This window comes from Salvelinus alpinus, chromosome 2 (genome assembly GCF_045679555.1).
Source record: "Salvelinus alpinus chromosome 2, SLU_Salpinus.1, whole genome shotgun sequence".
NCBI lineage: Eukaryota > Metazoa > Chordata > Actinopteri > Salmoniformes > Salmonidae > Salvelinus > Salvelinus alpinus.
The window spans coordinates 64325692-64383228 of NC_092087.1; the positions used below are offsets into that span (position 1 = coordinate 64325692).

Consider the following 57537-nt stretch of genomic DNA (forward strand, 5'->3'; position numbering starts at 1 on the left):
CTGTTATTCAAGATGTTCAAACGTTCATAGATGACCAGCAGGGTCAAGTAATAATCACAGTGGTTGTAGAGGGTGCCAGACGTAAATGTCTGTTGGCTTTTCATAGCTGATCATTCAGAGGTCAAGACAGCAAGTGCGGGAGAGCGAGAGTCAAAAACAGCAGGTCCGGGACAAGGTAGCACGCCTAGTGAACAGGCCAGGGTTTCATAGCCACAGGCAAAACAGTTCAAACTGGAGCTGCAGCACAAACAGGTGGACTGTGGGAAGCCAGGAGTCATCAGGCCAATTAGTCCTGAGGCATGGTCCTAGGGCTCAGGTCCTCTAGGAGGAGAGGGAGAATTAGAGGTCCTGGCAGTTCTGTGCAGACTTAGGACAACTGAGCTTGTAGAAATAAGCAGATTCAAATATGAGTCCGTAATTCGCTTTCTAATGATCATGATCTTTTCGTCAAAGAAGTTTATGAATTCATCACTGCTGAAGTGGCCATCATCTCTTGGAGAATGCTACTTTTTTGTTAGGTTTGTGACAGTATCAAAAATACATTTTGGATTGTTCTTATTCTCAAATTAGGTTAGAAAAATAGGCTGATCGAGCAGCAGTGAGGGTTCTTCGATATGGCACGGTACTGCCTTTCCAAGCTAGTCGGAAGACTTCCAGTTTGGTGGAGCACCATTTCCGTTCCAATTTTCTGGAAGCTTGCTTCCGGGCTCAAGTACTTTCTGTATACCAGGGAGCTCATTTCTTGTGACAAATGTTTGTTTTTCGGGGTGCGACTGCATCTAGGGTATTACGCAAGGTTAAATTTAGATCCTCAGGTGGTTAACCGATTTTTGTAATCCGACATCCATGGGTAGATGGAGGGAGTTTGGAAGGACATCTAGGAATCTTTGGTTGTCTGAGAATTTATAGCGCTGCTTTGGATAATCCTTGGTTGGGGTCTGAGCAGATTATTTGTTGCGATTGCAAACATAATAAAATGGTGGTCCGATAGTCCAGGATTATGAGGAAAAACGTTCAGATCCACAGGACAAAACTAAATCCAGGGAATCACTGTGGCAATGGGTAGGTCCGGAGACATGTTGGACAAAACCCACTGAGTCGATGATGGCTCTGAAAGCCTTTTGGAGTAGGTCTGTGGACTTCCCCATGTGAATATGGAAGTCACCATATTATCTGCCATGACTACAAATTCCGATAGGAAATCAAACCTCTGCTTTTGCAGGATATGGTCACTAGTGTAACCAGGAGAGGCCTCATTTAACACAATCAATTCATCAGGCTTGAGCCATGTTTGTCAGGCCAATCACATCAAGGTTATGATCAGTGATTAGTTCATTGACTATAACTGCCTTGGAAGTGAGGGATCTAATATTAAGTAGCCCTATTTTGAGATGTGAGATATCACAAGCTCTTTCAATAATGACAGGAATGGAGTAGGTCTTTATTCCAGTGAGATTGCTAAGGCAAACACCGCCATGTTTAGTTTTGCCCAACCTAGATCGAGGCACAGACACAGTCTCAATAGGGATAGCGGAGCTGACTACACAGACTGTGCTAGTGGCAGACTCCACTAACATGGCAGGGTGGCTAACAGCCTGCTGCCTGTCCTGCACCCTCTCATTGTGGAACTAGAGGAGTTAGAGACGATTATCAACTTCCTCACTATACGTTACACCATGAAGCCACAATTCAAGACAATTTCATTTCCCCAACATTCTTGCCCCGTATAGCTAAGTTGTACAAATGACATACAACCAGTGGAGGCTGGTGGGAGGAGCTATAGGAGGATGGGCACATTGTAATGGCTGGAATGGAATAGTATGAAACCACATTTGACGCAGTTCCATTAATGCCATGCCAGCCCTTACAATGAGTCCATCCTTCTATAGTATAGCCCACCAGCCTCCTGTGCGTACAACGGGTGTGATACAATGGAGTTTCTCTGCACAAAAATTACAAGTGTCGTGAAGACACAAATGGCTGGGTAAACATTGCATAAACAAACTTGATAGTTTCTTCGAAAAAGTAGTTCACTACATCCTAAACTACTGCTTGATAAATGATATCTAATCTGAAATTTCGACAAATCGCAAGAACGGATCATGCTGGAGTCCGATGTTTAGTGTAATTTTGCCTGTTAAAACAAAAACGGTTTCAAATGATAATTAGGCAGGTCTGACGTCAAAAAAGGAAATGGCCTACTTCACCTATATTTTATTTCCGTTTGCAAAAAAAGGGCCTCCGTCTGTACAAACAAACCAATCAAGCATTACTTCATATACTGTAGTATTGTTTTAATCTCGTCTTGAAAAATAAATTAACGAAAATAACTTTAAACTGCAACAGAAGAAAATTAAGTTCAAACATTCGTTGCCAGCAGGGGTGGAATTGCAATGCAGATTACTTTACAAATGTATATAAAAAGAATTTATTGGACATACACAAATCACGAAAGCATTCATTTAAATACAGTAAACTGCAGTGGCCTACCACGAAACCATTGTTCTCCCAGCTACAAAAAAGGTATAGAAAATGTATTTATATATGTATATTTCGTACACATGCCCCATTAGGGATGTGTTAAAAAATAAAATAAAAACTGTACAAAACAGCACACATTGGCGGTAATGGTCTGGATGGAATAATTGCAACAGAATAACAATTCTAATACTTCAATAGAAATATACAAAATGATTCACCTTAAGAGCAGCTGGTTGAGAGATGTAGTGGGAGGTGGGAGGGTGACGCTGAACTAATAGGCAGGCTACAACTAGCTATACCTCGATCGGTGTGTAACTGTGTAGTCGCAAAACGGCAATGACAAGTGCTAGTGAAACAGAGCAGTGGTTGTTCTTACATTGATTGATATCCATTCACTCAGATAAGTAGGAAGGAAAACGAGAAAGCTCTTAGAGAAGACAAGGAGTACATTGTAGCTTAAATAGTCCTCTAAAACGCTGCATGTCCCAGACAACCACTAATAAAACTACTGAGCTGTAAATTGGCCCCGCTTCAATAAAACTACCACAAAATGTCCTGTCACTATAACAATAATCAGTTTCAATTGGCTGGAGGGGGGGGGAAGATGCATCTCACAAGACATCCAATCAGCAGTCTGATCAAAGAAAAGGAGGCGGGCTCATCCTTCTCCACACTGCCAACCGCTCGTAATACCGCCTTCTCATTGGGTGTCCGAGTTAAGTGACGAGCAGCTAGGACCAATTACAGAGGGTAAAGCTGTAAACTTTGGTTCTACGGGCGAGTTGGCAGTGTTAGTGTGGGTCTCCCATTTACTCTAACTTGCCGTGCTGTGACACCGGCTCGCTCAGACAAGCAGAGACTGTTGACCACACCCAGCCTAATGTTATCCTCCATATAGTGATCGCCCAGAGGCTTCAACACCTGGGGAGAGAGACAAGAGTGGTGGGAAAGAAAAGGAGGAGGGGAAGACATCAGATGAAAGGGAGGGGAAAAGGATAAAAACTACAACTGGAGGTGGAGAGAAAGGAGCAAAGAAAGGAAAGCAAGCTTCATTGGTTTGTTCGTACATTCATCCATACCAAAAATGGAAATCGTGGCAGCTTATCATGAGCGCGCACACACTCCCCGATGTCACCCTACCCACCCTAAACCCCACAACATATGAGAATTCAACCATGAAAGTGCCAACCTGTATTCTACATTTGTGGTGAGAACCAGGTATAAAATGCCGTTTTTAAATACTAAACCAGCATGGCATGGGGACCATGAGCTATCAAAAAAGAAAACATTTATATATAGTCCTAAAAATGGACACTGGAAACTAAGCGAAGGGAGGGAAAAACGGCAGGTGCTAGTTTTTCTTCTTGACATTGTTGTTCGTGGCCAGTCTCGTTCTCTGGGCCGTTATCAAGGAATCCAATGGGACTCGACTCCTCGCCACCTCAAAGAGTTTGGAAAAGATCTGAAAACAAGGCAAGGGAAGTATTGCGGCTGTGTTAATGACATTAGTAGTGACGTTTGAAGTTATTTCTGCCTCAAATGACAAAAGGAGCCTTTTTCCCCTCTGTCCACCTCTCACCTTTCGTGGCGTCCTCTGTGGCAAGCACAACGTAAAAAAAAAAGATAAAGAGGGAAGACTAATTAGTGGGGAAAGTAGTGAGGGAGGTTTTCCAATTCTTTCCCTTCTTCCAAAGTGTGCACTAGCACCCTCCCTCATGGATTTAACAATGGTTGAAACTCCCTCAAGCCAACGCTTACACCAATACATTTATTTTAAATCCATGGCGGGCGCACACTTCTGGAGAAAGGGTAAAGAATCAGGGTGCAACCACAGAGAAAGGCAGATAGGGAACAGGGAACAAGGAAAGGGAAGAGATAGGCTGATGAGGAAAATAAACTTGATTTGGGAAGATTCTGGTTTGAGGGGGAGGAAAGAGATGTTTGGGTGAATCACATTCGGTCACATCCAAATAGGTTAGGAAAAGAACAGGACAAATAGTTTGGGAGCAAACACTCTCTGTGAAAGAGTAAGCAGGAGAGGGACATGGTGTGAGACAGGGAAAGAAAAGGGAAGAGAGTGAGGGGGTAGAAAGAAAGAGCGAAAGGGAGGAAAAGAAAAGAGAAAGAGGCGTTACATTAAAAAGGGAGATAATAATAGGTGTTCAAATAGGAGCGAAAGAGCCCGAGCAAGAGAAACAGAACATGCATAATATTCTGATTGATCAAGAGACATGCGGCAGTCATTTCTTGCCCCCCCACCCTCCACTCCCGGGTCACCCACCTGCTCCCACAGGGTCTCGGCCACCTGGTCGATGACACTGCCCACCTCGCGGAACTCGCCGGAATACTTCACATAGGCCCAAAGGCAGAGTGCAGCCAGTGCCACACCCATAATGAGATTACACACCGAGGCCACTGTGTTGATACCCAGGAAGCCCGTGACCAGCGACGCCACGTACATGGCGAACATGACGGCGAAGAGCGTGGCGGGCGTGCGCGCCGCGTAGAAGATGTTCTTGCCATCGTTGTGTTTGATGAAGTTAGTGAAGGCCTCGTCCAGCTCTGCTTCCAGCTGCTCCTGGTAGCACCGGCAGAAGTCCTCGCCGCCCATTTTCTTGACCGAGCGGAAGTGTTTGACCGCCACCTGCCGCAGGTTCGCGTGGCCGCACTCCAGTTGATCGGGGGCCATGTAGGGCTTGTCGCCTCCGCACACCTGGGAGAAAGGAGAGTTCGCCATGAGGGACAAACATACTGCAACTCATTTACTTATTGACTATTCAGTGTTTTATAAGCCCATATGGGCTGGGCATCTGACAGATGCAAGACAATTTAATAGCAATCAATCAGACGCATTTCCGATCGCAAATCAACCCGTACCCTCTAAGTCTAGACACGTCTCTTTGCCACTCAGATCTGGGAGAACTACAATACCGGTCAAAAGTTTTAGAACACCTACTCATTCAAGGGTTTCTTTATTTTTACTATTTTCTACATTGTAGAATAATAGTGAAGATATCAAAACTATGAAATAACACATGGAATCATGTAGTAAACAAAAAAGTATTAAACAAATCAAAATATATTTTATATTCTTCAAAGTAGCCACACTTTGCCTTGATGACAGCTTTACACTCTTGGCATTCTCTCAACCAGCTTCACCCGGAATGCTTTACCAACAGTCTTGAAGGAGTTCCCACATATTGGCACTTGTAGGCTGCTTTTCCTTTACTCCGCGGACCAACTCATCCCAAACCATCTCAATTGGGTTGAGGTCTGGGGATTGTGGAGGCCAGGTCATCTGATGCAGCACTACATCACTCTGCTTCTTGGTAAAATAGCCCTTACACAGCCTGGAGGTGAACCAAATCTCTCCAATTTGGACTCAAGACGAAAGGACAAATTTCCACAAGTCTAATGTCCATTGCTCGTGTTTCTTGGTGTCCTTTAGTAGTGGTTTCTACGCAGCAATTCGACCATGAAGGCCTGATTCACAGTCTCCTCTGAACAGTTGATGTTGAGATTTGTCTGTTAATTGAACTCTGAAGCATTTAATTGGGCTGCAATTTCTGAGGCTGGTAACTAATGAACTTATCCTCTACAGCAGAAGTAACTCTGGATCTTCCTTTCCTGTGGGGGTCCTCATGAGAGCCAGTTTCATCATAGCGCTTGATGGTTTTTGCGACTGCACTTGAAGAAACTTTCAAAGTTCTTGACATTTTCTGTATTGATTGACTTTCATGCCTTAAAGTAATGGACTGTCATTTCTCTTTGCTTATTTTGGCTGTTCTTGCCATAATATGGACGTTTACCAAATAGGGCCATCTTCTGTATACTACTCCTACCTTGTCACATCACAACTGACTGACTCAAACTCCTTAAGGAAAGAAATTCCACAAATTAATTAACCTGTTAATTGAAATGCATACCAGGGGACTACCTCATGAAGCTGGTTGAGAGAATGCCAAGAGTGTGCAAAGCTGTCATCAAGGCAAAGGGTGGCTATTTGAAGAATCTCAAATATATTTGGATTTGTTTAACACTTTGGATACTTAGTTATTTCATAGTTTTGATGTCTTCACTATTATTCTACGATGTAGAAAATAGTTTAAAAAAAAGCTTGAATGAGTAGGTGTTCTAAAAACTTTGACCGGTAGTGTACACTACACTACTAAAATATAAAAAGCAACATGTAGTGTTGGTCCCATGTTTCATGGAGCTGAAATAGAAGACCTCAGAAATGTTTCATACAAAGCTTATTTCGCTTAATTTCATGCACAAATTAGTATATATCCCTGTTAGTGAGTATTTCTCCTTTGCCAAGATAATCCATCCACCTGAAAGGCTTATTGGCATATCAAGAAGCGGATTAAACAGCAATAATCATTACACAGTTGCACCTTGTGCTGGGGACAATAAAAGGCCACTAAAATGTGCAGTTTGTCACAACAGCACCACATACATCTCAAGTTGAGGGAGCGTGCATTTGGTATGCTGAGTGCAGGAATGTCCACCAGAGCTGTTGCCAGTGAATTTCATGGTTATTTCTCTACCATAAGCAGCCTCCAACATTGTTTTAGAGAATTTGGCAGTACGTTCAACCGTCCTCACAACCGCAGACCACGTGTAACCACGCCAGCCCAGGACCTCCACATCCGGCTTCTTCACCTGTGGGAGAGTCAGACCAGCCAACCGAACAGCTGATGAAACTGAGGTGTATTTATGTCTGTAATAAAGCCTTTTAAAATGGGGAAAAACTCATTCTGATTGGCTGGGCCTAGCTCCCCAGTGGGTGGGCCTATGCCCTCGCAGTTCCACCCATGGCTGCGCCCCTGCCCAGTCATGTAAAATCTATAGATTAGGACCTAAAGAATTTCTTTCATTTGACCGATTACCTTATGAACTGTAACTCAGTAAAATCATAAAAATTGTGCATTTCTATTTTTGTTCAGTATAGATCAATACAGAAGAAACAACGTAAATGTGAACATCAGCACACCAGACTACACAGGAGTGCTATACACGGGACTAAATCAACCAAATCCTTTCAGATCTACAAGGAGCCATCGCATAGCTAGATGTAGGAGCTAGGAGGGCACAACTTTGCTGAGAGCAAAAACAGAGCTATTTCCCCGAGTTTATTTAGAGCCGTCTAATGAAGATTGATGGTTAAATGGACAACAAAAAAACGAAACAAAAAAGCTTTACGACTAAATCAATCTTGAGTCAAACGTAGCTAGTAACACACGCCACAACTCATCCGCACAGATGAAAACGCTTCGACTGCTTTTATTAGGCAGTCATATGCTAAATTGGATGCTTAAAAACGGAAAGTAATTGTTCAATTACCTGCTCCATGCCTTTGTTGTAAATGTCTTTTGCGCCTGCAACAGCTGCGAGGTTGTTGGCTTCAGCCGTTGCCTAGGTGACAGCGGGAGAAAGCAGGGGGGAAAACGCAGCCGTCCTGAGATTAGGTTCCTATGGTGCATCAACGATCTCCTACAGTCACATGAAATTCTACTCAAGTTTTAAAGAGCCTATATGGAATACGTGTTGCCTCTGGAGGTATTCTTGAGCCAAAAGGGCCCTCTAAATAGACAAAAATTGGTCAGACATGACTTCATAGGACAGAAAGGGGCACAACTCCCCACACCCATGAGTAAAATCATATATTGTTTGCTAATCTCTCATTGACTAAGTAACATAAATGGTATCAAAAGGCGTCGGGATGCAATGAATGTTCATGGCACAATACATTTGGTCAACTACAAGTGAAAACATGAGAATGTTTCAGGGTTGTATTTACAAGAACATTTCGCAACAGAAAACAAGCTTTCTAATTGGATAAATTCAGCTAGTGCCTCCCCGTTTTACCCCCCGTCTCAAACTATTCTATTCCATTTTGTGCCTACTGAACACAATCCAGTTATTTGTTAGGGGAATTTATCATTGACTATCTGGAGAGTGAACTACCTGTAACATTGACTTGGGATGAGGCAGCTCCTCCCCTTGGTATATTTTCATGTATGCCTGTGTCGAAAAAAATAAACAAGCAACAATTCTTTCAGAAGAAGAAAAGGTATAGAGGAGGAAAGGGTATATAAAAGTTGAGGCATAGAGAAAATAAAATGTTATTGGTCACATACACATATTTAGCAGATGTTATGGCGGGTGTAGTGAAATGCTTGAGTTCCTAGCTCCAACAGTGCAGTAGTATCTAACAATAAACACGAATCGCAAAGTAAAAGAATGGAATTAAGAAATATATAAATATTAGAACGAGCAATGTCGGAGTGGCATTGACTAGAATACAGTATATACATATAAAATGAGTAAAACAGTATGTAAGCATTATTAAAGTGACCAGTGATTCCACGTCTATGTCCATAGGGCAGCATCCGCTAAGGTGCAGGGGTTGAGTAACTGGCCGGCTAATGATGGCAAGGTATAAGCTCAGAAGGAATGTTTGAAACGATCAACTTACTTTAAAATACTGTACAAGGTCTCGGCACGTCACTTTGGATCCTCCGATTTCTTTCTCCACCAAGTTCTCCGGGGACAACAAGATTGGCACTAGGTTGACTAGCTCAGTCTTGAAATCGTCATCAATATCTAGAGGGGGAGACAAGTGGGAAATGCATTTCTTATTAAAGGTCTGTTGACATTTTCCTTAAAAAAAAACGCCATCGGACCTTAAATGCAACTATATAGAGGCAAATGTGTTTGAGAACTTTGAAAAGTGACCTTCGTATTGTAATAGATGGCATTTATGTAGCACTTTTCCTCTAAGATCCAAAAATACAAGTCCGCAGTGAACCATCTTCCCTAGGCACACCTGGATATCTGAGATGATTGATAGAACATTACGGTAATAGCTTCACCTTACCTTCTGATTGGCTAGGTAGACATTTGACCATAGTGATTAGACCTATCCAATTGCTTCAGATAGACAGGAGTGCCTTGGGGTAGGGGCTGGTTTATTTGGAATTGACAGAGTTGGCTAGGGGGTACATTGACTAAAGCCTGTTTTAACATGGGCAGCGCCGTCAACTGTCAACACACTCAGAAGTAGAAGAGGAAATCGACTACTTTAAAATAGAGACAGCCCTCAATGGCGCTGTTCATGCTCTGAGACAAGGTGAACAATCTTTCCACAAGGGTAATTGAGCAACCTTTTCCTTCAGCGTACCTGTGAGTCTGCCATCAAAGTTGGGGTTGGTGGCCACCTTGAGGCCGGGGTGGGGCAGGAGGAAGCAGCCAATGTTAGAGAAGCAGGAGTGGATGTGCTTCCTGACATTCTGCAGCTCCTCGTGCTGGTTCTGTTTCACCTGCACACAGTGGAGAGACCCTTGCTTATTCAAGTAAATGGTTGGACAAATATAGTTCGAATTGACCTGGTCTCAGATCTGTTTGCGCTAAAAACCATGACGAAGGCAGCATAGCTTCCATCTATTCCTTCAGAACCCAAGTGTGCAGCTTTTCCTCTCCATGTACTGTATAGCCTACTACTGGTCGTTGTCACGCCAATGTCATGTGCTGTATAGCCTACTACTGGTCGTTGTCATGCCAACGTCATGTGCTGTATAGCCTACTACTGGTCGTTGTCGTGCCAATGTCATGTGCTGTATAGCCTACTACTGGTCGTTGTCGTGCCAATGACCATAGGAGTTGGCAAGACTGCACAAACATAGGACAACAGGCTGTTTGAACAGCGTATGCAAAATTAGAACGTGTGTAAGTGCTTTAGTTCCTGAAATGTCAGATGTTAAAGCTCTTATTTTCTTAGAATGGAGCAAGTGAAAAAAATACGTACTTGTAATCTCTTCTCCAGGAAACTCTTCCCTCCCTCTAAGCCGTAAGAATGCTCGTAAGGGTAGCTCCAGTCTCGTATAAGAAACATTAAAGTCTGTTGTGAAAGTCAAGGAATAAATATTAAACAAGATTCTACAGGACTAATGATTTTTCACAAAATGTCAAGTAATGGCGGCCATATTGAATAAAGACTCTAGAGATGCCCATTAGCTCCATCACAATTACTTAAAAATCTCCTCTTCATTATTATCCAATAAGAAAGGCATTGCAGGCCATTCATTCAGGAAAGGCAGCAGAGAAATGCAATCATACCTGAAAGGGTTTCTCATAGATTTCTTCCAAGGCCAGCCTTCCATATTCAGTAAAGAGCTAGGTAGGGGAAAAACAAAAAGTCAGGGATAAAGCAGAGTAATACTCCACGTCCTTGTCAAAAAGGTCAACAGTCAGTCAATCTATTAATAACAAGGAGCCGTCTTGCAGCGGACTGTTGCCGTCTAATAGGATAGTCATGTCAATAACACGCTTCATTTCAGAGTCGTCTGTTGAGTAGATTTTAAAGAGGCTATATATACACATACATATATAAATAACTTTTGCTTCTAGGGGTGCTCTTGAGTCAAAAGGGGTACAGTCACATTTCAAGTCAAAATGTGACGTTCATTTAGCGTTTCAAACGGCCATAACTTTAACAAGGGAGGAAGCAGCTATACACTTCCATACAAGCGCTCTAATTGTGACCCACTAAGTACAATAGTTCCAACTGCATGGTCGATCATCAAAGGAACATCATGTAGACATTTCCCCCCGGAGGGCTGTGATATAACCTCAAAGTAAAGATCCTTTTCAGTTCAACGTCCAAGGCAGTGTTGAAGATTGGATTGTTCTGGAAGGGGGACTTAACAAACCTGGAGATGTTGAAGGTCGTCTTCCTGCACATTCTGAGACAAGTTGTAAACCTAACGGGTGACAAAACATCAATAACCTGAAGTCTACATAGATCACATTTTTCAATCAATGTTTTGCATGAATTGAAAAGTTGGTACACGGAGGGGGAAAGTCTGGTATTCAATCATAGTCTAGAACTAGCACGCACGTCTCAGGAAAATGGGCAATTTTTCAATTCCTCAATCCAGATACTTACTGGCGAAAAGGGGGATAGGTAGAGTGGCATTCCTCGTCCAAACAGCTTAGAATCACCCATTATTGTTTGTTCAATAATGGCAATTAAACATACGCACATTGTAGATCTCCCCTACTTCTTTGAGCAGTGAATACCTTAATATAAAGGGTACACAATACTGTGAGGGGCGGGGGGGCGTCATACCTGTACAGAGCTGGTCATGGTGCTCAACGCAAACAGCGTCGCACAATCTTTGATGGTCGATTGGCTGTCGAAAGCCCCCTGTGTGTCGATTAGAAGAACAGCAACCTGCAGAGAAAGGATAAATCAATTAATAAGTTGTATTCTTTACCAATCAAGGGGTATTAAAATCAGTTGAAATAACCAATGGACAACTGGAAATCTTAAAATCGTGTCTTTAAAGGGACATTACACTCAAAAATCAAAGTTCGTAAATCTGTTTTGTAAATGCAGCTATATGCCGCAATCCAAAATGAATCGAGACAATAAACGGCATATAATTTCCACATTTTACTGGTGGTGTTTGATATGGACTCATCTTGATTGTTTTAGCGGTCTGAAAATATCAAACTAACTTTGATTTGAGTGCAAAGTCTTAACGCAAACCTTAGTTGGGAGAAAACGTGTGCCCATCCAAGGGAAAAGCGACTTTGTATTTACCTTGCTCCCGTCTGGCTTGTCCACCACAAACACCTCGCTCCAGGCCAGGATGCCCGTGGTCTCCCTCTCGCAGCCCCCCCGCCAGGTGAAGCCCGTCAGTGGCTCCTCGTGCCCACCCAGCCAGGAGCAAGATGTCTGAAGAGTACACATCAAAGCAGGAGATTGGCGATCATTAGAGCCATGTAGCTACAGTACCACGACTCTCGTTGGCTGAAACAGTCCTCTCAGAAACAACCTCTAGCCATTTCCCCTAGACAATTCATGTAAACCTGAAAAGTATAAGCGAGCAATAAGGTCAAGGCCCGACCAAGCCTATTAGAGGGCAAGAAATACTACCATCTACTACAGTACCTGCTTATACCCATCAGAAATATTTCAGATATCCTTGAAGTGTCTAGAAGCTAGATATTTTTTCTCTGGAACCTACTCTCATATTGAACACCCCTAACCCAGGCCCTCCTGTTTGTTAGCATACCTGAGTGGCATATTGATGGCGATCCCCGCTCAAACCTTGACGGCCACACACACAAAAGCAGCCTTTATGCCTGGAATAAAGATCTTGCAAAAGCGAGCCACAGTCCCAAGCATCGTGCTGCCCAAAAATCAGCTTTAAGCACAGCTCAACTGGATTACGGTCACCCCCCCCTAAATAAGTTATGAACAGCAAACAGGTTTAGCAAGTTATGGCATAAATCGTGATAAGTTTACTCCCTAAGCATCCAATGAATGGAGTGAATTAATTCCTCACAGCTCTTAGTTTCACTGAGTGAAAAGTATGAGGACAATGTTTTCCAACTCAAGATAAGCATCTCTGGTTGGTTGTGTGATTTAATCTAATGAGTTGTTTGAAGTCACTGTAAAATTTTCAAGCAGGGCCAGTAGTGTACTGAATTTCAAAGGACACTTCATGTTAGCAGATGTCCCAAAGCACCGCCAGGTAGCCCAACAGGCAATATTTTCAATAAGTGATACTGGATCATTTCACAGCGCATCTGCAGAAAATAGCTCTTCAATGCGGCGAAACACCCCAGGTCATAAAGCACTCAAACTCACAAAGTTCACCAGACATGTGACATGAGCCGTGGTCCAGTTCTCACAAGGGTTTGACAATGGGTTCTCTCCATTCGGGGCAAGTAGGCAAGAACTCTACTGGGTCACCACGTGAATTTCTACTTGGAAATCTACTGGCGTCTATCTACTTAGCCAAAAGGATGAGTTTACTTTCAACAACAACAACAAAAAACAGGCAAGAGTTAATGTTGAACCCTGCTTCATATTCTAGTATGTTCCAGACTGGCAGGTTGAGAGCCACTGTGTTTGCATTGTAACCTGTGTATTTCCATACCTGGTGGTTCAGAGCAGGTGTGTTGTCAGTATAGGCTGCACACAAACACGCATGCGGCCACTTAATGTGTTGTGAAAAGTGTTTTCAATTGTATTTGCCTTAACTTCTTGAGGGCCGGGGGCAGTATTCGGAAATTCAGATGACTGACGTGCCCAAAGTAAACTGCCTGTTACTCAGGCCCAGAAGCTAGGATATGCATATAATTGGTAGTATTGGATAGAAAACACTCTGAAGTTTCTAAAACTGTTAAAATAATGTCTGAATATAACAGAACTGATATGGCAGGCAAAAAGCAGAGGAAAATCCATCATTTGTTTGTGGTGTCTGCCCATTCAAATCCTTGTTATTGGGAAGATCAAAAGAAAACCTCCCAGATTGCAGTTCCTAGGGCTTCCACTAGATGTCAACAGTCTTTAGAAAGAGTTTCAGGCTTGTTTTTTGAAAAATTAGCTAGAATTTGTAGTTTTTCTAGGTGGCTCCCATTTTGACTGTAGTATTGTGTCACATTTAACATTTACATTTAAGTCATTTAGCAGACGCTCTTATCCAGAGCGACTTACAAGTTGCAAGTTGTCACGTGTGGATGAGGGCGCGCACTTCGTTATTTATCTCCGGTAATGAACATACTATTCTCCGTCTTAAATTTTATCTTTTATTTACATATTAGGGTACCTCAGAATTGATTAGAAACTTTGTTTGACTTGTTTGGACGAAGTTTATTGTTAACTTTTGGGATTCCTTTGTATGCATTTTGAACGAGGGAAACAGGTGGATTACTGAATCAAGCGTGCCAACTAAACTGACTTTTTTGGCATATAAAGGACTTTATCGGACAAAACGACCATTTGATGTGTAGCTGGGACCCTTGGATTGCAAACAGAGGAGGATCTTCAAAAGGTAAGTGATTTATTTTAACGAAATTTATGACTTGTGACACCTCTGCTTGTTTGGAAAATGTTTGTAATGCTTTTGTACGCGGGGCGGTGTGCTCAGATAATCGCATGGTATGCTTTCGCCGTAAAGCCTTTTTGAAATCTGACAAAGCGGCTGGATTAACAAGAAGTTAAGCTTTTAAACGATGTAAGACACTTGCATTTTTATTAATGTTTAATATTACGATTTTGTATTTTGAATTTGGCGCGCTCCGATTTCACCGGATGTTGTCGAATTTGATCCCGTTAACAGGATTTCCGTACTAAGAGGTTAATGTTGCTGGTCCCCAGGAAGAGTAGCTGGAATCCTTAATAAATACAAAATACAACTAATTCTACATGTAACGATGTATGCCTATGTACATATACTACATAAGCCTGTGTGTTTCCTCTCCTGGTTGTAGGTCACATGTATAACAGTCCTGGTTATTAGATATAGGCCGGTGTGATGAGAGAAATTACATATTTACCTGATTTGTTTGATATTAGAGGTCGACCGATTATGATTTTTCAACGCCGATACCGATTATTGGAGGACCAAAAAAGCCGATACCGATTAAATCGGCCGATTTTTTAAATGTATTTGTAATAATGACAATTACAACAATACTGAATGAACACTTATTTTAACTTAATATAATACATCAATAAAATCAATTTAGCCTCAAATAAATAATGAAGCATGTTCAATTTGGTTTAAATAATGCAAAAACAAAGTGTTGGAGAAGAAAGTAAAAGTGCAATGTGTGCCATGTAAGAAAGCTAACGTTTAAGTTCCTTGCTCAGAACATGAGAACATATGAAAGCTGGTGGTTCCTTTTAACATGAGTCTTCAATATTCCCAGGTAAGAAGTTTTAGGTTGTAGTTATTATAGGAATTATAGGACACTCTCTCTCTATATGACTTGTATTTCATATACCTTTGACTATTGGATGTTCTTATAGGCACTTTAGTATTGCCAGTGTAACAGTATAGCTTCCATCCCTCTTCTCGCCGCTACCTGGGCTCGAACCAGGAACACATCGACAACAGCCACCCTCGAAGCAGCGTTACCCATGCAGAGCAAGGGGAACAACTACTCCAAGTCTCAGAGCGAGTGACGTTTGAAACGCTATTAGCGCGCACCCCGCTAACTAGCTAGCCATTTCACATCGGTTACACCAGCCTAATCTCGGGAGTTGATAGGCTTGAAGTCATAATCAGCACAATGCTTGAAGCATTGCGAAGAGCTGCTGACAAAATGCACGAAAGTGCTGTTTGAAAGAATGCTTACGAGCCTGCTGGTGCCTACCAGACTGCTCTATCAAATCATAGACTTAATTATAACATAACACAGAAATACGAGCCTTAGGTCATTAATATGGTCGAATCCGTAAACTATCATCTCGAAAACAAAACGTTTATTCTTTCAGTGAAATACGGAACCGTCCCGTATTTTATCTAACGGGTGGCATCCATAAGTCTAAATATTCCTGTTACACTGCACAACCTTCAATGTTATGTCATAATTACGTAAAATTCTGGCAAATTAGTTCGCAATGAGCCAGGCGGCCCAAACTGTTGCATATACCCTGACTCTGCATGCAATGAACGCAAGAGAAGTGACACAATTTCATCTGGTTAATATTGCCTGCTTACCTGGATTTCTTTTAGCTAAATATGCAGGTTTAAAAATATATACTTATGTGTATTGATTTTAAGAAAGGCATTGATGTTTATGGTTAGGTACACGTTGGAGCAACGACAGTCCTTTTTCGCGAATGCGCACTGCATCGATTATATGCAACACAGGACATGCTAGATAAACTAGTAATATCATCAACCATGTGTAGTTATAACTAGTGATTATGATTGATTGATTTTTATAAGATAAGTTTAATGCTAGCTAGCAACTTACCTTGGCTTCTTACTGCATTTGCGTAACAGGCAGGCTCCTCGTGAGGCAGGTGATTAGAGCGTTGGACTAGTTAACCGTAAGGTTACAAGATTGAATCCCTGAGCTGACAAGGTAAAAATCTGTCGTTCTGCCCCTGAACAAGGCAGTTATAACCCACCGTTCCTAGGCCGTCATTGACAATAAGAATGTGTTCTTAACTGACTTGCCTAGTTAAATAAAGGAGTAAAAAAATAAATCGTAATAATAAAAAAATATATAACTAGTCAGACTCAATCTCACAGGCAGAAAGTCGCATTACCAAGGTAACCTGTGAACATTTGTCTCATCGGTGATATTTTTTGTTAAAAAATAACTCGGGGTCACAAACATATGAAATATACCACATTACTTCTTACTAGTAATACATATACAATGGGGAGAACAAGTATTTGATACACTGCCGATTTTGCAGGTTTTCCTACTTACAAAGCATGTAGAGGTCTGTAATTTTTATCATAGGTACACTTCAACTGTGAGAGACGGAATCTAAAACAAAAATCCAGAAAATCACATTGTATGATTTTTAAATAATTAATTTGCATTTTATTGCATGACATAAGTATTTGATCACCTACCAACCAGTAAGAATTCCGGCTCTCACAGACCTGTTAGTTTTTCTTTAAGAAGCCCTCCTGTTCTCCACTCATTACCTGTATTAACTGCACCTGTTTGAACTCGTTACCTGTATAAAAGACACCTGTCCACACACTCAATCAAACAGATTCCAACCTCTCCACAATGGCCAAGACCAGAGAGCTGTGTAAGGACATCAGGGATAAAATTGTAGACCTGCACAAGGCTGGGATGGGCTACAGGACAATAGGCAAGCAGCTTGGTGAGAAGGAAACAACTGTTGGCGCAATTATTAGAAAATGGAAGAAGTTCAAGATGACGGTCAATCACCCTCGGTCTGGGGCTCCATGCAAGATTTCACCTCGTGGGGCATCAATGATCATGAGGAAGGTGAGGGATCAGCCCAGAACTACACGGCAGGACCTGGTCAATGACCTGAAGAGAGCTGGGACCACAGTCTCAAAGAAAACCATTAGTAACACACTACGCCGTCATGGATTAAAATCCTGCAGCGCACGCAAGGTCCCCCTGCTTAAGCCAGTGCATGTCCAGGCCTGTCTGAAGTTTGCCAATGACCATCTGGATGATCCAGAGGAGGAATGGGAGAAGGTCATGTGGTCTGATGAGACAAAAATAGAGCTTTTTGGTCTAACTCCACTCGCCGTGTTTGGAGGAAGAAGAAGTATGAGTACAACCCCAAGAACACCATCCCAACCGTGAAGCATGGAGGTGGAAACATCATTCTTTGGGGATGCTTTTCTGCAAAGGGGACAGGACGACTGCACCGTATTGAGGGGAGGATGGATGGGGCCATGTATCGCGAGATCTTGGCCAACAACCTCCTTCCCTCAGTAAGAGCATTGAAGATGGGTCGTGGCTGGGTCTTCCAGCATGACAACGACACGAAGCACACAGCCATGGCAACTAAGGAGTGGCTCCGTAAGAAGCATCTCAAGGTCCTGGAGTGGCCTAGCCAGTCTCCAGACCTGAACCCAATAGAAAATCTTTGGAGGGAGCTGAAAGTCCGTATTGCCCAGCGACAGCCCCGAAACCTGAAGGATCTGGAGAAGATCTGTAGGGAGGAGTGGGCCAAAATCCCTGCTGCAGTGTGCAAACCTAGTCAAGAACTACAGGAAACGTATGATCTCTGTAATTGCAAACAAAGGTTTCTGTACCAAATATTAAGTTCTGCTTTTCTGATGTATCAAATACTTATGTCATGCAATAAAATGCAAATTAATTACTTAAAAATCATACAATGTGATTTTCTGGATTTTTGTTTTAGATTCCGTCTCTCATAGTTGAAGTGTACCTATGATAAAAATTACAGACCTCTACATGCTTTGTAAGTAGGAAAACCTGCAAAATCGGCAGTGTATCAAATACTTGTTCTCCCCACTGTATGTTTTAGAAACATTACAAAGCACGCGCAGCCATTTTAATGGGTTTTGTGTCATTTCAGCGGAAAAATATTTTGGCTGGTCAAAAAAAATCTGGCTGGTAGATTTACCTGCCACAGCAACTGGTGGAACAAAAAGTTAATTTTAGACCCTGATTTTAGGCCCCTCATGTAGCCTGTACAAGGAAAGCCTGTGTATAACCTCACCTGGTTGTACATGAAGCGCAGCATGAAGTCCAGCAGGAAGGACTTGCCCTTGCGGAAGGCACCGGCCACCGACACCACCACCACGTTGAGGTCGCGCACATGCTCCTGCAGCAGGATGCGCTCCAGCGCCACCTCGTCGAGCTCAAAGGCGTGGTCGTCCTCGTGAGCCACAACGATCTGGATCGGCCTGGCCGACAAGGCATCTTCTTCATCTTCCTCCAACAACAGAGCCTCCTCTTCCTCAAGGCTCATCTTATGAGGCACACCCTCCACCCCATGCTCACCTGGTAGAGATGTTTAGAATCATTAAAGGGAAGATCCTCAATTCATAGAGAATGTCCACCCCAAATCAGAGTTTGTTAAACATTTTCAAACCTGAAAGCGGTTACTGGTTAGATAGTGGATATTGCACACAGATACCTGCATTACCTACTAGATCACCCACAATATAAATTAAACTGTGTTACTTTAACTTCATTTTCGGGGAATATTAATCCATTACGCCATCTTTTTCCATTCAACAACGCTAAAATAATCTGTAGCCATGTTAAACCTAAATCTCGGATTACTGGAACTAGGCCAAATCTTGGAACTATAGTATCCTTTTAAAGACAAAGGTACAGTGGTTCCTCTAAGTTGCGTCATACTGCGGCACACCTTGCGGGCTGATGCAGCATGTTATTTGTCAGCCATTTTTTCTATTAATGCAAGTTATTTCTAGTTTGACTACCAGAGGGCATTTTTGAGAAGCATTTGATAGTCCTCCGTATCGACATTACCAGAGAATTTAAAACCTTTTGTAATAACATCGTATTGATTGTAAAAAAATTGGCATAATTAATATTATGGTGTTTCTAATCAGAGAAAAACTAAACCATCAGGGTTTCCGTTAGGATGGGAATGGAAAATATGGAGCTGTACAACGGGACGAAGGAGTAGGCTGTCCTTGTATATAAGAATTTGTTCTAAACTGACTTGCCTAGTTAAATAAAGGTTACACTAAGAGCATAACATTTCTGCACCCTAATTTTCTAATTATTGTCTAAACAATACCCAAAACAGAGATTAAGGGAAAATAAAAATCTCATTGATTTATCAAGACCAGTCCCCATGCTTGTCTCAGAGGAGCACAAAAGTGCTAAAATGTTTGTAGGCTTTTGCTTCTAACTTCAATATGCTCTTTAAATAAGACCTACACCATTTAACAGTATTTCTAAAAAATATTTTTTTCAATGATTACAATAATTACATTTAAAGGATTGGAGGACTATATTAACATCTAACGGGCATTTTCCGTTAGATGTTCGCAGATGTTCGCCGATATTCTCACAGATCCTAAGGGGCTTTTATATAATTCTAAATGAATTAATAATAATCGCTTTGTTTAAAAAGTAACGATATTGGCAGATTTCGTTTTCATTTAACCTGGAGTGAGCGAGAAAAAGGCCATTCTTGAACATGGGGTGAGACACTCACTAATTTGTAAATAAAACCAGTTCGTCATTTAGAATTATTTATGGAGAAACCTAACTTGATTATTTAGCAGATATCACTTCCTTAAATTCAGTCAACACATATCTTAAGAATATTATGGAATATTTGAACATTGGTTTCTCCATGCTTGTCTCAGAGCAGCGCGAAACCGTGCTGAAATAGACGTCCACAGCGGGAAGGCTATGTATTCTGTGCCCATTGGTGTTCTCTCTTCGGTTACACATCCTTGGAATAGCAGAACAGCATAACGGTCCGGGCGGCCCTTGTTGCGCCTGGTGAGCAGTTGGTCAAGTTCTGTTGTCAGAAGAGGAGTGGAAATGTCAGGGTGAACAGAAGACCTGACGAACCCGCCACGTATGTTGACTCTGCCCGTCGGCGTTGTAGTTCCAGAGCTCACAGTTGTGCCTGGCATGGATTGTGACTGCATCTCGTTCCTCGCCCTTTTCAACACAAGTGAGTCAATGATTTGACTGACAAAGAACTTTGTGTCCTGCAAGCCCAGGGATGGATCAAAGCTGGTGAGACATTCAATAACATCATCTTCACAGACGAATCAACCGTGGCTTTTGAGCAATTTGATCAAAATTGCCATAGAAAAAAAAGATCAAGAAGATTAACGAAAGCATTGACGTTGACGTTGAAGAAATGTTGTTTTGAGTTAGAAATGTAGCACTTTAGAGTACTTAAACATTGAATACATTTCAAATTGAGGGATTTTCACAACAGTAGCCGGGCTATAAAAAGTCTATTGTCCTGATAATAGGAAACATTTGCATGATGGGCTACATTATTGTAACCACAATATCACAATTTATATCTACCTTTCCAATTACTTTTAGAGTTTGGGATTTACAAATGTGCGCTTTCATTAGTTACATTGTTTTAGTTCGAACGAGCAGATTTTCTTTAAATTATTGTTTTATGTAGGATGCTACATTTGACCAGTTGCAATTGTAAGTAAGCCAAATAAATAAAAACATGCTACTTTTATTAAGCCTCAGCCTACCACAGACAGTTAAGTTATTTTATATAGCTCTAGGCTCCGAAGAAATAGACTCCAATTAATCCCTTCTGTTGTTTGTAAAGTCAAATTAAAATGAAGATAGTTGAAATGAATTGCTCGACTGGTGTAGGTTCTCCATCTATTGGTGTGCAACACTTGCATAACACGTTAGCTATATTTTAAGCACCAGGCACTGTTCTTCACTTATTGATTGCGCTGCGGTTGCAGACAGTTGTTTTTTTTAATTGAACCTTTATTTAACTAGGCAAGTCAGGTAAGAACAAATTCTTATTTACAATGACGGCCTACCGTGGCCAAACCCGGAAAACACTGGGCCAATTATTCGCCGCCCTATGGCACACCCAATCACGGACGGATGTGATACAGCCTGAATTCAAACCAGGGACTGTGGTAAAGCCTCTTGCACCGAGATGCAGTGCCTTAGACGGCTGCGCCACTCGGGAGCAATGACCAAAATATATAAACACAACAAAAAAAAGAAACGTCCCCTTTTCAGGACCCTGTCTTTCAAAGATAATTCGTAAAAATCTAAATTACTTCACAGATCTTCATTGTAAAGGGTTTAAACACTGTTTCCAATGCTTGTTCAATGAACCATAAACAATTAATGAACATGCACCTGTGGAACGGTTGTTAAGACACTAACAGCTTACAGACGGTAGGCAATTAAGGTCACAGTTATGAAAACTTAGGACACTAAAGAGGCCTTTCTACTGACTCTGAAAAACACCAAAAGAAAAATGCTCAGGGTCCCTGCTCATCTGCGTGAATGTGCCTTAGGCATGCTGCAAGGAGGCATGAGGACTGCAGATGTGTCCAGGGCAATAAATTGCAATGTCCGTACTGTGAGACGCCTAAGAAAGACCTACACGGAGACAGGTCGGACAGCTGATCGTCCTCGCAGTGGCAGACCACGTGTAACACCTGCACAGGATCGATGCACCCAAACATCACACCTGTGGGACAGGTACAGGATGGCAACAACAACTGCCCGAGTTACACCAGGAACGCACAATCCCTCCATCAGTGCTCAGACTGTCCGCAATAGGCTGAGAGAGACTGGACTGAGGGCTTGTAGGCCGGTTGTAAGGCAGGTCCTCACCAGACATCACCGGCAACAACGTCACCTATGGGCACAAACCCACCGTCGCTAGGACTGGCAAAAAGTGCTCTTCACTGATGAGTTGTGGTTTTGTCTCACCAGGGGTGATGGTCGGATTCGCGTTTAACATCGAAGGAATGAGCGTTACACCGAGGCCTGTACTCTGGAGCGGGATCGATTTGGAGGTGGGGTCCATCATGGTCTGGGGCGGTGTGCCACAGCATCATCGGACTGAGCTTGTTGTCATTGCAGGCAATCTCAACGCTGTGCATTACAGCGAAGACATCCTCCTCCCTCATGTGGTACCCTTCCTGCAGGCTCATCCTGACATGACCCTCCAGCATGACAATGCCACCAAGTTAGCTTTCTTACATGGCACATATTGCACTTCTACTTTCTTCTCCAACACTTTGTTTTTGCATTATTTAAACCAAATTGAACATGTTTCATTATTTATTTGAGGCTAAATTGATTTTATTGATGTATTATATTAAGTTAAAATAAGTGTTCATTCAGTATTGTTGTAATTGTCATTATTACAAAGAAATAAAAATTGGCCAATTAATCGGTATCGGCTTTTTTGGTCCTCCAATAATCGTTATCGGCGTTGAAAAATCAAAAATCGGTCGACCTCTAAACCAGATCAAGATGCCCGGATGTCAAAGGTTTTTGTTTTCTAAATGTTTGGAGTGTTAGCTAGCAGCGAGTAGGTGTCTGTCTGGTGTCCTTTCTGCTTCCTGTTTCTCTACGGTGTGGTTTAGACAGGTAGTCTATGGTCTGAGAGGTAGTCTACGCCCACTCCGATCACACCAGTAAGGTTCTTGAAAGATGAAAATAGTTTAACTTGTGGGAACCGTCTCTTTAAAACATCAGAAACAACAGACTGCAGTCATAACAATAATGGGTCCCAGTCATAAAATCACAAGCTTGGATGTCAAAAGTTCTCGAAGCCAAAGCAACAACTTTCAAGTCAAATGATACGAGAGCAGTAATCATGAGTTGGCCTAAATGACTATCTATTCACGATTCATTTGATGGATCCAATTCAATGAAGTTGAACTACAATAATATGCTGATGTTCTCTGAATAGTTGAGCTGCTCTTTGGGTGAAACAGAGCTGAAAGAATACTGTCTGTACCATACGCTCACTGAAATGCACAACAGGAAACAACGTGGCCGGAACTGGGTTGCCAAGTTTGTGAATGGGTAAGAAACAAACATTGGTTAGAGCAGTTATAACACACACACCTAGATTGCAGACTGTGCAGCCCTGCCAGTGCGACATCAACTCGGCCTCCTCGGCCCAATTGTTTCGTTAATAAAGTCTGTGGGCTCTGGTTCAGTTCCCCCCTGTCCTTTCAAGGACAGTTAGCCCATTGGGAGGGGGGGGGGGGGGCATAATGAGGGGCACACGCAGCCACCCTCATCACATTACAGTAGATGACACTGCAGTAATCGCCAGCCAGTCGGGGAGGACGGAAGACAACTACAGCCCCCGTCGTTTCAGACTACATGAGTACGACATTTAAGAAGGTGGTTTAAAGGCAAAGCAACCAGTCATGTGCTAATTGCTATGCTAATCGAACAACTTGATAGACATCTACACAACAAGCAACTGTTCATCATATCCATGGCCTTGACTGACCATGACAGATGGGGGGGGGGGGGGGGGGTTTGACCACCATGACCGGACCCATCGTATATACTTCATATGGGCAATAAGGGTGCTTGACTGGGCAACTCAATGGGCATCTATTAGGCTTCAAATAAATACTAGTCTCAGACCAAGTCAATCAATCAAAACACATAAGTCTCTGACCAGGGCACAGCAGGTAACATCCGGACAACTCCGACACAAACCTAAACCTGAACTAAAAAGCATGTTTAATGGAGAATCCTGTGGCCGGAAAATGTCTGTAGAGGCATAGGCCGACACCTAGCGCGGCACCAGAATGGGCATCCACAGCCGTGGAGGGTTCAAAGTGTGCGCAGGCCTTTGTTCGTGACCAGCACCAGCTAAACGCACCTGGAGTCGCACTGTTACAACTGGAATGGAACAAAAACCCGCACACGGCAGCCCTCCGGGAAACCTAATCTAGAGTAACTGCCAGAGGATGACCATTCACAATGTCTCCATCTGGCTAGGCTGCATTCCAAACTTGAAAGCCTACTCACTAGCCTCCGTCACTGTCTACTCCACCTTCAAAGAGCTGAAAGGACTGAATGTGTTTAGGCCTATGCCATAGCTGGCTGGGCAATATGGCTTTCAGATTGCAAGGGGAGTTGGAAGATGGACTGAAAAGGGTTAGCAGAGGGAAGGAGATGTAAGATGGGATTCGACACAGTTTCATAAAACTGGTGAACCCATTGGTTCTAACAGTAGAACAAACCCCCTATGAGGATAAAAGCTCCTTTGGCCAAATTAGCAGCTGGAGGTCAATGCTGCTGGGAGGAGCGAGTGATGAACGATTTGACTAAGTACAGGATGAGAGCGAGTTCTCATGGCTGAGGACAACTTTCTGCATTATTTAGAGCGCTTTGCTCATATACTAACGTGTCTTCATGCCAAACGTCAGGGGACCAGCCAAGATGGGTGCGACTGACAAAAGAGCCAACTAGAAGGTGCTTTTTTGAGCTCTCCCAGCGGTGCCGCTGAGGAACTACAGCAAGCACACTGGTTTTGTTTGGAACACCGCCTGCATCCCCACCATCACGCAATTACTGTTCACGCAACCCAAAAAACAGCTCATTATAAATAGCGCAATTTGGGTCAGGTGGGCATAATTTCAAAGCTTGTTCTATTGCCAAGTTCTAAAATACGACCTTAGTTTTAGACTTTCACAGGGCAGTTCAGAGAAAGCGATCGTCATTTCAGTGCGCATAGAAAGGAGTCATGCGTGCAATCAGTAGTGACAAGGGCAAGAAAATAAAAAAAATCTATATAGTTACACTATTTGAACATACATATCGTTTTGATATTATTGCAGTATTATTTTTTGCACTAGTTGGATGTACCTTCACCAAAACTCCAGGATACTTCCTTCATAGCTTATTGCCATCTTTTTAAATAGGGAACCAATTGGTTTCCAACACTTAATTTCCATTACTGATTTTCTCATGGTTCCCTAGTCCCTCTGCAGCAGACATATGGTGATCAATAGCCTGTTTAGTACGTCGCAATAAAAACCACAGTATAGAATCGCAATACATATCGTATCGGCACAAAAGTATCATGATAATATCGCGAGGTCCCTGGCAATTCCCAGCCCTAGCATTCAGATGTGTTCTGTGGCAAATTTTCTTTACAATAGACAAAGTGAAAAACAAGCTCACTGTTCAGAACCACCCAGGGTATGACGCCATGTCATCTTGTAACTGTACATCAAACATAGTGACTCTAAACATTGACACTGTACTTGACGAGTTTCATGATATGGAAATGTGAAGTGCACATTTGGACTCACGGCTGTTTGGCTGAAATGACATCAGTATTATAGCCTAATCTTCAACATCTCATCTTTCAAAATACCGGTCTCTTAAATTTACAGAATTTCCCTTGGACAACAAAACATTTGCAAAAGTCGGCCAAATAGCGGGAGGGACGGGAACAACTTGTCTCGTGCGGTGCTCAAGTTCAGAACGGCAGTCAGTCAAAACCCACAGAGTGCTTATGGTGAAAAAAAATACATAATTATCAGTCTCCAAATATGCCATTTTCAACCCCTATGCGGGTACGAGTGTAAAGGGTTGGAGAAGTCCAGGTGTTCTATTGATCGGTGTAGAGGGACGTGCATCATTCCCCTTCAAGACGATTTGATATGCATCTAGATACATGGGCTCTGATACAGGACCGAGACGTTTTAATTTGAAATGACTCGGTGCGATTAGAGAAAAAAACCTAGTGGATGCACTAACACATTGCATAAACATTCATTTTCCAGTCATTTTTTTTTATATATATATATTTTTTTTTTATCGGCTGCTGATGCAGCTCATGAGCTGAATCTGTGAGCTGACGTGTGTGTATAAATGATGTAGGTCTATGGTGTATATGTGTACCGTGAATTATGTATGATTATAGCGTATGAACCATCTAGGCACCTGATCTGAGCCATAAAGGGAGATTATGCATCTACCACCCCACCACCACTTTCAGATTAGGGGGAGCAATTTAGTCTGGTTTTTGTTGCTCCATTTTGGTTCTGAAATCACCCACTAATTAACTTCTAATTTTTGCAGATTAAGTGTTTGAGCTAGTAATGTATGAATATTTATCAATAACAAAAAAAGCTATGACATAGCCAACGAATATATAGCACAACTTTGGATTTCACCCCATCTCAAAATCAAATTGTTTTGACCGTTTGGAAGTTTAGTGAGCTTACTTTCTCGTCCTGCTGCTTTGGCCATGCAGAGTGCTTCGCAAAGTGATTGCTGTCCACGTTATGAAAAAGGTCAACATTACCCTGTATATCTAAAAATGACCATATACACGGATGGCTTAATGCAAAACTACCAAAACTATTGCTGATGGTGAACCTGAACAATCAAAATAAAATTAAGCCCTGTTGAGCAGGTAGCCTAATATTTGGCCTAAAAGCCAAATATTGCGCAAGCCATTTTAGCATTTCAATGCTGAAGATGCGCAAGGTCAGGAACAGGCCACCTACTGCACGTTGGTCAGCGTGCGAAACTGGGCAGTTTGAATAGGCTACTGATAATCACTGGGGTTGTTTGGCATGCAAAATGACTTTTAGATCTATGACTGTCAAGCACAGTTACATGCTTAGTTCGATACTGAAGGAGAGGACCGATCAGTTATCCCAAAACAGGAGGACTTAGAGGTAAAAGGTAGAAAAGTAATGAGCAATAGAAAGTGAATCGGTGAATTATAACATTCAAAAATCTATTTTCTGACCAATGCATGCTACATTTGGATCGGTTTTGGGACCGATGCAGTCTTAGCGGAAACATTTGAAACGGTGAATCGTGACATACCTAGTGTAGAGCGGGACTGGTTTTGTGAGCTTTGGAAGCGTGCCTCATCAAGCCCTTTATCCAAAGGGCATCAATCAAAACGCATCAACACCAGAGAGAGTTGTCAAGGTGGGGAGAAAAAGTACAGGAGGGATACAGTGATGGCAGTAAACTCTAGGCTGCTGCGCAACTAGTGAACAGCAGTCGTCGCCACAAAGCTGAGAAATCGATATCGATCAAATACCATAAACATGAAGCAAGATATTGGGCAAGATGAGACCTATAACCCGTATTACATCTCAACATCAGAAAAAAACTGGGGGAAAACGATCTAGGCTAGAGTTCAATGGCACTTCAGATGTGCTGGTATGACTCCCTGCCAACAGTCTAGAGGAATCAACCATTCTTAATATGTTAGTGCTATGAGCTATTCTTGGGACATCCCTACCCTAAACACTAAACTTAACCACTTTAAAAGTTAAACGTCAATGGAGTAGGGACCTTAATCTGTTAATCCAAACGAAACCGAACAAAATCATACCACAGGTCAAATGGAGCTAACCTAGGCCCTGCAATGTTGTTCACTTAGGCCAATGTTCTCTTGCTCACTTAAGCACTCTGTTCAGATGCATGCGAAGATGCCAGTGTAGGCCGAAGTCGCAGACATTGCTCTCGTTCAGTTTTGTATTTTCCCTACTAATGGTTAAGGTTAGGATTATGAGGGGAAGCTGAGCCTAGTCAATAAAATGCATTTATAGAGCTTTTTCATCAGCCGATGTCACAAAGCACTGTACAGAAACCCATCCTAAAACCCCAAACAGCAAGCAATGCAGATGTAAAAGCACGGTGGCTAGGAAAAACTCCCTAAAAAGGCCGGAACATAGGAAGAAACCTAGAGAGGAACCAGGCTCTGAGGGGTGGCCAGTCCTCTTCTGGCTGTGCCGGGTAGAGATTATAACAGAACATGGCCAAGATGTTCAAACGTTCATAGATGACCAGCAGGGTAAGACAATAATCACAGGTTGTAGAAGGTGCAACAGGTCAGCACCTTAGGAATAAATGTCAGTTGGCTTTTCATAGCCGATCATTCAGAGCTAGAGACAGCAGGGGCGGTAGAGAGAGAGTCAAAACAGCAGGTCCAGGAAGCACGTCAAGTCAACCGGTCAGGGTTCCATTGGCAGAACAGTTGAAACTGGAGCAGTAGCATAACCAGGTGGGCTGGGGACAGCAAGGAGTCATCAGGCCAGGTAGTCCTGAGGCATGGTCCTAAGGCTCAGGTCCTCAGAGAGAGAGAGAAAAAGCAAGCCATCCTAGAGCCAGAGATCTCTTCCATCAGCAGTTGTCTACTGAGACAGCTGTGTCAGAGATAAATGCCATGTTAGGATGATGACGGGACTCCCTTTTTAAGAGTCTGTGCCTTGCAGTGATGGAACTCGCACAACTGGAACTCACCTCAGTCAAGCACAATTTATTGCTAGTCAGTAGACAGTCTAAGCACACAAATTAAAGCATACTCTGTCATTACTGCAGGGGACCTGGGGAATAGTTACAGGGGAGAGGAGGGGGATGAATGAGCCAATTGTGTCGGTTGTATGTTGGTTGAGCGAGTAAGCTAGGCTAAATGCCTACTCCAACTAAGCTAGCTAGCTCATAAAATGTTTGCCAAGAGGTGCAAAAGCTTGGCCTAGGTCTTAAAGGTGGAAATGGGGAGAAAAATTGGATAAGAAAACATTTAATTGGACAGCCAGACAGAAGACCGTAGCCTCAAGTTGCCTATAGAAACAGGAGATGGGCTCCTGCCCTATGGTCCATCCTAGCTCGAGCCTCGGACAAGGCTTAGCCTACTTCTTAGACGGAGGCAAAAGATCCCAATAATAGTTTTCCTATTGCCATCCCCTTAATCTCCCATGCTTGGATGGATGGTCAGACAGTTCTCCCCTTGTATAGGAACATTTCTATTCCTAACAAGTCGAAAAAGTTTTAATTCCTACACCTCTGACCTTGCCTCATTTCAAGAAGTCCAAATTAAGAAGTCCAAATTAGCAGAACCAACTTAAAGGGATACTCCAGGATTTGGGCAATGAGGCCCTTTATCTACTTCCCCAGAGTCAGATGAACTTTTGGATGCCATATATATTTTAAAATGTAAATATATGTTAGTTTGAAGGAAGTTGCTATTACAATTACTAACTAACATTATCACAATGACTGGAAGTCTATGGGTATCTGCTAGCCAACGTTAGTTAGCATTGGCTCACAAAACTACCTCTAACTTCTTCATACTGGACACAGATAAAAATGGTATCCAGGAGTTCATCGGACTATGTGGAAGTATCCCTTTAAAACATGAGCTCGAGCGCGCCCCCCCCCTGACTGGCTAGGTCAATGTTCAAAAACACACCATGTAGAATAGACCCTAGACTTGTGTAGCGAAGCAGCAGGAACAACTGCTGCAAGTAAACAAACGTGTTCTCTAGGGCTTAGTGGAAGCAGTGAAAGTGTAATGGCCTACTTAAATGCTTGTTTGTATGCAGTCAGTACTGAAACAGTTAATGATACAGTAGTTGGCAAGCTAAAGTATCACAAGTACGCACAGTATTCCAACATCGATGGTCAACTGGCTAGGCAAACTAGCTAGCTAATCCTCTTGAGAGGTTGCGTAAGAGAGAAGATCAGCAACTATAGCAGCTAACTAACGTCTAGCTGGCCAAATTAATTCCAAGTAGGCAAGACAGTAGACTAACTGCAGTAGACTAACGTTAGAGCATAGGGTCCTTGGCCTCTATCTTCCAACAAACCTTTAACAGGTTAGCTAGCTATCCATTTAAATTAGCTAACTACACAAAACACTTATGCCACTCGTGTCATCCTGTACTTAGGCAGATCATTCATTTTAAACTAGGCAATAATACTAGCTAGCAAGCAGTCTCAAACGTTTACAAACTCACGATAGCTAACAGTAGTAACGTTAGCTATCTAATAATGGCATTGACACCTGAAGAGTACCGTTAGCTTTGACAATCATCATATATGATCATGCCTTCACATATTGTACGGTACCAGTGTTGGCTAATGGGTAGTTCGCAAAATAGCAAAACAATTAGATTAGCTGGATTTACTAAAACTAGCAAATAAGACAAAAAATGGTCAGCCAGCTAACATCAATTAGCTAGCATTACAAAAAGGAACACCCAGCTTATTGTGTAGCGCTAACTTATTATTAACTACTAGCTAGCTTTGACTTTGTTGGACCGAGACATTTGGGATATCATATTTAGTTTGACACAAACAAGACGTTAATGTTAATTCAATATTTTCTTCGCAAAATTGAAACGTGATGTTGAGTAGGAAACGAATAATGGGATGGGATGCTCTACACTGGAACTCGATAGCATTCCCTCGTCCATGATAACGTTAGCTCAGAATTAAAATAACAGGGCTACTATCGTCAATCCCACAAAACAACCTAATTGTATTCATGTATTCATCATTTACTACCTAAGGACAAATAATACCTTCGCCGAAAATGCTGTTTTTGCAATTTTGCGGAGAGTGATTCCGATGCTTCAACCTGCTCTCCTCCGCCATCTTGACCCGTTGAAAATAATCAAATTCAGTTGACGTCAAAAAAAAAAAACTCCCACTTGCCTTTATCAAGTTCAAACGATGAGGTTTTCCGCGGGGTCCTAAAATAATTAATGGAATATGTAGAAGCATTGTTTGCGCTTTGATTGAAAGCCTCAACCTTCTGATTGACTTTAGTATTTTTTTTATTATGGTCTGATAATGGGCATTGTTCTTGCCACACACACACACACACACACACACACACACACACACACACACACACACACACACACATGCCCAAACTAAATTTAAATATATTCAATTTATTAAATATCCTTTAATGAAAATCATGTTTTGATGTTCTATTTGATGTTTAGAGATCTAGGATGGTAATGAGTGATTATTGAGTTGCCCATGTGATCATGCATTTTTCAGTTGATGTCCCAATTACTGAACCATGTAGACTGTATACTTTTCGTAAATGGGAGAACAAATTAATGACAATTTCCCCCCCACAAAATATATAGACAGACTGTCGAACGTAAAATAAAAATATACAGAAATAGTTAAACTCCAAGTCATTTATCACCAACTCCACAGGTGTACTGAAAGAGAAATAGGCTGAGTTTACTATAATCCATTATTAGACATGGGCCGGTATTGTGAGGGTAGCGAGCTATCAATAATCTAGCACATGTGAACCAATATAACAACCTAAAGCATCATATTTATATAACTAGGCTACATTCATTTTCATCCCCTTAAAACTGTGGTACATAAAGCAAAGCAAGCAGGGGATTGTAATGTTGTGTTTCACGCTTCACTGACTAGACACGTTAAACCGGTCAATGATGTAAAGATTGACTCAATCTCAGTGGTCTTCCCATATTGATCCAAAATGTTCTTATTGATCCAAAATGTTCTTTTTTTTGTCACATTTAAATAGTTGATTAAAGGATTAAAACCTACAAAGTCAAGCGTGCATCTTCGTGGACCATTGTTAGTTTGTGGGACGAGCTAAGTGGAGGACGCCATGTGATGCAAATAAGTGGTGTTAGGAAAAGTCCTTGCAAATGCACTGGCCATTTCACTATCAAAGCACTCAGACCTTTTAGATAGAAGCCGATGAGTACATTTACACGCACACTAATAATTCGATATTAAACTGATTATGGCAGAAAGCCGAGTATGGCATTAGTCATGTAAAAACCTTACTCTGCTCATCTTAATCGGCGTAAGGTCCTAATCGAAGTAAGCATGCGCCGAATAAAAAATGTGGTTTTCTGAGAACTATTTCGAATTATTAGACATGTAAACAGTTTAATCGACGTTCCAGCGGTGTATCGGATCTGCGCATGTGCAAAATACTGTACGCGCGAGTGAAGTTAGTTCAGAAAAACTGAAAGTATGCATCTTATAAATAGTTTTCACATTCAAACGTTATATTAACACAGAATCAAATAGTCTTAGTAAAAACGAATATGGTCACTGTGATTTCAGATGTGTCCATGTAAACAGGATTATTAGGAAAGTCATTCTTCTTGCAAAGCATGTTTTAAACGAGCTATTATATTAACCTGACTATCCATCACAGTAATCGCACTATTGTGTACATGTAACCGTGCACGATGAATCTGATTGCCTCTTAGGGATCGGTCGAAATTTATACAATTATTACCCAGAGGAAAATGGGGGAGGGTCGTGCTTTTTCAATTTCACTCAGGGGAAGGGTTTAGTATTTTTTGTATTTCATCCATGGGAGGGTAATGTAATTTGTTATCGATTAAATGTCAGCATTTGTCAGCATTTTGGAATTTAAGTATTGAATTTGACTATGTATAACTTTGGTGTACAACCCTCCCAGCTAGCAATGAGGAATCGGCACATAAACGGGGATGGGATTGATTGAATTGGCCCGGGAACGAGTGTCGGACTCAGGAATCAAAATTAATGTCTGCTCAGCCGACTTTGCCGGCATCTTACCAGAATACCCCCAGAAGCGGCCTGATGCAAATTTAAATAAATCTATACAAAATTAACCGATTTAGTCATTTTAAATATTACTATTATACATTTTATGCATACAAATTATATCCATCCCCCCCAAAAAAGGTTATGTTGGAGGAAACACTGTACACCTGGTGACCGCAGGCACAGGAGTTGCTACAGCCCAATGGGACGAGGACATCCCGGCTGGCCAAACCCTCCCCTAAATCGGACGACACTGTGTCAATTCTGCATCGCCTCATGGGCCTCCTAGTTGCGGCTGGCACGGGTATCAAACTAGCATCTGTAGCAACGCAGTTTGCACTGTGATGCAGTGTCTTAGACCGCTGCGCCACTCGGGAGGCTTCATCTACATTTGTTTTTAATACTTATCAATTGCCTTGCACAAAGTATCAAAATACTAAAATACAACTTAAACACGACTCTTAAAGAATTTAATTTAAATGTTAATTGTATTTTTTGATCACAGAAGCAATGAGAAAATATGGAAAAAATAAAGAAATATTAATTATATAAAGCAACCCGAGAGTAGCCCCAATCGGCCCGAGACCCAAGTAATACATTTGGGCCAGATAACTCACACCGGAATCATCCTGAGCTCAATCACATGATGTAGGCCGAGTCTGACTCTCAGCCGGAATCGGCCCAGATCCACTGTGCTAGCTGAGCTGCTCTCTCTCTCTCTCTCTCTCTCATTCTTTCTCTTGCTTTTTACCTTTTCATTGGCTGTTCAATCAGTCCCTCTTTGTGCTTGGCCTATCCAGCACATGGGCATGTAGAGTATCTGGCGAATAAAGTAGTGCGAGTAGTAATGATTTAGGGGTCTAAATCGCAACAGAAATGCTGCATTCAAAACAACTGGGAACTCTGAAATCGAATTTATGCACTTATTTCAGCATGAAGCATTAAAAACATGGCATTTGAGCGGTTATTGTCTTGTTCTTCACTGTAATCAGAGGGATAATATCAATACTTTGCATGCCAGTCTCTCTTGGCTAAAAGTAAAGGAGAGACCGACTGCATCACTTTTTGTTTTAAAGTAAGAAGCATTAATGTAGTTAAAGAAAATTGTGATAAATAAAAAAGTATACCAGTTTCATTTAAGGACCAAAAAATTGACAGCTGTGCCATATAGACTGAAAAGTAGTTGGGAAGAAATTTTCGATGTATCAATTCCATGGCACACGGTTTATGAACTGATACGCAACCAATATAATGTTTTATATATATATGAGGGATACAACCTTCCCAGCTCAGCAGATTTTGCTGCGAAGAGACAGAGTCATTAGATCATTTATTTTGGTACTGTCCATACTGTATGCAGCTTGTTTTTGGTCACAGGTCCAGGAATGGCTAAAGAATTGCAACATTTACCTGGAGATAACACTGCAGATAGCACTACAGGTTGATTTGAAAAGTCCATCGATCAATAATATAAAAATACTTTTAGGGAAAAAAATGTATCTTTCATTTACAATCTGTAGAAACTATGAGAATAGAACGGTTCAGAACTTTTGTGGAAAAATCACAGCACAGTTGAAGAATATATGGCAATTAGATGTCTAATATGGATGGTGTTAAGAGACAGATGGGAGGGGCTGAATGGACCTGAAGGGTGGGACTAATAACAACAAGATAGCTCATGTAAAATATACTGTGTCCGTAAAATGTATATAGGTTCAGAACTTTTGTGAAACAGCACAGTTAAAAATATATGGCAAATAGAAATCAAACTGGGTGGACATCAGAAATAGATGAGAGAGGTTGAGGGTAGAGGAAGGATAGGACTAAAAACAAACAAAATGTAACTATTAAACTATATAGCTAGTAAAATAGATTGTGTCAGTAAAAGGTATATAGTATGTATAAGCTGAAAGTAGAAGCCTAAGTTGTTCATTAGTTTACTGATACACCCTGATCTGTTTCACCTGTCTTTGTGCTTGTCTCCACCCCCCTCCGGGTATCGCCCATCTTTCCCATTATCCCCAGTGTATTTGCATCTGGGTCTTCCCTAAAACGTGATAAAAGGAAAATATATTTTTAAAAGGTGTGGTGTGTGGTGTGTGGTGTGTGGTGTGTGTGTGTGTGTGTGTGTGTGTGTGTGTGTGTGTGTGTGTGTGTGTGTGTGTGTGTGTGTGTGTGTGTACAGTACCAGTCAAATGTTTGAATACACCTACTCAGGGTTTTTCTTTATTTTTACTATTTCTACATTGTAGAATAATAGTGAAGACATCAAAACTATGAAATAACGCATATGGAATCATGTAGTAACCAAAAAAGTGTTAAATCAAAATATATTTTAGATTCTCCAAAGTAGCCACCCTTTGCCTTGATGACAGCTTTGCACTCTCTTGGCATTCTCTCAGCCAGCTTCACCTGGAATGCTTTTCCAACATTCTAGAAGGAGTTCCCACATATGTTGAGCACTTGTTGGCTGCTTTTCCTTCACTCTGCGGTCCAACTCATCCCAAAACATCTCAATTGGGTTGAGGTCGGGTGATTGTGGAGGCCAGGTCATCTGATGCAGCACTCCATCACTCTCCTTGGTAAAATAGCCCTTACACAGCCTGGAGGTGTGTTGGGTCATCGTCCTGTTGAAAAACAAATGATAGTCCCACTAAGCGCAAACCAGATGGGATGGCGTATTGCTGCAGAATGCTGTTTGTCTTATTAATCCATGGCTTCTGGTTGGGGTATGTACGTACAGTCACTGTGGGGACGCAGTCCTCAATGCACTTATTGATGAAGCCAGTGACTGATGTGGTGTATTCCTCAATGCCATCGGAAGAATCCCGGGAACATATTCCAGTCTGTGCTAGAAAAACAGTCCTGTAGTTTAGTGTTGCTGTGCGTTTTGTTGCCAACTTTACTTTGCTAGCTTTGCTTTGCTAGCTGACAACTTTACGTTTATATTTTTAGTTTTTCCATCACAACTTTTTTCCCTCATTCAACTTTTTCACTCCGGACGCTTTATCTGGACATGGTTCGTCAGCACCTTCAACAGCCGAAGCTAAGTAGTAACTTTAACATGATGTCTTCTAACTGCATTCGCTGTACTCATAATATACAGGAGAATGATCGCCTAACGGCGAGGATAGCTGTGCTGCAAGCCCAGCTTCAGACGCAATCGTTAGGCAAGGGTAATTTCAGTGTAGGAAAGGGTGAAACAGCGTCTGTGCCACCAGTAAGTACAGATAGTAACGTTAGTATAAATCCCCCCGCACTGTCCCCGCAGCCGGACAATTTTCTCATGGCTTCTGGAGGGAAATGCTGTTGGAATGCTCAACCGGTGTCGCTCATTCAGCCGACAGAAACTTTCAACCGGTTTTCCCCATTGAGTAGCGAGTCGGAGTCTGAGGCCGAGTCTTCTCTTGTCTCTACTCCTCCCGTTACGGGGTCTGAGACGCCGAAGGCTCCCACCATTAGCTCTGACAAATTGAAAACCCTAGTCATTGGCGACTCCATTACCCGCAGTATTAGACTTAAAACGAATCACCCAGCGATCATACACTGTTTACCAGGGGGCAGGGCTACCGACGTTAAGGCTAATCTGAAGATGGTGCTGGCTAAAGCTAAAACTGGCGAGTGTAGAGAGTATAGAGATATTGTTATCCACGTCGGCACCAACGATGTTAGGATGAAACAGTCAGAGGTCACTCTGATGTCTGATGTCAACAACTACAGACCAGTATCCCTTCTTTCTTTTCTCTCCAAAACTCTTGAACGTGCCGTCCTTGGCCAGCTCTCCTGCTATCTCTCTCAGAATGACCTTCTTGATCCAAATCAGTCAGGTTTCAAGACTAGTCATTCAACTGAGACTGCTCTTCTCTGTGTCACGGAGGCGCTCCGCACTGCTAAAGCTAACTCTCTCTCCTCTGCTCTCATCCTTCTAGACCTATCGGCTGCCTTTGATACTGTGAACCATCAGATCCTCCTCTCCACCCTCTCCGAGTTGGGCATCTCCGGCGCGGCCCACGCTTGGATTGCGTCCTACCTGACAGGTCGCTCCTACCAGGTGGCGTGGCGAGAATCTGTCTCCGCACCACGTGCTCTCACCACTGGTGTCCCCCAGGGCTCTGTTCTAGGCCCTCTCCTATTCTCGCTATACACCAAGTCACTTGGCTCTGTCATATCCTCACATGGTCTCTCCTATCATTGCTATGCAGACGACACACAATTAATCTTCTCCTTTCCCCCTTCTGATAACCAGGTGGCGAATCGCATCTCTGCATGTCTGGCAGACATATCAGTGTGGATGACGGATCACCACCTCAAGCTGAACCTCGGCAAGACGGAGCTGCTCTTCCTCCCGGGGAAGGACTGCCCGTTCCATGATCTTGCCATCACGCTTGACAACTCCATTGTGTCCTCCTCCCAGAGCGCTAAGAACCTTGGCGTGATCCTGGACAACACCCTGTCGTTCTCAACCAACATCAAGGCGGTGACCCGTTCCTGTAGGTTCATGCTCTACAACATTCGCAGAGTACGACCCTGCCTCACACAGGAAGCGGCGCAGGTCCTAATCCAGGCACTTGTCATCTCCCGTCTGGATTACTGCAACTCGCTGTTGGCTGGGCTCCCTGCCTGTGCGATTAAACCCCTACAACTCATCCAGAACGCCGCAGCCCGTCTGGTGTTCAACCTTCCCAAGTTCTCTCACGTCACCCCGCTCCTCCGCTCTCTCCACTGGCTTCCAATTGAAGCTCGCATCCGCTACAAGACCATGGTGCTTGCCTACGGAGCTGTGAGGGGAACGGCACCTCCGTACCTTCAGGCTCTGATCAGGCCCTACACCCAAACAAGGGCACTGCGTTCATCCACCTCTGGCCTGCTCGCCTCCCTACCTCTGAGGAAGTACAGCTCCCGCTCAGCCCAGTCAAAACTGTTCGCTGCTCTGGCACCCCAATGGTGGAACAAACTCCCCCACGACGCCAGGTCAGCGGAATCAATCACCACCTTCCGGAGACACCTGAAACCCCACCTCTTTAAGGAATACCTAGGATAGGATAAAGTAATCCTTCTAACCCCCCCCCCCCCCTTAGAGTTAGATGCACTATTGTAAAGTGGTTGTTCCACTGGACATCATAAGGTGAATGCACCAACTTGTAAGTCGCTCTGGATAAGAGCGTCTGCTAAATGACTTAAATGTAAATGTAAATGAGGTCACCAAGCGCAACATAGCTTCAGCCTGTAAATCAGCTAGAAAGATGTGTCGGCATCGAGTAATTGTCTCTGGCCCTCTCCCAGTTAGGGGGAGTGACGAGCTCTACAGCAGAGTCTCACAACTCAATCGCTGGTTGAAAACTGTTTTCTGCCCCTCCCAAAAGATAGAATTTGTAGATAATTGGCCCTCTTTCTGGGACTCACCCACAAACAGGACCAAGCCTGACCTGCTGAGGAGTGACGGACTCCATCCTAGCTGGAGGGGTGCTCTCATCTTATCTACAAACATAGATAGGGCTTTAACTCCACTAGCTCCACAATGAAATAGGGTGCAGGCCAGGCAGCAGGCTGTTAGCCAACCTGCCAGCTTAGTGGAGTCTGCCAATAGCACAGTCAGTGTAGTCAGCTCAGCCATCCCCATTGAGACTGTGTCTGTGCCTCGACCTAGGTTGGGCAAAACTAAACATGGCGGTGTTCGCCTTAGCAATCTCATTAGGATAAAGACCTCCTCCATTCCTGCCATTATTGAAAGAGATCGTGATACCTCACATCTCAAAATAGGGTTACTTAATGTTAAATCCCTCACTTCAAAGGCAGTTATAGTCAATGAACTAATCACTGATCATAATCTTGATGTGATTGGCCTGACTGAAACATGGCTTAAGCCTGATGAATTTACTGTGTTAAATGAGGCCTCACCTCCTGGTTACACTAGTGACCATATCCCCCGTGCATCCCGCAAAGGCGGAGGTGTTGCTAACATTTACGATAGCAAATTTCAATTTACAAAAAAATAAATGACGTTTTCGCCTTTTGAGCTTCTAGTCATGAAATCTATGCAGCCTACTCAATCACTTTTTATAGCCACTGTTTATAGGCCTCCTGGGCCATATACAGCGTTCCTCTCTGAGTTCCCTGAATTCCTATCAGACCTTGTAGTCATAGCAGATCATATTCTAATTTTTGGTGATTTTAATATTCATATGGAGAAGTCCACAGACCCACTCCAAAAGTCTTTCGGAGCCATCATCGACTCAGTGGGTTTTGTCCAACATGTCTCTGGACCTACTCACTGCCACAGTCATACTCTGGACTTAGTTTTGTCCCATGGAATAAATGTTGTAGATCTTAATGTTTTTCCTCATAATCCTGGACTGTCGGACCACCATTTTATTACGTTTGCAATCGCAACAAATAATCTGCTCAGACCCAACCAAGGAGCATCAAAAGTCGTGCTATAAATTCTCAGACAACACAAAAATTCCTTGATGCCCTTCCAGACTCCTTCTGCCTACCCAAGGACGTCAGAGGACAAAAATCAGTTAACCACCTAACTGAGGAACTCAATTTAACCTTGCGCAATACCCTAGATGCAGTTGCACCCCTAAAAACGAAAAACATTTGTCATAAGAAACTAGCTCCCTGGTATACAGAAAATACCCGAGCTTTGAAGCAAGCTTCCAGAAAATTGGAACGGAAATGGCGCCACACCAAACTGGAAGTCTTCCGACTAGCTTGGAAAGACAGTACCGTGCAGTACCGAAGAGCCCTCACTGCTGCTCGATCATCCTACTTTTCCAACTTAATTGAGGAAAATAAGAACAATCCAAAATTTATTTTTGATACTGTTGCAAAGCTAACTAAAAAGCAGCATTCCCCAAGAGAGGATGGCTTTCACTTCAGCAGTAATAAATTCATGAACTTCTTTGAGGAAAAGATCATGATCATTAGAAAGCAAATTATGGACTCCTCTTTAAATCTGCGTATTCCTCCAAAGCTCAATTGTCCTGAGTCTGCCCAACTCTGCCAGGACCTAGGATCAAGGGAGACACTCAAGTGTTTTAGTACTATATCTCTTGACACAATGATGAAAATAATCATGGCCTCTAAACCTTCTAGCTGCATACTGGATCCTATTCCTACTAAACTACTGAAAGAGCTGCTTCCTGTGCTTGGCCCTCATATGTTGAACATAATAAACGGCTCTCTATCCACCGGATGTGTACCAAACTCACTAAAAGTGGCAGTAATAAAGCCTCTCTTGAAAAAGCCAAACCTTGACCCGGAAAATATAAAAAACTATCGGACTAATCGAATCTTCCATTCCTCTCAAAAATTTTAGAAAAAGCTGTTGCGCAGCAACTCACTGCCTTCCTGAAGACAAACAATGTATACGAAATGCTTCAGTCTGGTTTTAGACCCCATCATAGCACTGAGACTGCACTTGTGAAGGTGGTAAATGACCTTTTAATGGCGTCAGACCGAGGCTCTGCATCTGTCCTCGTGCTACTAGACCTTAGTGCTGCCTTTGACACCATCGATCACCACATTCTTTTGGAGAGACTGGAAACCCAAATTGGTCTACACGGACAAGTTCTGGCCTGGTTTAGATCTTACCTGTCGGAAAGATATCAGTTTGTCTCTGTGAATGGTTTGTCCTCTGACAAATCAACTGTACATTTCGGTGTTCCTCAAGGTTCCGTTTTAGGACCACTATTGTTTTCACTATATATTTTACCTCTTGGGGATGTTATTCGAAAACATAATGTTAACTTTCACTGCTATGCGGATGACACACAGCTGTACATTTCAATGAAACATGGTGAAGCCTCAAAATTGCCCTCGCTAGAAGCCTGTGTTTCAGACATAAGGAAGTGGATGGCTGCAAACTTTCTACTTTCAAACTCGGACAAAACAGAGATGCTTGTTCTAGGTCCAAGAAACAAAGAGATCTTCTGTTAAATCTGACAATTAATCTTGATGGTTGTAAAGTCGTCTCAAATAAAACTGTGAAGGACCTCGGCGTTACTCTTGACCCTGATCTCTCTTTTGACAAACATATCAAGACTGTTTCAAGGACAGCTTTTTTCCATCTACGTAACATTGCAAAAATCAGAAATTTTCTGTCCAAAAATGATGCAGAAGAATTAATCCATGCATTTGTTACTTCTAGGTTAGACTACTGCAATGCTCTACTTTCCGGCTACCCGGATAAAGCACTAAATAAACTTCAGTTAGTGCTAAATACGGCTGCTAGAATCCTGACTAGAACCAAGAAATTTGATCATATTACTCCAGTGCTAGCCTCCCTACACTGGCTTCCTGTTAAGGCAAGGGCTGATTTCAAGGTTTTACTGTTAACCTATAAAGCGTTACATGGGCTTGCTCCTACCTATCTTTCCGAGTTGGTCCTGCCGTACATACCTACACGTACGCTACGGTCACAAGACGCAGGCCTCCTAATTGTCCCTAGAATTTCTAAGCAAACAGCGGGAGGCAGGGCTTTCTCCTATAGATCTCAATTTTTATGGAATAGTCTGCCTACCCATGTGAGAGACGCAGACTCGGTCTCAACCTTTAAGTCTTTACTGAAGACTTATCTCTTCAGTAGGTCATATGATTGAGTGTAGTCTGGCCCAGGAGTGTGAAGGTGAACGGAAAGGCTCTGGAGCAACGAACCACCCTTGCTGTCTCTGCCTGGCCGGTTCCCCTCTCTCCACTGGGATTCTCTGCCCCTAACCCTATTACAGTGGCTGAGTCACTGGCTTACTGGTGCTCTTTCATGCCGTCCCTGGGAGGGGTGCGTCACTTGAGTGGGTTGAGTTACTGACGTGATCTTCCTGTCTGGGTTGGCGCCCCCCCTTGGTTTGTGCTGTGGTGGAGATCTTTGTGGGCTATACTCGGCCTTGTCTCAGGATTGTAAGTTGGTGGTTGAAGATATCCCTCTAGTGGTGTGGGGGCTGTGCTTTGGCAAAGTGGGTGGGGTTATATCCTTCCTGTTTGGCCCTGTCCGGGGGTTTCTTCTGATGGGGCCACAGTGTCTCCTGACCCCTCCTGTCTCAGCCTCCAGTATTTATGCTGCAGTAGTTTATGTGTCGGGGGGCTAGGGTCATTTGGTTATACCTGGAGTACTTCTCCTATCTTATCCAGTGTCCTGTGTGAATTTAAGTATGCTCTCTCTAATTCTCTCGTTCTCTCTTTCTTTCTTCTCTCTCGGAGAACCTGAGCCCTAGGACCATACGTCACGGCAAACCGGGCATGATGACTCCTTGGGGTCCCCAGTCCGCCTGGCCTTGCTGCTATTCCAGTTTCAGCTATTCTGCCTGCGGTTATGGAACCCCTACCTGTCCCAGACCTGCTGTTTTCAACTCTTAATGATCGGCTATGAAAAGCCAACTGATATTTATTCATGATTATTATTTGACCATGCTTGTCATTTATGAACATTTTGAAAATCTTGGCTCTCTCTAATTCTCTCTTTCTTTCTCTCTCTCGGAGGACCTGAGCCCTAGGACCATACGTCAGGACTACCAGGCATGATGACTCCTTGCTGTCCCCAGTCCACCTGGCCTTGCTGCTATTCCAGTTTCAACTGTTCTGCCTGCGGTTATGGAACCGCCACCTGTCCCAGACCTGCTATTTTCAACTCTTAATGATCGGCTATGAAAAGCCAACTGAAAATTATTCATGATTATTATTTGACCATGCTTGTCACTTATGAATATTTTGAACATCTTGGCATAGTTCTGTTATAATCTCCACCCGGCACAGCCAGAAGAGGACTGGCCACCCCTCATAGCCTGGTTCCTCTCTAGGTTTCTTCCTAGGTTTTGGCCTTTCTAGGGAGTTTTTCCTAGCCACCGTGCTTCTACACCTGCATTGCTTGCTGTTTGGGGTTTTAGGCTGGGTGTCTGTACAGCACTTCGAGATATTAGCTGATGTACGAAGGGCTATATAAAATAAACTTGATTTGATTTAGTTTAGCGTCTGCTTCATCTGACCACTTTTTTATTGACAGAGTCACTGGTGCTTTCTGCTTTAATTTCTGCTTGTAAGCAGGAATCAGGACGATATAATTATGGTCAGATTTGCCAAATGGAGGGCGAGGGAGAGCTTTGTACGCATCTCTGTGTGTGGAGTAAAGCTGGTCTGGAATTTTTTCTCCTCTGGTTGCGCGTTTAACATGCTGATAGAAATTAGGTAAAACTGATTTAAGTTTCCCTTCATTAAATCATAGCGCTTGATGGTTTTTGCGACTGCACTTGAAGAAACTTTCCGTATTGACTGACCTTCATGTCTTAAAGTAATGATGGACTGTCATTTCTCTTTGCTTATTTGAGCTGTTCTTGCCATAATATGGCCTTGGTGTTTTACCAAATAGCGATATCTTCTGTATACCACCCCTACCTTGTCACAACCCATCCAAAGGAAAGAACTTTCACAAATACATTTTTTACAAGGCACACCTGTTAATTGAAATTCATTCCAGGTGACTACCTCATGAAGCTGGTTGAGAGAATGCAAAGCTGTCATTTCATAGTTTTGATGTCTTCACTATTATTCTACAATGTAGAAGATAGTAAAAATTAAGAAATCCTGTAATGAGTAGGTGTCCAAACTTTTGACTGGTACTGTATATATTATAGGCTACTAGTAGGCTACTAAATAACATTTCCAGTGGCACATTCACTCATCTAATGATGAAGATGAAGCCATTGGCTATTTCTGACGGTGATGGATGATGTGCTTATCATGAAAATAGCCCATGTCAAGATGACTTACTTTGAAAAACAGTGCTGCTGTTTCTATTTTTTCTAAAAACAGATAAGTCCTCTCTTTTCAGCAATAAGTATTTGCTTTCCAAATGGAACGTTTTTTTCCCACGATTGCAAACAGACAGCTGCAACCAACCATAGAAATGTAATCCATAGATGGCAGTTCCCATTCAAGTCTTGACTGGCAGCCTTTGCGAGTGTACCCTTGAGTTCAATAGTCAAATTGCCAGGGTTAGGGGACCCAAAGCCCGTCTATGGATTGATTATATGTCTATGGCCACAATGAAACAAATTGTATGTTTTGCTAGCATGCTGGCCAAATTGCAGCCTTTCCGACTGTAGGCAACCGGTAACTGCCAAAATAAAGGAAACACTTGAGTAAGTGAGGGATAGAAATAATATGTTATGGTGTGGGGTGCATTTTCCTGGCATGGTTTAGGTCCACTTGTAGACTCTGCCAAGGCGCATTGAAGCTGTTCTGGCAGCTTGTGATGGCCAAACACCCTTTTAAGACACTATGTGGGTGTTTCTTTTATATTGGCAGTTGCCTACTTGTGCTTGTGATAAAATTGTATCCACAGTAAGTTTTTAGAAACTATTGATCCTATGTGGCAAAATTATGCTCTCTGTTGTATTTTGAACATTGACAGTGGGCTCCTGTGGTTGGGTCCCCTTTAGGATTGGGCCCAGCCCCTGACTCACACAATTGATGTATTATGCAGTTTTCATTTGTCGTCTTTTATGAATCAGTTACCCAATCAAGGCACGGCCCCCCAGTTACCATCGTGTGCCCCCTACCTCCTCTACTCCCCCCATCTGACGAAAAGCAGAGCGGCAGCAGGGAGGCGCAGGCTCCTGAATCCTCCTGTGCATGACGGTTGTAGTAAAAAATATATATATACACTACCGTTCAAAAAGTTTGGGGTCACTTAGAAATGTCCTTGTTTTTCAAAGAAAATCACATTTTTGGCTATTAAAATAACATGAAATTGATCAGAAATACAGTGTTAATGTTGTAGATGACTATTGTAGCTGGAAACGGCAGATTTTTAATGGAATATCTACATAGGCTTGCAGAGGCCCATTATCAGCAACCATCACTCCTGTGTTCCAATGGTACGTTGTGTTAGCTATTCCAAGTTTATAATTTTAAAAGGCTAATTGATCATTAGAAAACCCCTTTGCAATTATGTTAGCACAGCTGAAAACAGTTGTTCTGATTAAAGATGCAATAAAACTGGCCTTCTTTAGACTAGTTGAGTATTTGGAGCATCAGCATTTGTGGGTTCGATTACAGGCTCAAAATGGCCAGAAACAAAGACCTGTCTTCTGAAACTCATCAGTCTATTCTTGTTCTAAGAAATGAAGGCTATTCCATGCGAGAAATTGTCAAGAAACTGAAGATCTCGTACAACGCTGTGTCCTACTCCCTTCACAGAACAGCGCAAACTTGCTCTAACCAGAATAGAAAGAGGAATGGGAGGCCCTGGTGCACAACTGAGCAAGAGGACAAGTACATTAGAGTGTCTAGTTTGAGAAACAGACACCTTACAAGTCCTCAACTGGCAGCTTCATTAAATAGTACCTGCAAAACACCAGTCTCAAAGTCAACAGTGAAGAGGCGACTCCGGGATGCTGGCCTTCTAGGCAGAGTTGCAAAGAAAAAGCCATATCTCAGAGTGGCCAATAAAAATAAAAATTAAGAACACAGACAGAGGAAGATTGGAAAGAAGTGTTATGGACAGACGAATCTAAGTTTGAGGTGTTCGGATCACAAAGAAGAACATTCGTGAGAAGCAGAAAAAATTTAAAGATGCTGGAAGAGTGCTTGACGCCATCTGTCAAGCATGGTGGAGGCAATGTGATGGTCTGGGGGTGTTTTGGTGGTGGTAAGTGGGAGATTTGTACAGGGTAAAAGGAATCTTGAAGAAGGAAGGCTGTCACTGTATTTTGAAACACCATGCCATACCCTGTGGACAGCGCTTAATTGGAGCCAATTTCCTCCTACAACAAGACAATGACCCAAAGCACAGCTCCAAACTATGTAAGAACTATTTATAGAAGTCAGCTGGTATTCTGTCTATAATGGAGTGGCCAGTACAGTCACCGGATCTCAACCCTATTGAGCTGTTGTGGGAGCAGCTTGACCATATGGTACGTAGGAAGTGCCCATCAAGCCAATCCAACTTGTGGGAGGTGCTTCAGGAAGCATAGGGTGAAATCTCTTTAGATTACCTCAACAAATTGACAACTAGAATGCCAAAGGTCTGCAAGGTTGTAATTGCTGCAAATGGAGGATTCTTTGACGAAAGCAAAGTTTGAAGGACACAGTTTGTTATTTCAATTAAAAATCATTATTTATAACCTTGTCAACGTCTTGACTATATTTCCTATTCATTTTACAACTCATTTCATGTATGTTTTCATGGAAAACAAGGACATTTCTAAGTGACCCCAAACTTTTGAACGGTAGTTTTTGTAAATGTGATGTTTCAGGTTTTATTTTTAATACGTTTGCATACACTTCTAAACCTGTTTTTGCTTTGTCATTATGGGTTATTGTGTGTAGATTGATGAGGAAAAAAACTATTCTATCAATTTTAGAACAAGGCTGTAACGTAACAAAATGTGGAAAAAGTGAAGGGGTCTGAATATTTTCCGAATGTACTGTAAGGCCATATATGGTCATAAACAATTTAAACATTGCACCCAACGACCACATGGCAACACACCTGTCAATAAACACCAATCATTGATCAAATCAATAAACCACATCATCCTACCCTTGGAACACATTAGTAACATCACATTATGTGTCCAAATCGTAAATACTAGCATCAGTGCCCTCTGGTTGACCTTCACCCATGTCCCTGTTCTCTTTGGACATACAGAGGAACAGGGTGTTTTCACAGGCTTTTCTGTGGTGGAGAATAGAGAATAGAGTCGTAATGGCAGCCATTTCACACAGTGCTGACTTGGTTTTCGTGTTTTCCTCTCTCTTAGTGGCCTGGGGCACTAGGAAGCCCTGTGCCCATGTCATGTGATGGGGGCCCGACCTGGGCAAGTGAGGGTGATTGAATCATACCGATATACTGAGAAATGTCAAGGCCCGGAGCTGTCCTGATACACACGCACATCCACACACAAGGACTAACAGACACACGCACACACACAAAGACATTTACCAAAGCAACATTTACACAAAGGCTTACTCACAAAGGCTTACTCACGGAGCCCTCAAACTCCATTGAGAGAAAATGTTTGGACAGGGAGATTCGATTAGACGTGAGCGAACCATTCTAAAGGCCACCACTTTCATGCTACAGCTGTTACTAATAGTAATGGACATTTTAGTTAGGTACTTAGGTAGCCCTTTTTCCCACCTGTCTTTGTGGGAAGTTGATTTTGTTCATGGCACATAGCCTTTAGCTTCACGGTTTGTTTTGTAGTGTTTATTGTTTTGTCGGCGTATTCACTTAAATAAAGGAATATGTACGCTCACAACACTGCGCTTTGGTCCAGTTCTTTAGACGGCCGTGACAGAACTTCCCACCACCAACGGACCAAGCAGCGTGGTAAGGAGGAGCAGCGTGTTCAGGATTCATGGACTTGGGAGGAAATCCTGGACGGTTAGGCACCCTGGAGGCAGGCTGTTGAGTATCGCCGTCCACGGGAGGAACTGGAGGCAGCGAAAGCAGAGCGGCAACGTTACGAGGGAACACCGCTGGCAAGGAAGCCCGAGAGGCAGCCCCCACATTTTTGGGGGAGGGGGCACACGGGGAGTTTGGCTGGAAACCTGAGCCAACTCCCGTGCTTACCGTGGCGGGCGTTGTACTGGTCAGGCACCGTGTTATGCGGTGGAGCGCACGGTGTCTCCAGTGCGCGTTCTTAGCCCGGTGCACTACATTCCAGCTCCCCGCATCTGCCGGGCTAGGGTGAGCATCCAGCCAGGACGGGTTGTGCCAGCCATGCTCTCCAGACCTCTAGTGCGCCTCCTCGGCCCAGTATATCCTGCACCGGCTCTGCGCACTGTGTCTCCGGTACGTCTGCACAGCCCAGTGCGTCCTGTGCCAGCGCCCCGCATTTGCAGGGTGAAGATAACCACCCAGCCAGGACAGGTTGTGCAGGCTCCTAGCTCGAGACCTCCAGTGCGCCTCCACGGCCCAGTGTATCCGGTGCCTCTGCCAAGGACAAGGCCTCCTGTATGTCTTTCCAGCCTGGTGAGTCCTGTGCCTGCGCCCAGAACTAATCCTCCTGTGTGTCTCCCCAGCCTGGTGAGCCCTGTGGCAGCTCCATGTACCAGACTGCCCATACGTCTCCTCACTCCAGTGATGATCCATGGCACGAAGCCTCCAGTGATGATCCATGGCAAGAAGCCTCCAGTGATGATCCATGGCAAGAAGCCTCCAGTGATGATCCATGGCACGAAGCCTCCAGTGATGATCCATGGCAAGAAGCCTCCAGTGATGATCCATGGCAAGAAGCCTCCAGTGACGATCCATGGCACGAATCCTCCAGCGACGGTCTCCAGTCCGGAGCCTCCATCGACGATCTCCAGTCTGGAGCCTCCAGCGACGGTCTCCAATCCGGAGCCTCCAGCGACGGTCTCCAGTCCGGAGCCTCCAGCGACGGTCCCCAGTCCGGAGCCTCCAGCGACGGTCTCCAGTCCGGAGCCTCCAGCGAGGGTCTCCAGTCCGGAGCCTCCAGCGACGGTTACCAGTCCGGAGCCCGCGACGAGGGTGCCCAGTCCGGGGCCAGCTACGAGGGTTCCCAGTCCGGGGTCGGCGACGAGGGTCCCCGCACCAGAGGTGCCACCAAAGTGGGGTGAGCCAGTGGTGGAGCGGGGTCTGCGTCCCGCACCTGAGCCGCCACCGCGGATAGATGCCCACCCAGACCCTCCCCTATAGGTTTAGGTTTTGCAGCCGAAGTCCGCACCTTTGGGGGGGGGGGGGGGGGTACTGTCACGCCCTGACCTTAGAGATCCTTTTTATGTCTCTATTTTGGTTTGGTCAGGGTGTGAGTTGGGGTGGGTAATCTATTTTCTATTATTTGTATTTCTATGTTTTGGCCGGGTAGGGTTCTCAATCAGGGACAGCTGTCTATAGTTGTCTCTGATTGAGAACCATACTTAGGTAGCCCTTTTTCCCACCTGTCTTTGTGGGAAGTTGACTTTGTTTATGGCACATAGCCTTTAGCTTCATGGTTTGTTTTGTAGTGTTTATTGTTTTGTCGGCGTATTCACTTAAATAAAGGAATATGTACGCTCACCACGCTGCGCTTTGGTCCAGTTCTTTAGACGGCCGTGACAATGTATTTAAAAATACAATTTATTATTTAATTAGTGTTATCATTATTATTGTTTCATTCACATGGACCTCTGAGCTTAAGAATTTCACTGTATCCTGCAACTAAATCTGTGACCCTGTGCACGTGACTAATAAAATCGAATCTAATGAAATTACAGTGGATTTTCACATTTGGAGGAATTTAACTGCCCATCGATATGAATCTTGGTAGATAACATGTATGTATAGCAGTATTATTCAGTATACGTCTGTAGCTGTATATTTGCAACCATTCTCATCAGTATTAGACAATCATTTGCAACAGCATGACCGTGATTACTGTAATTTGCTGTATATTAGATTGGATTAGATTTAGGAAAAGTTACTTTATATTGGTCAGATTCATTTTGTTGTTATAGCATAATAAATATAATTGTTGTCAAATTAATTGGATTAGGGTGTTTGTTCAGACATATTTTCAGAATTTTCAGACAAAACACAATATTATTATCAAATACCTAAGTAAGTGAAATAAAGATCCAACATCTGTAACAGGGATAAGACTTCAACCAAGTGGAACACCCTTTAAAACACTACAGCCAGCATAAAAACACTTTTTCTAGACTCCCGTCTCTGAAGTCCAACCCCATTTACAACAATAACAGAGACATCTTCTGTCTTCCTCCGAGGTGAAGTCAATGTGATTGGTCACATGGACTGGGGATGAAATACTCACGGCCTAGTATTTATCTGTGACCTTTGGTGCATGGGTGAGTTCATTAGGATAGTGATATACAGTGGACCGGTAAGAGATCAATACCAACATTATGTTCCAAATGGCACCCTTTTCACTACTTTTGACCAGGGTCCATAGGGTCAAAGATAGTGCACAATGTAGGGAACAGGGTGACATTTGGAATGCACACAGGTCTGCTGACGTGGTGAGGGCAACATGGAGTGGCACACTTTCCTTGCTGTTATATGTTGTTTTCAGTAGCTCCCTATTGATCTAGCTTGGCTAATGACCTCAGGGTTGGCTAAGGCTCTGGTCTTAGCTCGTTAAGCAATACTGCAGAACTCTGCATGGACCTGTGTAAAACTGGTGTTAGGGTTCCAGGGACATAGTGTATATATACAGCCTTCAAACCTTAATTGTTAGTACAAGTTTTTAAGCACCTTTGCTCAGCCTAGCCCGGGGCGGTATGAAATAAGCATCTCAGAGTAGGAGTGTTGATTTAGGATCAGTTTTGCCTTTTCGATTATAAACAATAAGACTAATTGGACGGTGGAGGGCTTGCAAACCATTACAGACTACAAAGGGAAGGACAGCCGAGAGCTGCCCAATGACACGAGCCTACCAGACGAGCTAAACTACTTCTATGCTCGATTCGAGGCAAATAACACTGAAACATGCATGAGAGCATCAGCTGTTCCGGAAGACTGTGTGATCACGCTCTCCGCAGCCGATGTGAGTAAGACCGTTAAACAGGTCAACTTTCACAAGGCTGCAGGGCCAGACGGATTACCAGGATGTGTACAGCGAGCATGCGCTGACCAACTGGCAAGTGTCTTCAATGACATGTTAAACCTCTCCCTGTCCGAGTCTGTAATACCAACATGTAATACCACCATAGTGCCTGTGCCCAAGAACACTAAGATAACCTGCCTAAATGACTACCGACCCGTAGCACTCACGTCTGTAGCCATGAAATGCTTTGAAAGGCTGGTCATGGCTCACATCAACACCATCATCCCAGTAACCCTAGACCCACTCCAATTAGCATACCGCCCCAACAGATCCACAGATGATGCAATCTCTATTGCACTCCACACTGCCTTTTCCCACCTGGACAAACGAACACCTATGTGAGAATGCTATTCATTGACTACAGCACAGTGTTCAACACCATAGTGCCCTCAAAGCTCATCAAAACGCTAAGGAACCTGGGACTAAACACCTCCCTCTGCAACTGGATCCTGGACTTCCTGATGGGCCGCCCCCAGGTGGTAAGGATAGGTAACAACACATCCGCCACGCTGATCCTCAACATAGGGGCCCCTTAGGGGTGCGTGCTCATTCCCCTCTACTCCCTGTTCACTCATGACTGAATAGCCAGGCACGACTCCAACAGCATCATTACATTTGCCGATGACACAACAGTGGTAGGCCTGATCACCGACAATGACGATACAGCCTATAGGGAGGAGGTCAGAGACCTGGCCGTGTGGTACCAGGACAACAACCTCTCCGTCAACGTGATCAAGACAAAGGAGATGATTGTGGACTACAGGAGAAAGGAGGACCGAGCACGCCCCCATTCTCATCGACGGGGCTGTAGAGGAGCAGGTTGAGAGCTTCAAGTTCCTTTCTGTCCACATCACCAACAAACTAACATGGTCCTAGCACACCAAGACAGTCGTGAAGAGGGCACGACAAAACCTCTTCCCCCTCAGGAGACTGAAAAGATTTGGCATGGGTCCTCAGATCCTCAAAAGGTTCTACAGCTGCACCGTCGAGAGCATCCTGACTGGTTGCATCATTGCCTGGTATGGCAACTGCTCGGCCTTCATCCGCAAGGCACTACAGAGGGTAATGCGAACGGTCCAGTACATCACTGTGGCTAATCTTCCTGCCTTCCAGGACCTCTATACCAGGCGGTGTCAGAGGAAGGCCCTAAAAATTCTCAAAGACTCCAGCCACCCTGGTCATAGACTGTTCTCTCTGCTACTGCACGGCAAGCGGTACTGGAGTGCCAAGTCTAGGTCCAAGAGGCTTCTAAACAGCTTCTACCCCCAAGCCATAAGACTCCTGAACATCTAGTCAAATGGCTACCCAGACTATTTGCATTGCCCCCCCCCCACCCCCACCCACCCTTTACACCACTGCTACTCTCTGTTGTCATCTATGCGTAGTCACTTTTATAACTCGACCTACATGTACATATTTCCTCAACTAACAGGTTCCCCCGCACATTGACTCTGTATCGGTACCCCCCTGTATATAGTCTTGCTATTGTTATTTTACTGCTGCTCTTTAATTACTTGTTACTTCTATCTCTTATTGTTATCCGTATTTTTTTTAAACTGCATTGTTGGTTAGGGACTCGTAAGTAAGCATTTCACTGTAAGGTCTACCTGTTGTATTTGGAGCATGTGACTAATAACATTTGATTTAATTTGATTTGGAGAGCTGATCCTATATAAGCACAATTTGCTTGATACTGTACATACGGCCCCTGGTCCCAAATCTGTTTGTGCTGTAGAGCAAACTCCTGTGGTCATTATCATGTTGTGCACCAATATCCCTTTAAAAAAGGCAGCAGTCAAAACTTTAGGGCTGGATTAGATCATGAATTCAATAAAATATATATATATATTTTCTTTTGTGTGCAACCTAATTCAACTATTTGCATTATTATGGTAGTTTGCTACCATACGGTCACTACAGGCGTCACTACAAACCCTGTAGTGAGGCGTCATTAAAGACCCTGGTTCGATTCCAGGCTGTATCACAACCGGCCGTGATTGTGAGTCCCATAAGGCGGCACACAATTGGCCCAGCGTCGTCCGGGTTAGGGTTTGGCGGGGTAGGCCGTCATTGTAAATAAGACTTTTTTCTTACTTTTTACTTGCCTAGTAAAATAAAGGTCAAATAAAAAATAAAATAAAAAAACAGCACAAACAGATCTGGGACCAGGCTATTAGCCTAATGCTCCGGCCAGCAGATAACCCTTCCTTAAAGTGACATTCCAGTCTCCTTTTCCTAGATGTTTGCAGTTGTCTATAAAAAAACACTATTTTGCTAAAAAAAAAAAAATTTGTCTTTAGTATTTGTACTTTACTGTATTTATACTTGGGATATCGCTTTTCAACGAGAGAGCTTTACGAGCTTTACGGCTCTGTATCAGGGGCTATTTATATGGACGGTCACAGACTTAAGCGGTCAGGGGTTTGAAAAAGGCCACACTGATCCTAAGACCAAGGACTTCAACTACGGTCAATGGGACCATGATCCTGTGTGGCTCAGTTGTTGGCCACATGGCACTATCAATGCCAGGTTAGTGGTTTCGATTCCCACTGGGGACACATACACAAAAAATGTATGCACTCACTGTACTGTACATTGAATTGGGTAAAGTGTGGCTATATGGCATATTTTATACATTATGGGGTGGTTTCCCAGACACAGATTAAGCTTAGTCCTGGACTAAATAGCTATTTCAATTGAGATTCTCATTTGACAAGGCTTTTTAGTCTTGGGCTAGGCTTAATCTGTGTCTGGGAAACCGGCCCTAAAACATTCAAATACCATCATAGTGAAGCAATGAGTGTATATATGAATGGACAAAGACATCGATCGCGTGACAACATTCATTCCTATGTGAAAAGTCAATTGCGCAATGAAGCCAAATGAAGTTGATTAAGATGGTGTCTCATGGAGACATAACATACGTAGTTTGAGCTACTCCAGGAAGTGACATTGCAGGGTAGCTCAGTGTTGCTCTCTGTCATTGAGTAACTCAAGTAGAAGGCTGGCCAGGGTACTGCAGGCTGCTATTAGCAACTATATAAAACTTATTCTGTGTGATTTTTAAATAACCGGTTCAAGTATTAGAAGCAAATATTGGTAACTATTGTACCATGACTGTCTTAAAAAAAATATTATTTACACGAAGATTGACCACGAATATAAAAAAAAATCCTTTCACTATAACGGCAGATCTTGTGTTCTGCTAACAATGCCTGCAGTACCGCGGTCTGCCTTAAATGACCGTGGCTTCAATGAGAAGGGGCAGTCGTTCTCCCTTGCAGTGAAGACACATGTTTATTTATTTACAAGACATAGAAAACTGCTTCGAATTTGCATGCCACCATTTTGGCAGGGACGAGATATGGCCTGATTACACTCTGATCCCAAGACAGGTATGAGTTATCCTGGGGTGGGCTGAAGTGTGTCAGAGGAGTATGTTTTAGCCCAAGTATTAATGTCCTTGTTCCACTGCCAGAAGCGGGGGAGGGGGACTCAATGTTTGGTACATAATGACCACAACCCTGAGTTTTTACCCCTTTTCGTGATATCCAATTGGGACAAGAGTCTTGTCCCATCGCTGCAACTCCCATTCGGAGGTCACGAGCCATGCGTCCCCCGAAATAATACCCTGCCAAGCCAAACTGCTTCTTGACATTGCCTGCTTAACCCAGAAACCAGCCGCACCAATGTGTCGGAGGAAACCCTGAACAACTGGTGACTGTGTGCATGCGCCTGGCCCACCACAGGAGTCGCTAGAGCGCGATGGGACAAGGACATCTCGGCCGGCCAAATCCTCCCCTAACCCGGACTACGCTGGGCCAATTGTGCATCACCTGCATCACCAATTGTGGGTCTCCCTGTCGCAGCTGGCTGCAGCACAGCCCAGGATCGAACCCGGATCTCTAGTGACGCCTCAAGCATTGCGATGCAGTGCCTTAGACCACTGCGCCACTCGGGAGACCATGAGTAGAATAATCTAAAGAAAGCCTAGTGTAGACTAGATACAAACCAGGTGTGTTTTTACCTCCGGGCCAGTGAAGATGAAGATGACTGTTCAAAGTGCTGACAAAAACTACTGTAGCAGAAGCCAATAGGGCGTAAACTAAGAATCCATATTTAAGGTGAGAATGTCTTTATATATTCTAGATATCGTAGCGATCCTCGCTATATGAGCCACGTTACAATCCCCACCAAGTGGGTTAACCCAATCGGTGCGATGCATAGGGTATTTGCCTTTCACGCAATCGACCTGAGTTTCCCTGCAATGTTGCACGTGAGGCTATCGGAGAGGCATGTACACGTGAGGAACTTGGTATAGAAAAGTGTATGAAGACGCACTCCTGAAAGAATGGGGGTAATGTAGCGACCTTAACACAACACCTACCGACCTCTTTCAGGTTTTGACCTCTTGGCGTAAGTTGTTGGCTTGGCAGTCGCTGCACCAGTGTTCGAGTCCCGGTCAGGGGTACCCTCCAAATTCGCTAGAATATACAGTAAGAGATTATTAATTTGACTTTTTTGTAATTTTTTTTATTCCCTATATTTCTTGTTAGTCCACCAGTAGTATTATCTCAAAATACAATAATTTTGCACATACAAGCCGCATAGCTATATTAATCTCAGACCTGTGTTTACTTCCTGGAAAAGTCTCTTGATGATGGAAAAACCTTTTTCCTCTTGCTTGATTTTTGGGCCCAGTTAAACAAAAACATTTAAACCAGATCAAAAGGATCCTGTGTTGGGTAATATTCTGCTCCCCCTTCAGATTTGGTCGCTCCTTGTTTTTTGGTGTAAATTTAAGCGATAGTTTAACCACAACTCTAATATATTACATCATCTGCTGCAACAAAGATCATGTTATAAAATCTCATGACAATTGAAAATAATTTTTTTCTGTGTCCAGGGAACAGAATTTAATGGGGGATCAGGATTTAGAAAACACAGGATCACTTTGATGTGGATTAAATGTTTTAGAAAACTGGGCCCAGTAGGCTGAAAGTAATATCTTAAAAACTATAACAATGATATGTTGGACTGTATCAAAAGTGGACAAATTAAAAATATACAGTACCAGTCAAAAGTTTGGACACACAAACTCATTCAAGGGTTTTCCTACATTGTAGAATAATAGTGAAGACATCGAAACTATGAAATAACACATATGGAATCATGTAGTAACCAAAAAAAAGTGTTAAACAAATCAAAATACATTTTATATTTGAGATTCTTCAAAGTAGCCACCCTTTGCCTTGATGACAGCTTTGCACACTCTTGGCATTCTCTCAACCAGCTTCATGAGGTTGGAATGCATTTCAATTCACAGATGTGCCATGTTAAAAGATCATTTGTGGAATTTATTTCATTCTTAATGTTTTTGAGCCTGTCAGTTGTGTTGAGACAAGGTAGGGGCGATATACAGAATATAGCCCTATTTGGTAAAATACCAAGTCCATACTATGGCAAGAACAGCTCAAATAAGCAAAGAGAAACAGCAGTCCATCATTACTTTAAGACATGAAGCTCAGTCAATCTGGAACATTTCAAGAACTTTGAAAGTTTCAAGTGCAGTCGCAAAAATCATCAAGCACTATGACGAAACTGGCTCTAATGAGGACAGCCACAGGAAAGGAAGACCCAGAGACCCTCTGCTGCAGAGGATAAGTTCATTTGAGTTACCAGCTTCATAAATTGCAGCATCAACTGTTCAGAGGAAACTGTGTGAATCAGGCCTTCATGGTTGAATTGCTGCAAAGAAACTGCTACTAAAGGACACCAATAATAATAAGAATCGTGCTTGGGCCAAGAAACACGATCACTGGACATTAGACCGGTGGAAATCTGTCCTTTGGTCTGATGAGTCCAAATGTGAGATTTTTGGTTCCAACCGCAGTGTGTTTGTGAGACGCGGAATAGGTGAACGGATGATCTCCGCATGTGTGGTTCCAACTGTGAAGCATGGAGGAGGAGGTGTGATGGTGTGGGGGTGCTTTGCTGGCGACACTGTCAGTGATTTATTTAGAATTCAAGGTACACTTAACCAGCATGGCTACCACAGAATTCTGTAGCGATATGCCATCCCATCTGGTTTGCGCTTAGTGGGACGATAATTTGTTTTTCAACAGGACAAGGGCCCAAAACACACCTCCAGGCTGTGTAAGGGCTATTTGACCAATGAGAGTGATGGAGTGCTGCATCAGATGACCTGGCCTCGGCAATCACCCGACCTCAACCCAATTGAGATAGTTTGGGATGAGTTGGACCGCAGAGTAAAGGAAAAGCAGCCAACAAGTGCTCAGCATATGTGGGAACTCTGTTGGAAAGCATTCCAGGTGAAGCTGGTTGAGAGAATGCCAAGAGTGTGCAAAGCTGTCATCAATGCAAAGGGTGGCTACTTTGAAGAATATAAAATATCTTTGATTTGTAGAACACTTTTTTGGTTACTACATGATCCCATATGTGTTATTTCATAGTTATAATGTAGAAAATAGCAAAAATAAAGAATGAGTGAGTAGATTTGACTGGTACAGTATATCTTTTTTATTTTGAGTAAAGTGCCCCTTTAAGGGTTACACACCCACCATCAACAATTAATATTACCAAAAAGCTTCCAATAAACATGTTTTCTGAAATAATAACCTGATGGTTTCGGGAACTCATTGTGATTGTATATTATGAGTAAGGTGCCACATGTAACAGAGAAAAAGAGAGTTGATGGGTGACTGAAGGCCATAATCTCCTTCGCTCTCTTTCCCTCTCTCTCTCTCTCTGATGGCTCAAGAGGACTTCTTTTCACTTCTCATCTTCTCTCTATCAGTACATTGAGTACATTTTTACATCTCAAAGGGGTCAGGCATAGTCTACGAAGTCACGCCACATTAGTAGCCCATTTTGGCTACTCACACTATAGGCTAGCTAGGCTACTCTCTCACTGCCGCGGGGGGAACCCAGGTTATAACTCGAAAGCCAGCGCAGTAATGGAAACACACCGATGACGAGGCATGTCGCTGCACTGTAAACAAACATTGTCTGACACTCGTCCCATATGTAAATTGACCTGGTCCCCGTGACTGCTGCTGATTTACTTAAGATTCCCAGTGCCAGGGCAGGTGTAAAAAAAACAAAAAACATTTGTGGCACTAGGCCTTTGTCATTTTAGAAATTTACAAAGGCCTATTGCCGTCGACGACGGTAGCAGGTTGAGGTTAATTTAGAGCCAGATCATCCAATCTCAGGCTCCCACAGCTGGGTCGTATACATTAGTGAAAAATATAGCTAAATATGTTGGAACGGATTTCAGTCTGTTTTCTTCCGTTTGTGCCAAGTGAATATGACCCTGGTGAGAAAAACA

The 57537-nt window shown here is 43.1% G+C and overlaps 1 protein-coding gene across 3 annotated transcripts; it reads right to left on the bottom strand.

Moving 5' to 3' along the window:
* Window positions 1-2273: 2273 nt before the first annotated feature.
* LOC139566571 (atlastin-2-like) lies at window positions 2274-30700 on the bottom strand. Of its 3 annotated transcripts, XM_071387853.1 has the most exons (14): window positions 30597-30700; window positions 18485-18768; window positions 12092-12226; window positions 11615-11719; window positions 11196-11246; window positions 10603-10659; window positions 10292-10384; window positions 9668-9806; window positions 8963-9090; window positions 8452-8508; window positions 7828-7899; window positions 4763-5194; window positions 4061-4075; window positions 3681-3943 (listed from the first exon to the last, which is right to left on the bottom strand). In XM_071387853.1, exons 1-14 carry the CDS (start codon window positions 30667-30669, stop codon window positions 3833-3835), a joined length of 1752 nt encoding a protein of 583 aa, XP_071243954.1. In that variant the 5' UTR covers window positions 30670-30700; the 3' UTR covers window positions 3681-3832. The 3 variants fall into 3 exon arrangements, with proteins under 3 accessions (XP_071243955.1, XP_071243954.1, XP_071243956.1); XM_071387854.1 differs by lacking the exon at window positions 4061-4075 and having other exon boundaries at window positions 2274-3943; XM_071387855.1 differs by lacking the exons at window positions 3681-3943; window positions 4061-4075 and adding an exon at window positions 4311-4498.
* Between the last annotated feature and the right edge of the window lie 26837 nt (window positions 30701-57537).

Excerpts from the sequence above, each read along its gene's own strand:
- LOC139566571 (XM_071387853.1), bottom strand. The coding sequence starts at position 30,669 with ATGGCGGAGGAGAGCAGGTTGAAGCATCGGAATCACTCTCCGCAAAAT. Across the intron at positions 11,247-11,614 it reads CCATGACCAGCTCTGTACAG|GTTTACAACTTGTCTCAGAA; the intron begins GTATGACGCCCC and ends GTCACCCGTTAG. Across the intron at positions 10,660-11,195 it reads ACGACCTTCAACATCTCCAG|CTCTTTACTGAATATGGAAG; the intron begins GTTTGTTAAGTC and ends TCCCCTACCTAG.